We start from the raw sequence: 72,089 nt of genomic DNA on the forward strand, positions 1-72,089 counted from the left end.
TCCCACACAGACCCAGACAGCCACTCACATACCCACTCTCAAACTCACATACCCACACAACCACTCACATACACATACAATCACTCACACACACATTCATAGACCCACAAAAACAACTCACATACCAACACATCCACTCTCACACCTACTCAAACACCCACAGAACCACTTCCGCAGCCATCAACACACCCGTACAGCCCCTTAAGCACCCACACAAAGGCTGTGATACACTTATAGAAATTGCAATAGCATATGTTTGTATTAAATGTGTTGCTGTTTTGGCATTGAATGCGCGCACTATAACCAGCAGATCCATTTTTTCAAGGTTACAAAATGGATCCACGTTTTGTAATGGGTAAATATTAGGATGTCAATAAGTATCATGATATTTGTAGGCACAACAATGACAATAATGATATGTGCAATGCCAACATATGCCATGACCTGTGTCATAATCTATGCAATGTCAATGTATGTTATGATCTATGCCTGCACAATAGCAATGAGATTGGCAGTAACAATGTCAATGTATGCCATAAATTCATGTACAAATGACAATTTTGTTACCAGTAAATAGAGGTCAGTGAATGTCATGATCTAAGAAATCATAACCATGTCAATATTGATTTAAAAAAATGCCAATCTACGTAAAATGACAACTGTACACAAGCTTTTGAGAAAGTAGATAAAATGACACCAGTGACGGCCATAATATTTTTAGGAGTTCTGGTGAACTTTTGCTGTTGGATTTACCCAAGGTGTTCTGTCCATCAAATCCTGAGTCAGAGATACGTGGTCAGACAGGCCCTGTGCCCCACACCCACGCTTATTGAATAACAAGTCACTAGTGGGATACCTCTTAATCCACCGATAAATCCATGTCCATGGAATACCTTCATCAATCCCACAGATAGATAGCTGCACCATAAACAGGTGCACAGCAAGGCAGAAGTTCTAAAAAACATACCACAAAGCTAGATGCCACTTGTAAATAAAAACACCCAACCAATCAGGACAGAACAGGCACACCACATGTAGTGATCACACATTCCTCATGCTGGACATCTGGGCACATGCCCACCTGCCCACACTAGCTCTCCCTGAGGTCGAGAGCCATCTGTGTCCTTATCAAGATGCCTAACCTTGTTAATTTACTACTGTAATGCCCTTTAAGAATGCAGAAATCTGTGTGTTGTACTTCAAGATGTGTATAAAACCAGCCAAAGCTTTGTATACCGGGAGACTTTCCTCAGATGCATTCTGTCAAAACTCTCCAGGCCTCAGTGTTTAATTAAAACCAACTTGTTCCTGTTTTGCCAAAATGCCTTGTGTCTTTTTATTTCTTTAAGGAAAATTCATATTCAAACAACACAGGGATCCATAAAATATATTTTTTTTAAAGAAAGACTTGGTGCTTTGCATTTACAGAAAGACTACATAAGTTACCGTAGCTTAATTTTTACATTTTAGTTTTAAAATATATAATAACAATGAATGTGTTAATAGAATGCATTTATACACTTGTGATAATGTACATTATTAAATTATTGGTCATGTCATAATAAAATTTATATTCAAACAAACTGTGAGATTCACAAAAAAAACAAAGGTTACAAAGATGTCACAGTTAGGAAATAGCATTAAAAGACTGTAGAAATTCTCTGAAAAAACAAAAGATTAAAAGGACATTAATGTTAGGTTTTTATTTTACATACAAAAAACCACAGAAATTCAGCAATTTTTGTTATAGATATCTCGTGCCCTATGGTAACTATAATTCATTCCCTCGCCAGACACTGCAAATTACTCTACATAATACATTACTCATGACATCTTCTATGACATCATTGAAACTGAGCATGGTGACGAGACAAGTTATAGTTACCTTAGGGCACGAGTTATAGTTACTTGAGGTATAACTGGTGAATTTCTATGGTTTTGTGTGCTTAAAATATGAACCTATCTATTAGGTCCTGCCTGCCTGTAGCTAGTGAATTTCTATGGTTTTGTGTGCTTAAAATATGAACCTAACTATTAGGTCCTGCCTGCCTGTAGCTAGTTATTAGACTGATGTCTACGGTTTCCTCACCAAGGAAACTGGCCACTCTCCATCTTGGACCCTGCTGGTGGGAGTCCTGTGATATGTCAAAGATGCCCCCTGATGCCAACGTCTCACATCGATGTTACTGCTACTGGCTAAAAGGCCAGTGGCCCACCAATGGAGAAGGAGGGGGCTCCTAAAGCTGCAGACTGGTTGCAGGGTGATGTGTGCTGCCAGGCATAACTTTCTCACTACTAGGAGATCGTGCCACCGCACTCATGCCCAAAGGATATCTGGGAACCTCTAACATACTATCTAATACAAAGGGAGGAAGACACCACTTCAGATGCAGAGGGGGCACGGCAGGGAGCAGAGACAGACCCCCTGAGATAGTGCACCACATAGCAGAACATTTGATTCCCTTACACCTGCTATTGCTTGCATGAATGAGAGCAGAATTGCTTTTGTGCAGTAGGAGCTGCATGTTTAGCAGCTCCATCTGTCCAAAAGCAGTGCCAGCTCTTCCAGGATGGGGGGAGCTGTCAGGGACCGCAGGCCTTTAGGCTCCACCAGTGGTCCCAAACTTGAGAAACTGGGTGTCCTGGGTGAGACCAGGGCACCCAGTATTTTGGCCCGGCCCCCAAGGATGGAGTCCCCGGTGCCAAAATTGGCCTGGGAGGGGGACATCCTTCCTATGTTTTAAAACAATTAAGGACATGCCCTTGGGGATGGGGTCACAAGGGTCAAAATCAGCCTTTATTTAAAAAAAGTTCCAAAAAAGAAAAAAACTAAACCCTGGGGGATGAGGCCCCCGGGCCGTAATCGGCTAAGGGTGGGGGGCTGTGTGGCCCCCTCCCCATTCTAAAAATACCTGTCCCTGGGAGATGGGGATTTAGGGGCTAAATCGCTCAGAGAAGGGGGGCACACTGCCCTCCTTCCTTTATAATTTTAAAAAAAGAAAAACTAAAAAGCTACTGGTATGACCACAGAGTCCCCACCCCCTTTATGGACCACTCTACAATCGCAACTCTCGGCGTGCTGCTGGTTGGGGTATGAATTCCACGTTACTCCTGAGGGCCTCAGGACCAATGTGGACTTCTTGCCCAAAATAATGGTGCACCAGAAGGTGTGTTAGCAGAGTGGTGGAGAAAGGGGCATGGCCTCTAACAACCTCTTACAAATCCAGCTGTATGGGTACCTGGCCTCCAAGGACCTTCACTAGTAAAGGTAGTCGTCATTCTCCAACCAGTAGTGCACCAGGAGGCACATTTGCAGAGTGGTGGAATAAGTCGGCATGGCCTTCTAAGGCCTCTCAGCATTCATGCAGTGTGGGACATACTGGAGAACAGGAGGAGTTGTTGGCCCCCAAGGACGTGTCATGACTCATGTGAATTTCACCTTCAAATGGATCCCCCTCGAACACAGAAAGACCATCACTCTCGCCCTGGTCACCAGCAAACTCGACGACAGCAACGCACTCTATGCCGGACTAAACATAAACCTCACCTGCAGGCTACAGATCATTCAAAACACCGCCGCAAGACTGGTCCTCAACCTGCCAAGGAACTGCCACATCTCCCAGAACCTGTGCTCACTCCACTGGCTCCCCATCGAAGCTAGAGTCACCTTCAACATGCTCACCCACGCTCACAAGGTCCTCCACAACACCAGACCAGCATACCTGAACAGTCGACTCAAATTCCACACACCCCAAAGGACCCTACAATCATCCCAGCTCTCCTACGCCGCAGTCCCTGGCACTAGAAACACCAGATCAGGAGGCCGATCCTTCTCCTTCCTCGCGGCCAGAGCCTGGAACGACCTTTCGCTCCACCTCAGACAGACAACATTGCTCCCCATCTTTGCAAGAAACCTCAAAACCCGGCTCTTCAACAGACCCCCTCCTTGATGGACTGGAACCTGCAACCCACTACCCTCCAGCACCTTGAGACCCTTACGGGTAGTAGTCACGCTTAACAAACACATTGATTGATTGATTGATAGATTTAATGATTGATTGATTGATTGATTGATTGATTGATTGATTGATATGCATCTTTATGGTAATGTGTTTCAGGCAAGCCTGCTTTAACATATGTATTGTGGTATCAATTGCAGTCACTGAACTTGATAGGTAATTTATAGTGTTCCCTATGACAGCTGTGATGTTGGTGTCATCCTTTGTTATGACTCACTAGACCAGTTACCGCACTCTGGATGTGGGCAACAGTGTCAAAATAGTGATGTGTTTCATCAGGCAAGCCTCATTATAACTGTGGTTATACTGAAGTTGAAACCATTGCTGAGCCTTGACGAGCTGGAAGAGCCCCACAACAGAGGTCCACAACGTAGGGGTTAAAAATGTACCCTAAAGTAATTTATAATTGGACAGTGGGAATTTCCCCTACCAGTCGTTATCCACAACAGATTGTTTGGAATGCTTAAACATTACTGTACCTTCCTGTATTTAAAAGGCCAAGCAGTGCCTGGCCCCTTTCTTGGGCACAGACAAAATGTTCTATACCCAGCATGGAGACAGACCCTGTTTGGATTTTTTCTCAACCTAAAAACAGTTCCAAACAGACGTTGGCACCAGACATTAAGGGCCATATTATCAAGAAAGGACAATATATTATCGCAGTTCTTATTGACAGGAAACTGCTGTTAAAGCGGCGATAATGGGCTTGGTAATATGCACTTATGAATTCCCATAGAATCCCAGGTTAACACCAGAACCTGGGCTTCTATGGAAATTCACAAGGGCATATTATCAAGCCCATTATCGCCGCTTTAGCGGCAGTTTCCTGCCGATAAAAGCGGCGATAATGTATCGTCCTTTCTTGATAATATGGCCCCAAGTTCAGTTGAGTATAAACATACCGCAACCATTTAATCACGGTAAGGGAGATATGGCACCCATATGGGACTTGGGGTGATACCTGAAACCAAAATATATTAACCAAAAACTGGAATTTCACTTCTGATTGCTTCAGAAATTTCAAAATGCACTACACCCAGTTGTTTACCTGTGGGCCCTCTCTGCCTAATGCAAACCCAATCAAAGCTCATACCCCTACACTCAGGTGTTCCCCAAGGATGCAGATTGGGGTCAGGAGATATGTTCTGACATGAAGAAGACCGAAGGGAATTGCAATGTTGAAGGGGAAGATTGATGAAAATCCTCGTTTGCCTGACTCACTCATCAGGGTAGGAAGTATGGCACACAATGATAGAAATCTTTTAATGTGTAGATGTTAAACACGTACGACCATAGTACATTTCTGTACAGCCAAATGGTTATACCTAGAACCAAATGACATACACCAAGATGATTGGTTGTGCAGCCTAGAAGTGTGCGAAATTCATGTATTTTGCTCGTGTGTAATTACGCTCAACTTCAGTAAGATGACCCAAAATAACATGAAATTCAGCACAATTACATGGAATGCAAATCTCCCATTTAGAGCTATATTTTAGCACAAAATGCATCCTTCGAATATTTTTTGATGTAAGGATGCATTTCACTTTAAAGAAAAGTGTAAAATACAAAAGCACTGCAAAGTCAGCCACGTTCTGTTGTTTCCATGCATTCACAGTAATGGGTACATTTGAGAATGGCAGCAAAATAGAAAAAAAATGAAAAACCACCACATTTTTCATTATGTATTTATATTTTAATGTGATATTGATTTAGAGGTTACTTCAAGGTATAGCCGTGAATGCACTGAAAAATCAAATGTGTATGGATGCTCAGAAAGATCAAAGATTCGCATTTGTTTAAACAGCCAAACTCCTACATCTTGAAACCAGCTCTGGCAAAGGCATTCTCAAACACCTTGCCTGTGAAAGGGTTAACCATTGAACAATATCAATAGCCGCCTGTTACTCTGGCTCAAAAGTAGACTGCTGTAGATTTTTTAAAAATCATATTCAGTAAATAATATACTACCTTTCAGAATTTATCAACTTACAAGGGATTTAACAGAATCAAAATACAGTTGGGAATATCATACACTAAAGGCGATGGAGCACAGAACAACATTCCAGAACACGCCAAAGGAAGTTGATGTCTAAGGAGATAAATGATGCCTTACACAGGGCACCATCAACCTAAATTGAATTGCAGCCCACAGTTGCCATTATTCATGGAAGCCTGATACTCTGGTTTGTGGGAAGATGGGTCATCCTTGAGATGGCACATTTATCCAGCCAGAGAAGAGGTGCATTTTCAATGCACAGTGATGTAACCACAAATCAATAAATGGCCCAGGGAATTAGTGCAGGAAGCACACTAAGACGAACAGGTGCTTTATCTAACAAATAAAAAAATAAATAGCTACAGTCCTTTTTCCATACATAAAGAAGAAAAGTGTATTGCAAAGTAGGTTTGTTAATGTCTATTATACACTGTGCAGTTTCACTTTTGAGACTAGGTGGAACTTTCCTACAACAATATACTGTCTATCTATCTATCTATCTATCTATCTATCTATCTATCTATCTATCTATCTATCTATCTATCTATCTATCTATCTATCTATCTATCTATCTATCTATCTATCGTTTATAGAGATAGGAAGACTGGCCTGATGCAAATGACATTTTAACAAACACCTAATATGGCTTTATGAATGGGATCAACTTAAATCTGCTGATGGGGATATGTACTCAAACGAAAGACGGTTCTTTATATCTGTGTTTTATTGATTTAAGTTGTGCATTTGATTTAGTAAATCCTAACAAAATCTGGGACTGAATGCAAAAATTTGGGGCACTTGGGAAATTATCTCGCGCCTCTCATTTTTGTATAGTATCCTAACTGATAAAGTCCGTTTTAGGACCAAGGGAAAATTGACCTTACCTTTAAATACACGGAGATGAGTTAAGAAGGGGTGCATGCTGGTGCCTTTCTTCTTCTCTTTTATTATAATTGGGGTGGAAGAAAAACTTCAGCAGGAAGGCAAGGATACCCCTAGAATTGAAAGGGCGGCTAATACCACGGCTTTTGTTTCCAGACAATGCAGCAATTTTTGCGCTTACACCTAAAAGTCGATTCAAAAAAGGGGGTGGTGATGAACAGAGTGTCTGAATTAAGCAGACCACTCTTACCCAGTCAAGAGATCAGGGCTTGATCCATCACCGTTATTTAGCTCACTGCATCACCCCAGTTCAGAACCTGGCTATATGCAAATTAGTCTGACCCAGTGCCTCATGGGAACAGGGCAGACCAAACTACCAAGCCAATTCTTCACCGGAAAGGAGACAAGCTTCCGGGGACCGGTTTCTGGCATTTCAGCCGTTGTCGGCCCGGCTTGCTTGAATCCTGGTGGTGCAGTGAGCAAGGGACCCATGTCTGAGTATACCCTGCCACACTTGTGGTGGCCAAAAACGATTCAAATAAAAGTCAGCAAGGAGGGCCTTTTAGGTTTGTCTCTAACTTAGGTTCAGAACCTATTAGAGAGCTTCCTGTTTTATATAGCGCCAAGACAATCTCAACTGTACTATATAGAGGAGGAGTTTGGGGGGAGGGGTGGAGGACAATGGAATGATAAAAAAAAAAGGAAAACACGCTTTAAAGAAGACTCCTAGCAGAACCCCAATCGACATCAGAATCTATCCTCCATAATAAATTGGGTGTTGGGTTTGTTTTGGACTTATTAAAAACGAAACCGCCCTTATTATGGCATTATGTTTGGTCTAAATCAGAGACACATTTCCCTAACTCTATCATTAATAAGGCAAGTATATAAAGCGCATCCTGAGAGGACTTGGTAAGACAGTTGGGGACCTTTGGGGACCACCCAGGGGATATTATTGTCCATCCAAATATATGTCTTAAAAAACACATCCTTACAATTTGCCATGAGGACAGGTCTTAATTGAACTATTCGAAGGCCTCTGTGGGAAGATATTTGGTTGTGAATGTTCAGTCAGAGTGTACACAGTATCTTAAGCTAGTCCATAACTATGACCTTAGGTTTCTTTTTACCTGATTTCCATTTCTTATCTTTCACCCAGTGGTCTCTTTTCCAAGGAATAATTGGCAGGGCCCTCTTAGCTAAAAATGCCCCTGAGATAACACATCGAACCAATGGATCCTGCACAGTGCACTTTTTTCGAAATGTAATCACTCACATAGAAAAATATATTTCTTAAGCTGTTTTTTTTTAATGGAAGAATTTTTTATTATCCGGATGCCTTTCAACTTCTATATGAGCTTAAGGACGGTTTAGTCTGCTGTAGGGTAGCCATGTTTCTTTCTAAGGTGCTGTGTAATAGGGACACAATAGAGAATATATAATTCAACATGTCTTAATTTGTTGCCAATGGATGATGTTTTTTGATTGTGCAATATGTTATATGATCCTGTCCTGTATTGTGTTATGTGTTTAGACTTTAGCTGTGTAGTATCATCATCTTGAGTATGATAGGCTCCAATCATACAGGACTGTGGTTCTTTTGTCTTAATATGAATATTCACTGTATATTTTGCAATTCTGTTGAAAGATTATTTTATGGATCTCTTTTATGTATTCATAATATATTATTGGTACAACAGTTATGATGAATATATATATATATATATATATATATATATATATATATATTCACTGAAAAAAACCATAGGTTTCACACCAGTTATAGTTAGGAATTAGCATTTAAAAAACCTATTAAATTCACTGAAAAAAACATAGGTTTCACACCAGTTATAGTTAGCTGGAAATTTTACTGATATAAAACCATTGAAATTCCCACGTTATAGTTAGTCGGACTCACTATAACTTGCGCGTGCAATGCACTGCTGATGACATCACATATTACATCACTCATGACATGGTCAGTGACATCACTCATGACACCATCCTTGTGACATAGTGACAGACCTCCTTTCACTATAATGTAACCCTTGAGACTCATATTCAAAAATAGAAACTGAAATTTTTAAAAAAATAGAGATACCTATATCAGTTACAACAAGCAATTCAGTAATTCCACTATCTATATACACATCCACTCATTCACCAACAGTTCTATATAGTCACTCATACATATACTCACTCATCATATGAAGTGATACACCTATACATCCTGTTACACACCGACATTCATCCAAAAGTTACTCACACACATATTCACACGTGCAAATAAACTATTGGACATCCATTTATTTGAATATAGAGTTATACACACACTTCCACCTTACTTCTATTTAAAATTACACATATTTATTCTCTTAAACAATCACTTATAGAAACACATACTTATTTAAACAGGAACTCTTACAATCTCTTACTCTCACATATACTCACTTATATACATCAATATTCATATATACTAGATTAAAACATATGTAGTTACTTATAAAGACACTAGTGAGACAGTCATTCACTCACTAACAAACACATATAGACACTCATCCACCCATACAGTCCTGTACATATGTTGTCTTCAAAACACATACAAACAAAGAGTCAGTCACTCATGCATCTATGTGCTAAGTAATACCCCCACCAAACCATATAGACACTCATACTGATACTAATAAAAATATCTAATAACCCATATACATACACATGAGTGGATGTGTATTAGATGGTGGTATTACTGAATTGGTTGTTGTAACTGGTATGGGTATATCCACTTTTTTGAAAATATTAGTTTCTATTTTTGAATATGTGTTTCATGGGTTACATTACACTGAAAGGAGGTCTGTCACTGTGTCACAAGGATGGTGTCATCAGTGATGTCATGAGTGATGTCACTGACCATGTCATGAGTGATGTAATATGTGATGTCATCAGCAGTGCATTGCACGCGCAAGTTATAGTGAGTCCGACTAACTATAACGTGGGAATTTCAATGGTTTTATATCAGTAAAATTTCCAGCTAACTATAACTGGTGTGAAACCTATGTTTTTTTCAGTGAATTTAATAGGTTTTTTAAATGCTAATTCCTAACTATAACTGGTGTGAAACCTATGGTTTTTTTCAGTGAATTTCATAGGTTTTTTAAATGCTAATTCCTTACTATAAGTTTCACTTTATAAATAAGACTGTTAGCACTCTAGTTGTTCTTTTTAACACTCTGGTACATTCTGTCATTGGGCTACAGTTGTGCTACATCTAGTTGAATTTTGGGCTACATTTACAATTTTTGATCTCTGGTGGCCATCTTTGGGCTTCATTGGGCTACTTTGGGCTACATTTGGGCTACATTTTGGCTCTAACATATATTAAGCCCAATGTAGCACAATACATATTTTTATAAAGTTAATTTTTTTACAAACCACTTCAGAATAGGGCTACCTGTCTCTACAATTATCCCTTTTTTTTTTTTTTATTTTTGGGGGGAGCGCTCCCAGAGCGCGCCCCGGAGTGCGCCCCGAAAAGCGTATTTCTGAAAAGCGCCCCCGGGCGCGCTCCGGGGAGCGTCTCGTGAGCGCCAATATCGCAAACGAAAACATGATCGTGACGTATCGCGTAGCCGCGACCGCGTGATACGCACGGCGTAAGCGCACCCGGAAGTACTCGAACGAAAACGATCGCAAAACGTAAACTTCCGACGCGCTTACGCTGCGCGCCCCCGTGCGCGTAGCGTAAGCGCGTCGGGTCATGTGAGCAGAAAATAACACTTTTCATTGGTTCATAACAGTTTTAGTTTCATAATGATGAAGCCCCTGGTCTTGTGACCTGAAAATAACACTTCTCATTGGTTCAGGACAGTTTTGTTTTCCAAATGATGAAAGCCCCCACCTTTTTTCCTTATTCTGACTTTGTCCTTTGACTGAGGAAGATCTGTTTGGAACTCTCTGTACCTTTTTGTACTTTAAAATGGCTTCAGTAGCAGCAGCAGCAGGTGCATCTCAGCCACCACCACCACCACCACCACCAAGAGGACCAGCTCCAAATTATATTGGTGGTCAAGAACAGGAGGAGGAGGAAGAGGAAGAGGAGGAGGGGAGAAGAAGATGGCTGCCTGAAGAAAACACACCTTATAAACCCAAACCACACTTCATTTGGCAGTTTTTTTCAATCCCAGAGGGGCAAAAAAAGGTGAATGCGCCCAAAGTCACTTGCCTCATCTGCAATGATGAACTTTCACGGGGCAACCCAAATAAGAAATATTCTTTTGGTAACTATACCATGATTCGGCACATGACAAGAAAGCATCCAAGTGCCCCAAAAAGAAATAATTTTTTGGGTTTTTTGTTTTTTTGCTCCAGTTGAGCCAGTTTCAATTCCCTTTTTTTGTTTCTCCCCCTAAAAAATACAAAAAAAATATAAAACTGTTTTGAAAAGCCAAAAAAAGTTTAAAAAGTTCCAAAAACACAAAAAAAATATAAAACAACAAAAAGAAGAAAAAAAAAAGTTCTTTTAAGAACTACCTCCAATTTCTAAATGAAAACTTCATTTTTTTAAAACTCTGTCATCTTTTTCCCTCATTTTACGCTCCCCGGTGCGCTACCTGGTGCGCGCACCGAGCGCTTCCCCCGCGCAAAACGAAAAAAAAAAAAATATTTTAAATGCCCCGCGGGGCCCTTTTATAGCCCCCACATCAAACCTAGGGGGTCAAAGGGGTCTATCCCTGACGCCTTATGGTCAGTTCCCACTTTGTTTTAGCCACCTCTTATGTCTCGATTTTACCGAGACACAAGATGGCGACCGCTCTGGACTGTTTGGAATGTTTACAGACACCCGAGAGCCAATCAGCTTTCCATGCGCACCTCGCGTGTCGCGCCTGGAGCGCACTCCGGTGCGCGCACCTGTGCGCTGCTATAGATATATATATTTTTTTGGACCTAAATTACTCAAAATCCACTGGAGCACATATCTTGAGACATAGCAAAGGCACATCGGGCTACCAGTCCCTACAATTTTGCCAAGTTTGGTGTAAATCCATTCAGCCGTTCGGGCTAAAAGTGAAATCGACCGCCCTATGGAAATTAACATGGGGAAAACGCGTTTTGGGACCCCCCTTTTATCTCGGCCCCCGCTTATTGTATCCCCGCCAAACTTTCAGGGAAGGACCGGAGCTCGACGAGGCCATTTTCCTGAAATTTTCAGGCAGATTCGTCAACCGGTGCCAAAGTTATTCCAAATAGAATTTTGAGATTTAACATTGAAAAAAATCCTAACTATAACTACCTACTGGCGACCGCCAGTAGGTAATATATATATATATATATATATATATATTCACTGAAAAAAACATAGGTTTCACACCAGTTATAATTAGCTGGGAATTTTATTGACATAAAACCATTGAAATTCCCATGTTATAGTTAGTTTGACTCACTATAACTTGCGCGCCTGAAATGCACTGCTGATGACGTCACATATTACATCACTCATGACATGGTCAGTGACATCACTCATGACATCACTGATGACACCATCCAGTGAATGTGTGTCTTTCTGAAAAATATATATTTTTTTATATGTATTTGTAAAGTACGATGGAAGAATAAATGTTTAAATAAGTGTGTAAATGGGGGATTAGAGGATAATTGATGGTGGAAGAAACAAACATTTCCTGTCAACGCCACTGGAGGCTTTTGATCACGTCTTTCCCATCCCGAACGTGAGCGCTACATTCAAAATACGTGAAGGGCGGGGTAATAGCAGCAGGTTGACAGTGGGCGTTTGTTGGTTAATAACTCCCGTACAACAGAGTAACAAGTGGAATTAGTCACAGGGGTATGTACTGTGAAGATGCGCGGAGAGATGCAGCGAAGGGGATGTTCAAGAAGCAAGATACACTAACTGCTAACACAAATGCACAACCCCCACAACAACATGTAAAAACCAAATTGGATGAACTTCTAATAAAGCTAGAAAGACTATACGAGCGTGAGGTGCGCAAATGGTGGGAAGCAACTAGCCTCCAAAGCTATATTGAAGATAAAAGAGTGCCAAGAGGGTTAAGGGTTTACACTATTCCATCGTATGAAAACCCAGATCCTCAGTTATTAACAGACTGGGTGGAACACACAGCAAACTACTGTGAAGGAACTCTGCGCATTCTAGTCAAATATGCCTGGAGTGATCGAGAAAAGGCATTAGCAGAAATTACAATATTAGAAGAAGAACTTTCCAAGGAAGAAGATGCTGGTAAAATAGCAATATTGAAAGAGCAAATGAAAAGCAGACTGACCAAATACGAAGACAAGATCAAGACCAGAAAACAGGAGATGTACACGAGAGATGAGAATGACTACCTACAAGGCAGAGTGTTAACCTTTGCAAGGAAATACGACGTACCAAGAAAGGAGGTGTCTCGGAAGGAAGCTTTGGGGATAACTTCACCTGAAGTTACATCCGAATCTGACGTAACGGACAGCGAGGCGGCGGAAAACAGACAAAAGAGATCAACAGGGGGAAGAACCAAAGGGGGCCAAACTGCATCCCCTCCCCTTTTTCACCACGAATGTACTGTAATACGCCAGGCCTGGCTCCGCGGGGGCAAGCTGAAGCCACCAGAAAACCAAAACGCAGGACCCGCCGGGCAGGAGGCGGCCGGAAAAGGACTAGGGCAAACATGGAAAAACAAAAAGAAAACCTAGAAGCGCTAAGGTTGGAAGACAACCTAACCGTAGTAAATTTAACACAGAAAAATTTGACTGAAGCTGAGAAAAAACTTTTAAGTCTAGGGCTAAGCTTCTGCCCAAATAATAAAATTGAATACACTCAGACAAGAATCGATTTACATGGCTTTGTGAGGAAGCTTAAACTCCACAAATACCACAAATTGAGATCAGCATCTAAAGGTCCTAAATTAACATTAAAGAGGATGACAGCAACTGATGTACTATCATGCGAAGATCTAAGAAGTGTGGAAAATCTCGAAAATCTTAGACACACAAGGTACCCAAGATGGCAATATGGTCGACAAAGCCAGGATGAACGATATAGCACAAGAAAGGGAAGAAAGCGCATTCAGACCAGCCTCCACCTTCTGCCCGGTAATGCCATGGGAAGCAATTGATGCATTTTCTGAAACAGTTCTGAAAGAACTGATGGATATGAGAGGGTATCAAAGAACGTTGAAATGGGAGGACAATATCTCAGCACAAGAAAGAAAGGCTCTAAAAAGTCTACAGGAAGATGAGGAAACTCTCATCAAACCCTCTGATAAGGGTGGTAATGTGGTGCTTTTAACTAGAGACTATTACCGCAAAGAAGCCCTAAGACAACTATCAGACACCAACTATTATCAAAAAACAGGTACTGAACAGTATAATAAGAGTGTATCACAGTACGATGAACTCGTGAACAAATGGTACAAAAGAGCAATGCTCGGGAGTGAGGAAAACATCTTCTCACGTAGCAATAACCCGACAATACCTACTTTCTACCATCTACCCAAACTGCATAAAAATGCCACTGAACCACCAGGGAGGCCGATTGTTTCTTCAATCAACGGACTCACAGAAAACATGTCCAAATTCATTGACAGTTTTTTATTTCCCCTGGTGATTCAACTGAAATCCCACGTGAAAGACACAAAAGATTTCGTATCAAAATAAGAGGATTTGGTTTGGGACCTGACATACTTAATCATGGTACTGGACATAACCAGTTTATATACCAACATCAAGCATGAACTGGGGATAACAGCTATTGAACATTTTCTCAATAAGAGATCGGCAAGATTTGCTTTACACAACTGTATGCTACTGGAGCTCGTGGAATTCTGTCTGACTAATAACATCTTCCTGTTTGATGACCAACTGTATACACAGGTGTCCGGAACTGCGATGGGCACCTGCTTTGCTCCCAGCTACGCGAATTTATTTGTGGGCTGGTGGGAGGAGCGGGTGCCCATGGCACTTGAGACCAGCGGGCAGGAGGCAGGCAGAGTGGTGAGGTGGTACCGATATATTGATGACCTCTTCATCGTGTGGCAAGGGACGATGGAGATGGCTCATCGGTATATCGAGGTTTTAAATAACAACACCTGCGGCCTGCACTTCACGGGGACAGTTAGTCCGGTGGCCGCGGACTACATGGACCTGAGAGTGTTTGTCGAGCAGGGTAAACTACACACCTCCCTATACCGTAAACCCACGGCAGGGAACTCCATACTAAGGGCAGATAGCAACCATCCCGTCAGACATATACAAAGTATCCCCTATGGGGAATTACTTAGATTGAAGAGAAACAGCAGCAGGGATGAGGACTTTGAAGTGGCAGCAAAACAATGTGTTGAGAGATTCACCGTAAGAGGGTATGACACTCACTCCCTAACCAAAACACTGACAAAAGTAAGGAAGATACCAAGGGCGAGTCTATTACAATCAAAAACGCAAAAGAAAGATTTAGACACAGGGGGCAATTTACGGATGATCACATCTTATTCCACACAAGAATATTTGCCAAGAATTGGCATGTCCTTCTAACTGATCCGGTGATCAAGGATGACATCCCTCCGAAACCCCAAATAACTTTTCGCAAGGCAAGATCACTCAGAGACACCCTGGTAAGAAGTCACTTCGAAAAAAAGAAACCGAAGAAAAACACATTGGCCGAAATGAAGGGCTTCTTCCCCTGCGGCAAGTGTAAGGCCTGCGCAGGGAGCAAAAGAACGTTAACATACTGGGTACCGGGGGCAGAGATGACAAAGCCCATTAAGAAATTCCTCACATGCAGCACACCATTCGCTGTATATTGCCTTGTCTGCCCATGCGGTCTCAGATACGTGGGCAGCACGATTCACCCACTAAAAATCAGAATACTGGAACATCAAAGAGCGATTGACAAAGTAGACCCCTCCTAACCTGTCGCAAGAAACTTTGATGAGATACACAATAGAGACAGGAGCAAATTACGGTACTTTGGGCTCGATTACATTCCGTTAAATGTGAAGGGGGGGCGACAGGTTGAAGCAACTTAGACGCTTGGAGTCCAGATACATTATCGATCTGATGACTAAGTCACCACTAGGGCTTAATAGCGGAGAAGAACTTGCTGTACATTTGGGAAAGTAAACAGTTAAGAACAGTCATTGAATCGATTAGAAAGAGCATGCTCCATGATCATTGATAACTGTTATACTAGTATTTCCTGTCATACAAAGCCATCCCCTAATAGATAATGACATGCAGAGTAACTACTGTCTGACCCCTTTTAAAAATGAAATAGAAAAGGAAGCAAGTATAGTTACATCCTATATCACTTATCTCAACAGGTATGTGCTCTTGTTTATGGTTTATTAGATTTTGTTAAGTAAGGTTTGGTCAGAAAACATATGTGAATAATATGTGATGGTAATGCACCTAACCAAGACAATAAGCATCTTCTGGTTGTTGTTAATGTATAATGATGTTGTATTTGTGACATGGTTAAAATAGAAAAGAGGGACAATAGCGGAAGCACGATTATACTCTGGACACTACATCCTGAATATGTTGGCTGATACATCATATCCAAACCCCTGTGTAGGGTAACCCAGGGGTTATTTGCCGATCCGCGGTGAGACTCTGAGACCCACATATGTGGATAGACTGTGCATCATCAGTATCTCATATTTATGGCAAATAGTTGAGAGCGTTTGATATGATACCAACACTCGGGATGACAAGCCGATACACGGCATTATTCCTAAACAGCAGCGCAAAGCCCAGGTACAATGTAAATGATATATGCATTGTTGGTAAACAAACTGGTTTAATCTGTACATTCCAAAATGGCGCGATCTTTTGCATGTATGCTGTAGTCCCCTTTCTATGCTATGCATTAATCATGTGACATGGATTTAAATACACTGCTGCTCCGCGCACGAGTATCAACACTGACGAAGGCTTGCAGCCGAAACGCGTTTGTTGACTCTTTAATAATTAAAAACGGGAAGATTTAACACCAACTTGCCCACGAGTGCTGTTTTCCTAACGTAACCGGGAGGATTGTGAGCTACATATATATATATATATATATACATATATAGACAGCTTCAAAACACCAACCAGCTGCACACGCGAGTGGGTGCACACAAAAACGGGGGTGTGCCCGAGTCTTTAAATACGCTCCAAATATCCCAGGAAGATCAATCCTTTAGGAAAGTAGCACACACAGGGGAGGTTCCACAAAGATTTAATGAAAGAACCAACAGCAACGACGCGTTTCGCCTTGGGGCTTCGTCAAGTTGTGCAGAGAGCCGAGGCGTACGTCGATTTAAAAAGACAACATGCAACTCAATGAAAGCAAGGTAGGACTGTGCGGTGCTTACATGGCCGCCATTACGGAACGGTGTTCAATACATATCATTTACAGGCAGTTGAATTACATTTCAACATAAATGAGTGCACATGTAAACGGTTATGTGAGATACATAAATCAAGCAATGCCTTTGACAATATCCATTATCCTCCGTGAATCGAGAATGCACAGTCACATACATATTGATACGAAATAAGAATAATAGTGCCCAGGATGGGCGTGCGGTTAGAACTAAATATACCTCATAATGCTGAAAAGCAAATTGCAAAGGAGGGGGCTAACGCGGCAAAATGCCGCCCAAAGTGCATGCCCCACACCAGTCTATAAAGTGCATATAGCCAAAATTACTACACTAGTCGATATAGTTTCACACCACAATGCTATCTCGCCCTGGATGGGCATATGTATAGAGGTTCATTGAGTTGAACATGAGTTACAAAATTCATCCAAATACCGTTAGTATAAAAAGCAATAAAAGAATATGTAAAATACACAATATCATCAGAATTCATACTAACATATCCTGGTAAAACATGGATGAGGAAGAAGGGAAGGTACAGTCAAGGGAAAACGAGGGTAGAATACAATATACAGAATGTACTGAAAGTCAATACCCAACCAGTCAGCCTAAATGAACTGACAATTCCTCATGCATGTTAAGGCCATTAGGGTGCTTGCTCTGAAGATCTATTATATATCTTGATTCCAGTCGTCTGAGTTTGAGCAGACGATCTCCCCCTCTGATACTCAATGGTACGCTATCAATGCATGTATATGCTAACAGGTCCCTGTTACTTTTGTGCATTTTAGCAAAATGCCTAGCCACTGGATAGGCATCATCCTTTTTGGTGATCGCACGCATGTGCTCCAATACCCTAAGTTTCACTGCATTGGTGGTGCTGCCAATATAATTCAGGCCGCACGGGCATGTAAGGCAGTAAATGTCATATGGCGTGGAGCATGTCAAAAATTTACTAATTCTTTTGGGAATAGTGACACCTGGTATCTTGTAAGTAAGCGTCCGCTTACTATATTTACAGGCCTTACAGCGGCCGCAAGGATAAAAACCATTAAGTACAGGCAGATTGGGGGTCTTTTCGGGCGCAGAGTAGTGACTGGAGACTAAGTGATCCCTTAACGATCTAGCCTTTCTAAACGTTATAAGGGGATTCGATGGTAAGTCTGCTTTGATAGTATTATCAGACAATAAGATGTTCCAGTTTTTTCTTTGTATTTGGTTAATTTGGCCTGCATTATGCGAAAAAGTGGTAATGAGACGAAAGCTACCATTTTTAGATTTAACCTTCTTTTTGGACTTGAGTAGCTCTTTACGTCTCGTTTTCTCAACTCTCTCATAGGCCTTGGATAATACATTGTCACTGTAGCCCCTTATTCTGAACCTAAGCATGCTGGCATGGGCTGCTTTCTCAAAATCACCATCATTGGAATTATTTCTGCATATTCTTAATAACTCCCCGTAAGGGATGGTATCAATTAATTGACGGGGGTGACTGCTGGTGGCAAAGAGCGTGGAATTACCCGCCGTCTCTTTCCTAAACAATTTCGTCTGCATAAAACCACAACTATCGATGTAGACAGTAAGGTCAAGATAATTGACAGAAGTTTGGCTGATTTGTCCTGAAAACTTTAGATTGATGTCATTGTCATTTAAGGCATATTCGTCTCTAGCCTGGAGCGAGAAATATCTAGAGTGGGACAGCCGAATAATAAGGTGGTATCGTTATATAGACGATCTTTTCATCATTTTAGAATGTCCTGTGGCCAACAGTTTTGTAGATGCCTTAAATGACAATGACATCAATCTAAAGTTTTCAGGACTCTTTGCTCCAATATATATATATATATATATATATATATATATATATATATATATATATATATATATATATATTGGAGCAAAGAGTCCTGAAAACTTTAGATTGATGTCATTGTCATTTAAGGCATCTACAAAACTGTTGGCCACAGGACATTCTAAAATGATGAAAAGATCGTCTATATAACGATACCACCTTATTATTCGGCTGTCCCACTCTAGATATATATATATATATATATATATATATATATATATATATATACATATATATATATATATATATATATATATATATATATATATATATATACATATATATATATATATATATATATATATATATATATATATATATATATATATATATATATATATATATATATATATATATATATATATATATATATATATATATATATATATATATATATATGTATATATATTCAATGAAAAAACCATTGGTTATAGTCCATATATAGTTAGGAATTAGCATTTACAAAACCTTATTTTACTCGCATAAAACCATTGAAATTCCATATATAGTTAGAAGCGCTAACTATATATCGCGCACCCGCAATCCACTGCTGATGATGTCACATATTACATCATTCATGACATGGTCAGTGACATCACTGATGACATCACTGATGACATCTCAAATGACATCACTGATGACATCACTGATGATAACATCCAGTGACTGTATGTTTCTGTAAAGTTAAAATATGTCTTACATATTGAAGAATGAGTGGATGTGTAAGTGTCTGGATGAAGGATTTAGTAGGTGCATGACTGACTGTATGAGAGAGTGATTAAATGTGTCTCACTGAGTGCATGGGTTAGTGACTAAACTGTCTTAATTTGTGCATCATTATATCTGTTGTTCTACAAACTGCTGCATGTGTTGATCAGTAGCTTTATGAGTAACTGTATGGGTTATTGATTGGTTGTCCAAGTATTTGTATGGGAGAGTGAGTGTGTGTGGGGGGGTGGCTGGGAGGTGTCTGAATCTGTGCATACATGTGTGAACAGTTTATTCACTAGATCTATGGGTTCAAAACTGCATGTGGAAACAGCTGTATGGGTGGTTGACTGTGTACGAGTGTATTGGTGAGTGAATGGATATCTCAGTGCTACATGTCAAAGTAAGTACATATGTAAAACACAGTACATGTGAGAGTTCACATATATAAATTACTGTGCATAAGAGTGAATGTGTGAGTGGCTGTATGGATCATTGTGAACTTGTATCAGGGATTGTATAAAAGAGTAAATATGTGTTAGTATATGTTCGAATAAGTAAGGTGTGTATAACTGTATAGTTGAGGAAATGGAGGTGTGATTGATTCTTTGCATGACTGACTAGGTGTGTGAGTAACTCCATGGATGAGTGACAGTCTGTGAGTGTCTGTTTACATTGAGTGTATCTAAGGTTATATCAGAGTCTGAAGAGGTTCATCGTATAATCACATGAATGATGTCATCAGTGATGTGATCAGTAATGTCAAATGAGATGTCATCAGTGATGTCATCAGTGATGTCATTTGAGATGTCATCAGTGATGTCATCAGTGATGTCACTGACCATGTCATGAATGATGTAATATGTGACATCATCAGCAGTGGATTGCGGGTGCGCGATATATAGTTAGCGCTTCTAACTATATATGGAATTTCAATGGTTTTATGCGAGTAAAATAAGGTTTTGTAAATGCTAATTCCTAACTATATATGGACTATAACCAATGGTTTTTTCATTGAATTTTCAAGGTTTTGTAAATGCAAATTCCTAACTATATATCCACTATAACCTATGGTTTTTTCTGTGAATTTCATTGGTTTTTTAATAGCAAATATGAAAAGCTTTAAAATGTCAAGTACGTGATAGATAAAAACATTTTCGTATTTATGCACGCTGATGTGCTTTGAACGCTGCACCCCCCCCCTCCCCTCTTTTGTCTTAGTGGTACTCTCTCTTTGCAGATACTGAAGGGTAGTTAACGCAGGCCTTTACCCCCGTTGTAATCCGTCGTGCCTCCTTGTCTCTCCATTTGATTGATTGTTGTCCAAGCATTTACTGTTTTAGAATTGGTTCTCTTTGGATCATTCTCTATTTACAAACAAGCACAAAGTCGCAATACTCTGTTTAGTCTTTGCAGATAGTGAAAAATCGTGTAAAAAAATAAAAGTAATCGAGCAAAATCAGTAGGCCACTAATTGGATCTCTTTTTGACCTCGCTAAAATAGAAATATTAGGAACAACCCTTCATGAGAAATACGAAAATAGTGAGATGAACTGAGCTCCACACCATGAGGGCTGCAAGACAGCTCGGCTCCATCACCCATCCCGCACAAAATAACGACAAACCCTATGCAAATATTAAAAATATAGACAACACACCAGCAAAGAAACAGAGTAAAACATTTTATTAAAAAACTATTTACATAACGTTGGTTTATAAGATGATGTCAGTAGTGGACCGATGTGTGAATAGATCGAAAACAGCACAAGGCTCCAAGATCCGGATGGCAAGCTCCTGGATGTTGGGTGCCATAGTTTAGAGTTCTGAATTTCAGCCTTTTTCAATGCCTGTGCTTTGTTGAATCAAAATGGCGGCTTGACACAAAGCTGACTCAAGCGTTGCTACTGATGCTATGCAGACCAAAACTGGTTTTCAGTTTGTACATTTTTCTAGATTTTTCAATCCAAGTTTGGTTGACTTTGTAGAACGATGGCTTCAGATTTTCAACATACGGTGTGGTGGCGCTGACTGGGAGGGGGCGCTTCGCTCCTGCCCCCTCCCCAAGTAAGATTTTCATACGTGAAAGTACGTTAATGGTTTTGGTCCCTGAGATGCTTCGATGTCACTACCATTCTCAAATAGCATAAGTTCTGGATGTTGGGTGCCATAGTTAAGAGTTCTGAGCAGTGCTTGTAACACTGTCTGAAGCTTATTTCCACCTACTGCAGCTTCACTATTCTCAAAGTAAGTGAGTGTCGTTTGTGGACCTGACTGCATTAGAAAACAATGTGATATGTTACCTTCCTAAACAGCTTGACGGAGGCCCCTGAGGGGCGGTGTGATGGCCATGGACTCGGAGAAGACGCTTGGCTCCGACACCCTCCCCAAGTCTTATAGCACTGGTGTAGCCTGAGATCGCCCCCGACATAGGCGGCCGGCTCCCGGGGTCCGGCGGAACTTTTTGCCTTTTGATGACTCTTCAATTCTGGACCTTGTCCCACAATCCGTTTGACCTGAAGACAAGCTGTAGTGGGGCGCCCCTTTATCGTTTTAGTTGCCATTCCGCCCGCTTTTGCTACACTGTGCCTCTTCCGCCATTCAGCTGTTTACCGCCCGCTCTTGCGACTACAGCGTCTCGCTCACCATGTAGTTGAGATGCGCCCGCTCTTGCGGTGCAGTGATAGGCGGCTGCCACAGGACTCTCAAAATGGCGGCCGGCTCTTCGGTTTTGGGCCTGGTCCACTAAAATGGCCCTGGGACACCTTGGAACTCGGACGCTTGTCTGCTAGGGCTTGGGTCCCATTCTCGAAAAGCGTCCCCTCAGCCGTGAAGATTCTACAAAAGTCTTGGGGGCCTCCGACTCCCGCAGGCTTCTGGTGGGGAGCGGCTGCCATGATTGCTCGTGGAATGGCCACGACGGAGCTACGAGATGGTAGTGGTCTCATGCTGACGCCAGCTTTAGTCTGAAACATCCAGAAACACTATAGACTACCAATTCGATCAGTTCCGGTAGCGCCCCAACATGACCCGGAAGAGAAGAACTTGCCCTCCCCTCTTTGACTGATGGTTCTTGTTGCCTGTCCCCTCTGTTGTCATTTAACAGAACTTTTTGGACTGCTGAAAGGGGTTGTGTTCTGAACGCTGGTTGGTGGAGACATTTAGACTATATTCTTGACCTACGTTGTCGCGTAATGCGTTTTATGACACGCCGCGTTAGCGCACCCGGAAGTGATCCGAGGCGCGGCGCGCAGCGCGTAACGTAAGCATAACAGGTCATGTGACTTGTTAATAAAACTTTTCATTGGTTCATTTTACTTTTGTTAATTTAATGATGAAAAGCTTGGTCATATGACCTAAAAATTACGCTTTTTATTATTTTCGAACAATATTTTTTTTTCAAACATATGTTATAATATTCCAGGCTAATGTACTTTCCCGGAAAATTTACAACTGTCTTGCAAGTAAAATATATTCCTTTTTCGAGAAAAAGGGCGTTTCTTCCTTCCATGACGGAGCCGTTGAGTAAAAGAGATTCGGCCTGCTGTCTTAGTCGCCGATACGCCTGATTATCAGATTCTTATCGATCACTTTATGTTGCAGACATGAAAAACACAACTGCCCTTGACCATTTATCTTTACTGCGTTCCTACATATTATACCTTTTATCCGTCATGTAATTGGACTGCTTTATTTCACTTGCCTTTTACTGATTCGAAAACAGTCACTAAAAGTAAAAACTTTACAAATGTAAATACTACTACCGTGTTTTGTTTTAAAAACCTTTATTGTGAAAATGTCAGTATACAAATACGGGCCTATAACCACGTGGGCCGGCCACGGAGCAAACTGAAATCGTATATGATGAGGAGACATTTACACTGTAGAAGAACGTAACGAGCGGGCCATTAGGTGACAAGAACAAAGGTGTCTAACAGTTGCGGAATCGGTGGACGTACATTTTGTAATTAAAATACGACAGGGCCACTTACAATAACATTTTCTAGATATACATTTGCGGGCAAGGAGTTACGAGTCCCATTTATACCGGCGCCATTTTGGGCGAGGCCGGGCAGGTCCAAGATATAGTCAAAATGTCTCCACCAACCATCGGCCAGACCAGAACCCCTTTCGGCCCTTTATGCTACAAGATGGTGTCTTCCATTCAGAAAATATTGGTGGCAGCATTTTGAAAGGAAACAGAAACAGCCGTTCTCCTAGTGAGTTTCACATTGTTACATTTAGGAAGAATGTTGAAGAGTAGTATGTGGAAAATCTGAAGCCATTTTTCTACAAACTCTCAATCAGACTTGGATGGAAAAAAAAAACCTGAAGAATGTACAAACTGAAAACCAATTTTTGTCTGTATAGCACCAACAGTAACGCTTGAGTCAGCTTTGTGTCAAGCAGCCATTTTCATTCAATCAATAGCGTCCCCCTGCACACATTCAGGGACCTGGTCGTGTCTTCAGATGAAACGCATTGTAGGAAAAGAAGCAGAAAGGAAAAGGAAAAAAGTTCCGCCGGACCTAGTGAAGCTGCAGCAGGTGCAAATAAGCTTCAGACAGTCTTACAAGCACTGCTCAGAGCTCTCAACTGAGGCACTCAACATCCAGGACTTGCCATTCGGATCTTGGTGCCTTGTGCTGGTTCCGACCTATTCACACATCGGTCCACTACTGACATCACCTCATAAGCCAACGGGGCACCCCACGCCGACTTTCGGCGCAGCATTGTAGGATGGCCACACCAGTGCGGCAACTTGCTGGACACAACATCGGGGCCATCCAGATCTCGGCGCGTTCGACTCACTGTACCGCAACAGTGACCGCAACTCAGCTGGACACGCCGTCTTTCGGCGCAGCATTGTAGGATGGCCACACCAGTGCGGCAATTTGCTGGACACCACCTCGGTGCCATCCGGATCTCGGCGCGTTCGAGTCACTGTACCGCAACAGTGACCGCAATTCAGCTGGACACGCCGTCTTTCGGCGCAGCATTGTAGGATGGCCACACCAGTGCGGCAATTTGCTGGACACCACCTCGGTGCCATCCGGATCTCGGCGCGTTCGAGTCACTGTACCGCAACAGTGACCGCCATTCAGCTGGACACGCCGTCTTTCGGCGCAGCATTGTAGGATGGCCACACCAGTGCGGCAATTTGCTGGACACCACCTCGGTGCCATCCGGATCTCGGCGCGTTCGAGTCACTGTACCGCAACAGTGACCGCAACTCAGCTGGACACGCCGTCTTTCGGCGCAGCATTGTAGGATGGCCACACCAGTGCGGCAATTTGCTGGACACCACCTCGGTACCATCCGGATCTCGGCCCGTTGTGCTGCCTTCGGCCTATTCGCACATCGGTCTGCTACTGACGCCGCCTCACGTGCCAACGGATTTTCTACGCTTTTTGTAGCCCTATGCCGCATAACAGGTCATGTGACTTGTTTATAAAACTTTTCATTGGTTCATTTTACTTTTGGTTTCCTAAAGATGGAAGGCTTGGTCATATGACCTAAAAATAACACTTTTCATTGGTTTAGAACATTTTTTTTTCCCAAACGATGAAAGCCCCACCTTGTTTCTGGATCATTCAGACTGAAGCTGGCGTCAGCATGAGAGCACCACCATCTCGTGGCTCCGTCGTGGTCATTCCGCGAGCAATCATGGCAGCCGCTCCCCACCGGAAGCCTGCGGGAGTCGGGGGCCCCCAAGACTTTTATACAATCTTCACGGCTGAGGGGACGCTTTTCGAGAATGGAGCCCAAGCCCTAGCAGGCAAGCGTCCGAGTTCCAAAGTGTCCCAGGGCCATTTCAGTGGACCAGGCCTAAAACCGAGGAGCTGTCCGCCATTTTAAGAGCCATGTGGCAGCCGCCTATCGCTGCACTGCAAGAGTGGGAGCAACTCAACAACATGGTGAGCGAGACGCTGTGGCCGCAAGAGCGAGCGCAACTCAGCTAGATGGCCGCCACCTGGGGAGGCCCGTTCACGCCGGCTCCCCCACGCCCCCCCCCGGGCCGCCGCACGCCAATTTTCGGAGCAGCATTGTAGGATACCAAAACCAGTGCGGCAGTTTACTGGACATCACCTGGGTGCCTGTCGTACATGTTGTATCAGCCATGTGACACTGGACACAGACCGCTACTGACGAGGCCTCCCCCCGCACCACCCGGGACGCCCCACGCTGTTTTTCTGTGCTGCATTGTAGGATCCCTAAACCAGTGCGGCACCCAGGCGACATCACCTGGGTGCCGTCCAGAACTCTGCACGTTGTGCTGCCTTGGGACTATTCGCACAACAGACCGCTACTGACGAGGCCTCCCCCCGCCCCACCCGGGACGCCCCACGCCAATTTTCGGAGCAGCATTGTAGGATCCCTAAACCAGTGCGGCACCCAGGCGACATCACCTGGGTGCCGTCCAGAACTCTGCACGTTGTGCTGCCTTGGGACTATTCGCACAAAAGACAGCTTCTAACCATTGTTGCTTTTTGTGTTGAGAAATGTTTAAATGTTTTTAGTTTTTGTTCCGTTCGTTAAAGTTAGTAGTTAATAAAGTTTTATAACCTTACTTTGTTGGAGTGTTATCTATTTTTTTAAAAACGGGTGAATGGGGCCTTGAATCGGGTTATTGTCATGTGTGGGCTTTGGAAGTGTGCTGCTGCAGGATCGGACATTTCAAACTCAAATGCACGTTCTTTTTCTTACCTTTCCGAAGCATGGAGCGCAATAGCAGGCAGAGAAAGGGTGATGCACGTGTTGAACACTACCTGACCTGGCAAGTTGCTGGCAGTGCCCCCCCGCCCGCTCCTGAAAGAGGGCACACACACACCGCCGCCCCGAGTACTTCACAAATCTTTAAAAGACCATGCGCTTGTTCATGAGGCTTAAATGGTTTATCACCTCTTCTAGAACCCCTGCATCGACCCTCTGACGTTTCATGGAAAAATTACCATGTAACACAATACCAAGCCCTGTCAGCTGAAACCCCAAGGAATCGTGGGGCATATTATCAAGGGGGTTTATCTCCGCTTTTTTGGCTTTAAAAGCCATGAAAGCGGAGATAAAATTATTTCCCTATTACCAAGCTGTCGCTAACACCAGTTAGTGACAGCTAAAAGGAGATAGCGACCATCTTGGGCCCCGCTTTGCATGTCAGTGATACTTATCACTAATGACATGCAAAGTGGCGTGCCAAGATGTTAGCGACTGGAAACAGTCCCTAACATCGCTACCTTCTATTACCAACTTTTGGAGATATTCGCGCTAAGCGCGAATATCTCCAAAATCTAACACCTGCCCTGAGCAGTTCTTAGCCATGTTATCCAATGGGAGGTGGATAACATGGCTAAGAGCATTAGGTCGATAATACATGAATATCGCTGACTTTTCTGCGATAAAAGCAAGGTTTATCTGCGATAAAAATCGCCGATGTGTGGCGATAATTTTTGTCTCTAAACAAGTTAGAGACAAAAATTATCGCTAGTTGTTCGTAATATGCCCCCGGGTTTTTGCTTGCAGAAATCGGGAGGCGGGAGACTAGCACTGAAATCAGTAGTCACACGCCTGAATCAGGAGGATTGGCATGTCTGAATTCTCTACAGCTGGGGCCATAAACTACATCCGCAGGGTTAGGTGATAGCCTGGGACCAGCCTGGCATCTAAAATGGCTGCCGTGCACGACAAAATTGTGGCATTCGAAAAAAGGCAAGATGGCGCAGCCGCTGGAAGAGATGTATCAACATATATCAGCCTCCTCAGCCACCCTCAGGAAACATAGGGGATTAGGATACGTCTCCCGCACCCCCTTATACCTAGTACTTTAATTAACGAAGCACAAAATGGCGAATTCCCGTTTCGCTACCAGTTTGCGGCCCAGTTCGCGGCCCGTGAAGCGCTTCTACCGTGAAAAATCATTTTTTTTTTATTTTCCCCACGGGACCCTTTAATAACCCCAACAACATTCCTAGGGGGTCAAGAGGGGGATACCTTGCCCCCTTTCATTAAATTCCCCCTTAGTTTTTCACCTTTTCTTCTCTCTCGATCCTACCGAGAGACAAGATGGCGGCCGCTCCGGACTGTCACGCAGCAAAAAAAAAAAAAAGCTCACGCACAGCCGCTGGAAGAGATGTATCAACATATATCAGCCTCCTCAGCCACCCTCAGGAAACATAGGGGATTAGGATACGTCTCCCGCACCCACTTATAACTAGTAATTTAATTAACGAAGCACAAAATGGCGAATTCCCGTTTCGCTACCAGTTCGCGGCCGCGCTTCTACCGTGAAAAATCATTTTTTTTTTATTTTCCCCACGGGACCCTTTAATAACCCCAACAACATTCCTAGGGGGTCAAGAGGGGGATACCTTGCCCCCTTTCATTAAATTCCCCTTTCGTTTTCCACCTCTTCTTCTCTCTCGATCCTACCGAGAGACAAGATGGCGTCCGCTCCGGACTGTTTAGAATGTTGACAGACACCGGAGAGCCAATCAGCTTTCTGCGCGCAAAGTTCCGATAAGCGAAAAGTAAGCGGACCGGATCGCTGCCCAGAGCGCTGTTACAGATATATATCTTGGTTTGAACGTTAATTTCTCAAAAACTACTGGAGCACATATATTGAGACCTAGCAAAGGCACATCGGGCTAACAGTCCCTACAATTTTGCCAAGTTTCGTGCAAATCCATTCAGCCGTTCGAGCTAAAAGTGAGTCCAACCGCCCTATGGAAAAATGAATGGAAAAAACGCGTTTTGGGACCCCCCTTTTTTCTCAGCCCCCCCTTGACGAAACTCCACCAAATTTTCAGGGGCTGCTCAGAATCAAAATGTGCCATTTTCCTGAAAATTTCAGCCGATTCCGTCCACAAACGCCAAAGTTATTAGACATAGAATTTTCAGAAGTCCCATAGAGAAAAAATTCTAACTATATATACCTACTGGCTATCGCCAGTAGGTAATATATATATATATATATATATATATATATATATATATATATATATATATATATATATATATATATATATATATATATATGTGATGGTTTTAACATATACCATACCATGTTAAACCCATTATATATGTATATATATATATATATATATTGATTGATTGAAAAAGCTTTATTCGAGTATACACTCATAAAAGCACAGACATATAAATTCATACATTTTTTTTAAAACTTCAAACATTCTGTTACAATAAATTTATAATTGAAAATACATAATACATAAGCATTAAAATTGTTACCAATTAGAATAAAATAAGCTTTTTCATAATATGCGAAAACTAGATGCATGTTGAGGTATAGAGACCTCCGCGTTACGGACCATTCCCAAAGTTTATACAATAAAAACTCATACCATACATATTAGCCGCATTTTGTGGTTAAAATTCATATATATCTCCCAGTAGATGTTTGCAAGGATAAGTCAAACAAAGGAAAATGTAAAATTCAAAACACATTGGGGGATAGAGCCCTCCTCCTTATGGACCATGCCCACCCCAAATATTTTGCTGTTCCAACTACGATGGACATTTCAGTGGAGGAACAAATAATTCTCAACCCCTCAACACCGCTTCGGACACCAAGATTCCTACATACTGGAGCCAACCATGATTTTCTTGGATTTACATAGGCCTCGCATAAAAAAAGAAAATGTGCGATGCTTTCATTGGGGGCCCCACATGACGGGCAGCACAAACCACTACTAGTTCTCCAGCTGGACGTCAAACACCTCAGGGGGAGAGAACCAGCCCTTAACTGGAAAAATAATTTCCTGTCTAATGGGACAGTTATACTGTCCCAATACTTTTCTAGGGATGGTCTTTGTTTAATTTCCATAAATCTACCCCCCATGGATTCCGAGGTTACGCTCCTCCAAAGTTTCTGATCAATGTGGTCCCAATATATTTCTTTGATACTGGATTTACTAGGGAATACTTCCCCAAGGGGGTTTTCCCATAGTTTGGAGAGCCCAAGCTCAGCAAGGACGTCCCTTAGCATTTTTAGCCATTTAATTTTACGAAAAACATCTGATTTGGCTAATGCTAGGAACCCCTCAGCGTAGTGTCTTATTTCCATGGTTGTCCATAGCCGTCTCCAATAGAGGATAGGCCTCAGTCGGGCACGGTCACTAAGCGATCTTCTGCCTAGATCAAGGCCAAGCGGTATTAATGGGGTACTTTGGGGAAGACTAGTTATCCCTCTCACAAACCTGTTCTCAGATCTTTGAAGGGTGGTAAGACTCTCAAAGCCCCAGACTTCAGCCCCATAAAGGGTTGCGCCCAAGGCTTTTGCGTCATAAACCATAAGAACAGGTTTTATAGGCCTGGTTTTGGATTTCACTTGCTCGACCCTGAGGGCTCCTGAAATTTGCTGATGTTTCAACACCGCCTTCTCTATGTGTCTTGACCATCCAAGTTTACTTGATATCTCCACCCCGAGGTATGTAAAAACATTTACTAACTCTAATTTGATATTGTTCAAAAATACCTTGGGTTGAGATTGGCGCTTTTGCCCAAAGGCCATCAACTTGGTTTTATTTACATTAACCTCGAGACCCCGTTCTTTGCAAAATGCGTCAAATATGTTCAGGGCTCGCTGTAGACCCGACGGGGTCTTGGACACAATCAAGGTGTCGTCGGCGAACATCAGAATTGGAACTCTGATGCCCGCTAACGAAGGTGCGTCAACCATTGCGTCCAATATCCTATCTACAATGCCATTAATGAACAGGGAGAACAGCAGGGGCGCCATTGCACATCCCTGCCGTACCCTCCGCTCAACTGGAAAGTTAGTAGTGGATTCCCCATTCCTCCCCCACTGAACCTTGGCATAATTGCTTTCGTGAAGACGCATTATTAAAGTGAGCAAATCAAGTGGGACCCCTATTTTGGACAGAACCTCCCACAGCGTGCACCTGGGCACCAGGTCAAAGGCAGCCCTTAGATCTACAAATGCTACATAGAGGCTGCCTTTACCCAGGAGTACAGTCCCCCACCGTAGCATGGTGAAGCGAAAAATTTGATCGACCATACTGGTTGCACGTCTGAATCCTGCCTGAAAGGGGGATAAGGCATTGTTGTCATCTACCCAGACCATAAGTTTGTCGACCAGCATCTTCCCCACTACTTTTTGCATAGTAGCCAGCAAACTTATTGGTCTATAGTTTGCCGGGAGTGACCTGTCGCCTTTCTTAAAAATCGGTATTATTATTGCCCCCTTCCATATATTGGGGATTTTTGCCCCAGGGTCACATATTTTGCCCACTGGACCTTGTCGTGTTTGAAAATGTCTGAAGGGATTCCATCTAGCCCGGGGGCTTTTCCCCCCTGCAGAGTTGAAATTACAAGTTCCGCATCCTTAGTTAGGAATAGATCACCCTTGCAAAAAACCATAGGGATTGATTCTATGGCCACTATATCCCTACACTCAGCATACTGGGGTTTAAAATACTCGACCCACAATGCCTCATCGACATTGTTGTCGGGATTATTGGGGGCACCCCCTCTTCCCCATTTCACAATTTTCCAGAAAATTCTGGAATCCTTTTGCCCTGAAGCCTCAAGTAGCTCCTCCCAGTACTCCTCATCCCACCGCTTCTTAGCCTTTCGCATACTGTCATTATAGTATTTCCTGGTGGCTGTAATCGAGGCCTTGTCCCTGCTTTTGAGTGCTCTGCCCAACTCCAGTCTAGCTACCCTACACTGTTTGTTGAACCAGGTTGCCATTGTGATTGGTACTTTTCTATTAGTCTTCAGTGGCTTAATAAAGTGCGGTTTTATCAAAGAGAAGAATGTGTCATGTATATCAGTTATTTGGACAGAGCCTGGTAATACAGGATCTACTTTTTCCATGGCGGCAATAGCATTGTCTACCTCCAAATTAATAGACTCCAAGGTGGCCAAATTGGCCAGGACATATGGCCATTTCACCCTTCTTGAGTCATTGGCCATAACAGGTACGCTCCCACTACCTGACACTGGGTTGGCTCGTGCGGCCCTCCACCATGAGTGGGAGACACAGAGGGGGTTATGGTCATTTTCTACTCTCCCCACAATTTCCATATCTCCCACGCCACACCATAACTCAAGACTACAGATGACATAGTCGATCCTGCTTTTATTATGTCCATTGTCGAATGTACAATAACCACATTGGTCGCTTTTTGTCCTGCCATTAAGGGCCCTCAGACCATACTCCAAACATAATGCATTCCACGACAAAATATCTTTTGTCCACCGCTTCACAGGTAGGAGGTTTAGGTTTGGGATGCCCCAAAGGGCATCTTCCTCTAGTCCTATTGGGTATGCAGTATTTTCTAGAGGCTCGAATGTCCTATTCAAGTCACCAGCCAAAATTACTCTGTTTCCAAGTGACTGGGATTCCAGGGAGGCGGATAGAACTTCTAAGGTAGCAGAATTTCCCAGACTCTTGCCCCTAGCATATATGTTATAAATGTCTATCATGCCACCCTTGCCTACAGATAATCTCAATAATTGTATATCCTTGCAACCTAGATCAATCATTTTTGCTTTTACATTTGAATTTTGCTTAATCCAGACTGCGAGGCCTCCCATAGGTCTACCCCTGGGGCCTCTCGTTGCTGGTATACAGAAATTTAGGTAACCCGGGAAATGAATTGGGTCACAAGCCCGCGTCTCTTGGAATAGGCACATTTCAAACCCACTTACAAAATCAATCCAATGCTGTGACAACAATCTAGCCCCCAGCCCCGCTATATTCCATGACAGAAGTCTCTCCAGGGTATTTTCTATACAAATCCCCTTTTCATTAGGTGCCGTGGGCGGCAAATCATCCTGCTTCCCGCAGTCACAATCCTCACTTAGAACAATATTTATACAATTTGCATCTGTACCCTCCTTGGTGCAGATGGTAGTTGGGAGGGCCGGTTCACCCACACACCCCTCCGAACATACAATAATGCCCCCATCCCTCACATTCGCCACTTCGGATTTTTGGCTTGTTTCATCGTCATAGGGTATCAATGTTACATCAGGGTTACTTCCCCCAACCATTTCCTCTTCCAAACGTAGTTGTTCAACTGGTCTCTGTCAACATCCCCACCTCGTCTGCCCCTGCCCATTATAGGGGTTAAATGCCTGCATGTAGCAATTATTTGGTCTAGATATGGGAGCAGCAGGGGGGCCAGCCTCTACCCAAGTACAGAGACTGGGTCTCGGTTGCTCCCTGCAGCCCCCTGGGTAGATCACCGGTCTGGGATAAAAGAAGGTGAGGTCCACAACCCCAATCCCACCAATACTAATGTTCCAACCCGGTCCCGTAATCAGCCCCACAACCCTTGGATCCTGAAAGTTGATTATAATACACTCACCCCCCTGTTTTTTTACGGTATTCCCTATCCAATTGACCCTTCTGGCCCCAATTATCAGGCCATCCACTCCCCCTGGCAGTGGTCTATTGACAGAAAGCCAATGCATGGCCTTGTTTTTTAGCATGTCATAAGTTTCTCTTTGGTCCTCCGTTAGGGGTGGGACGTTAGTAAGTATGGCCACATATGGGTAGGAGTCCGGGGTGAGCTGTACTGGCGGGATCCTAGTCGGCAATTTAGTTATTTGGGTCTTTATTTGTGCTTGTTCTAAAGGAACACAGCTCTGTGTAAGGATGTTTTCCACTGTCACACAAGTATTAGTCCCATTCCCGTTACGATGAGCATTGTTCCCGATGCCATTACTAGAGTGAATTTTATCATTTCCTGACCGTTGGACCATAGTTTTTCCCGGTCCGGTCGGCAAAAGTGTGGCATTTTTGCTAATTGTGGTAGGTGGATTTTTTACACTATCCTTACTACCCTTGTTGGTGGTGTTATTGGGCTTAGTTTTCTCGCAATTACTAATGGTTTTGGTGGACATTAGATCAGATACATTCTTACTATTCCCCCCTTTATTATCCTGTGCAGGAATACCACTTACAGGCGGGGATTGTAAATCAACCAACACGGCTCCTTGATTTTTATCGACTGTCTGTTGATGTTTCCCAGTCTCACCCATTTTTTTGCCAGACTTGATTAAAGATTTAATAGAAAAAAAGTTATCTAGGCTAGCTTGTTCTAGATGGTCAAGTTGTTCAGCTAGCTTTTTAAGTCTTAGTTCTACGGGATTTAGAAGGGAACGCATTATTTTTTCCACTTCTAACAGAAGATCGTGATTGGGAGATAGTGACCCCGAGGGTGCTATGATAGTTGGATCTGGGACTGGCACCGCCAACGTTATCGAAGGCACCATGGTTAGAGGGTCCACTTCTACTGGGGCTGCTTCAGCCTCCCCCATTGGCATTAATACGCCATTCTTTGAGGGGACATGGCTTGAAGACGATTTAGTAACCAGCTTCCTGTACTTTCTTGCAGGTTTTTGAGGTTGTGATTTTTTTACAGTAACTCCCCATTTCCTTTTAACACCGGGTTTAGATTTAATCGCTTCCAATTGTACACAGTGTTTTTCTAAAGCTCCTTTCCCTTTTGCTAATTGGCTAGGTACATCAAAGTGCGCAACAGATAGATTAGTTGCTACAATGTCCGATGAAGAATTAACAGCTAACTCAGTATGCAGAGGCAAGTCGAGTAATAGGTCCTGGGTGGCTGGTAAAACAATGGATGACAGAGGTGTAACCAGCGCAGGAAAGTTCAGACCTTGATTTTTCTCGGGCGGGTTTTTCAAGAGCTCTATCGAGAGCCTACGCCCGGCTCGTCTTTCCGCCAGAGCGATCTCTTTATCAATATCCTGTGGCAAACGCTTGAAGTAGGAGTCAAGAGGTCCCATGACAGCAGGCTCTGCTTCACCCATAGGAGGCAACAGGGTAGAGATACTTGTTGAGCAAGCCATAGTGCAAGAAACCCCCCTTCTGCCCACCAAAAAGCTAGCAAATCACGAATCAGTTACAAAATCAGTGGGTTAATCAGTACCTGGACCGTAGATGTTAATGGGGTGGCCCAGCCCGGCCTCCAGTGGCCCCGGACGCCCACAGACGGTCCCGCCCTTGTCCCGGGCTTCTCCCGCGCGCTCTCCCGCGCTGCGGGAGTGTAATCAGTTAATGTAGGACTTGCACACAAGAGGTGGAAGGGGTGGGAGGGGTCGGGGAGAGCGGCCCAGGTGATGCTGCTCCGGGCTGGCGCTCGCTCCTGGGAGATGAAGTCCCTCAGGGAGCAGGCGCGCTCGCTCGCAGCCCCGTTGCGGACTTCCCTCAGCTGTTCCCTTCAAACTCCAGGCGGTAAACACGAACACGAACACTCCAGCGATGCGGGACCCGCGGAGCGGGTTCCGCGAGGGGTAGGCAAAGACCGGAAAGACTGAGAGGCTGGTAGGCTGCAAAGTGCTCAGTCCCAAACAGTAGGCAAAATGCAGATATTTCAAAAAGGCGTCCCGCTCTTGATCACAGCTGATGCAGCTTAAGACTGCTCGGTGGAAGGGTGGGAGGGGTCGGGGAGAGCGGCCCAGGTGATGCTGCTCCGGGCTGGCGCTTGCTCCTGGGAGATGAAGTCCCTCAGGGAGCAGGCGCGCTCGCTCGCAGCCCCGTTGCGGACTTCCCTCAGCTGTTCCCTTCAAACTCCAGGCGGTAAACACGAACACGAACACTCCAGCGATGCGGGACCCGCGGAGCGGGTTCCGCGAGGGGTAGGCAAAGACCGGAAAGACTGAGAGGCTGGTAGGCTGCAAAGTGCTCAGTCCCAAACAGTAGGCAAAATGCAGATATTTCAAAAAGGCGTCCCGCTCTTGATCACAGCTGATGCAGCTTAAGACTGCTCGGTGGAAGGGTGGGAGGGGTCGGGGAGAGCGGCCCAGGTGATGCTGCTCCGGGCTGGCGCTCGCTCCTGGGAGATGAAGTCCCTCAGGGAGCAGGCGCGCTCGCTCGCAGCCCCGTTGCGGACTTCCCTCAGCTGTTCCCTTCAAACTCCAGGCGGTAAACACGAACACGAACACTCCAGCGATGCGGGACCCGCCGAGCGGGTTCCGCGAGGGGTAGGCAAAGACCGGAAAGACTGAGAGGCTGGTAGGCTGCAAAGTGCTCAGTCCCAAACAGTAGGCAAAATGCAGATATTTCAAAAAGGCGTCCCGCTCTTGATCACAGCTGATGCAGCTTAAGACTGCTCGGTGGAAGGGTGGGAGGGGTCGGGGAGAGCGGCCCAGGTGATGCTGCTCCGGGCTGGCGCTCGCTCCTGGGAGATGAAGTCCCTCAGGGAGCAGGCGCGCTCGCTCGCAGCCCCGTTGCGGACTTCCCTCAGCTGTTCCCTTCAAACTCCAGGCGGTAAACACGAACACGAACACTCCAGCGGTGCGGGACCCGCGGAGCGGGTTCCGCGAGGGGTAGGCAAAGACCGGAAAGACTGAGAGGCTGGTAGGCTGCAAAGTGCTCAGTCCCAAACAGTAGGCAAAATGCAGATATTTCAAAAAGGCGTCCTAAACAATTTCGTCTGCATAAAACCACAACTATCGATGTAGACAGTAAGGTCAAGATAATTGACAGAAGTTTGGCTGATTTGTCCTGAAAACTTTAGATTGATGTCATTGTCATTTAAGGCATATTCGTCTCTAGCCTGGAGCGAGAAATATCTAGAGTGGGACAGCCGAATAATAAGGTGGTATCGTTATATAGACGATCTTTTCATCATTTTAGAATGTCCTGTGGCCAACAGTTTTGTAGATGCCTTAAATGACAATGACATCAATCTAAAGTTTTCAGGACTCTTTGCTCCAATATATATATATATATATATATATATATATATATATATATATATATATATATATATATATATATATATATATATATATATATATATATATATATATATATATATATATATATATATATATATATATATATATATATATATATATATATATATATATGTGATGGTTTTAACATATACCATACCATGTTAAACCCATTATATATGTATATATATATATATATATATATATATATATATATATATATATATATATATATATATATATATATATATATATATATATATATATATATATATATATATATATATATATATATATATATATTCACTGACAAAACCATAGGTTTCACACCAGTTATAGTTAGATGGAAATTTTACTGACATAAAACCATTGAAATTCCCACGTTATAGTTAGTTGGACTCACTATAACTTGCGCGCCTGCAATGCACTGCTGATGTGTGTCTTTCTGAAAAATAAATTTGTTTTATATATGTATTTGTAAAGGTCGATGGAAGAATAAATGTTTAAATAAGTGTGTAAATGGATGTTTTTAAAAAAAAAATTGGTTGGTTAACTGGCTTATTAAGTGTATCTTAGTGAATACATATATTAGCGAGTATTGTTTAAATATTTAAATGTTTGTATCAGTGTTTCTCTTTGTGTATAAGTGGCTGCAGGGGTTGGTGACGGACTCACTGTTTGTATGTGTTTTGAAGACAGCATATGTGCAGGACTGTATGGGTGGATGAGTGTGTATATGTGGGTGTTAGTGAGTGAATGACTGTCTCACTAGTGTCTTCATTAGTCACGACATATGTTTTAATCTAGTATATGTGAGTATTGATGTATATAAGTGAGTATATGTGAGAGTGAGAGATTGTAGGAGTTCCTGTTTAAATAAGTATGTGTTTCTATAAGTGATTGTTTAAGAGAGTAAGTATGTGTAAGTTTCCTTAGAAGTAAGGTGGCAGTGTGTGTATAAATGTATATGCAAATAAATGGATGTTCAATAGTTTATTTGCATGTGTGAGTATGTGTGTGAGTAACTTTTGGATGACTGCTGATGTGTAACAGGATGTATAGGTGTATCACTACATATGATGAGTGAGTATATATATGAGTGACTATATAGAACTGTTGGTGAATGAGTGGATGTGTATATAGATGGTGGAATTACTGAATTGGTTGTTGTTACTGGTTTGGGTATCTCCATTTTTTTGAAAATGTTTGTTTCTATTTTTGAATATGTGTTTCAAGCGTTACATTACACTGAAATTAGGTCTGTCACTCTGTCACAAGGATGGTGTCATCAGTGATGTCATGAGTGATGTCACTGACCATGTCATGAGTGATGTAATATGTGACGTCATCAGCAGTGCATTGCAGGCGCGCAAGTTATAGTGAGTCCAACTAACTATAACGTGGGAATTTCAATGGTTTTATGTCAGTAAAATTTCCAGCTAACTATAACTGGTGTGAAACCTATGGTTTTGTCAGTGAATTTAATAGGTTTTTTAAATGCTAATTCCTAACTATAACTGGTGTTAAACCTATGGTTTTTTCAGTGAATTTCAAAGGTTTTTTAAATGCTAATTCCTAACTATAACTGGTGTGAAACCTATGGTTTTTTCAGTGAATTTCAAAGTTTTTTTTAATGCTAATTCCTAACTATATAAGACCTGAAAGCCCACCAGGAATCTCCAGTTTGCGCCAGGGGACTGCATTGCAGAGAGGTGTAATGAAGCCACAACCCTTTTTACACCTCTCTGCAACGCAGCCCCGTGCATGTTTAAAGAGGGGGAACTAATTCCCCTTGCATACTGGGGGCCCCTGGGGGCTAATTAGCCCACCTGGAACCTCCAGTATGCACCAGGGGCTGCATTGCAAAGGTGTAATGAGACTATGCCCCTTGTTACACCTCTCTGCAACGCAGCCCACTGCCGCGTTTGCAGAGGGGGAACTAATTCCCCTTGCATACTGGGGGTCCCTGGGGTCAACTAGTCCACCAGGAGCCTCCAGTATGCGCGAGGGAGCTGCATTGCAGAGAAGTGTAATGAGGCCACACCCTTGTTACACCTCTCTGCAATGCAGGCCACTGGCGCGTTTGCAGAGGGGGGACTAATTCCCCTTGCATACTGGGGGTCCCTGGATCATATCTGCCCAAACACCGATATTCCGAACGATTGTAAATGACTTTTCTTGAGAAACATTTGGATTTGGATTATCATGTCCTATACTTTGGAATTTTTGAAAGACTGACTTTGAGGATGCTATAAATTACTCAAGTCTGCCCGAATTGTGTCGGTAAAATTGAAACCTAGTCACTTTGAATAAGAACATACTTATGTCTCGTCTAACATTTGGAAGAAATATCTAGCTATATGACAACAGGATACCGACATAACTTGAAGGAAATAAGAACGCCCTGAAGAAGTTCCGTTGTACAGAACGAAACGTTTCGGCTGGCTGTGATACATAAACTTAAGGAAAATAAAAGCATTTGAATATACACCAAGATTCAGCGCTTCAATAAGGACTCTAAGTGATATGATTTGATTGGACTCATTGTGAAAGTGGTGCTGTGCCAAACTTTGGAATATTCTCCACTACTCTCTACTACTTACTCTCTCCTTCTCCACTACTCTCAAATACTCACTCTCTACTACTCATTCTCTACTACTCTACTACTCTCTACAACTCTCTCTCTACTACTCACTACTCGCTACTCACTACTCCCTACTACTCACTATCTACTACTCTCTACTACTCACTCTCTACTACTCTCTCTCTACTACTCACTCTTTACTACTACTCACTCTCTACTACTCTCTCTCTACTACTCACTCTCTACTACTCTCTCTCTACTACTCACTCTTTACTACTCACTACTACTCTCTACTACTCACTCTCTACTTCTCACTCTCTACTACTCTCTACTACTCACTCTCTACTACTCTCCCTCTACTACTCACTCTCTACTACACACTCTCTACTACTCACTCTCTACTACTCTCTCTCTACTACTCACTACTATTCTCTCTGCTACTCATTATCTACTACTCTCTACTACTCACTCTCTACTACTCACTCTCTACTACTCTCTACTACTCACTCTTTACTACTCTCTACTACTCACTCTCTACTACTCTCTACTACTCACTCTACTATTCACTCTACTACTCTCTACTACTCACTCTCTGCTACTCTCTCTACTGCTCTCTACTACTCTCTACTACTCACTCTCTACTCTCTATTACTCACTCTCTACTCTCTACCTCTCTACCTCTCTCTTCTTCTCTCTCTACTAATCTCTACCTCTCTACCGCTACCTCTCTACCTCTCTACCTCTACACCTCTACCTCTCTACCTCTCTCTACACGCACACATATACACATATATGCATATATATATGCATATGCATTTATATATATGTATGTGTATGTATAAAAAAAACAACAAAACATCTTTTTTTAAACAGCTACTTTTAAAACTGTCATTCTTTTTTCCCATGGTACGCTCCCCGGTACGCGCACCGGTGCGCGTACCGGGCGCTCACCCCGCGAAAATCAAAAAAATATTTATTTTTTTTTGCCCCGCGGGGCCCTTTTATGGCCCCCACATTAAACCTAGGGGGTCAAGGGGGGGTCTACTCTGCCCCCTTATGGTCATTTCCCCCTTTGTTTTGGCAACCTCTCGTGTCTCGATCCTTCCGAGACACAAGATGGCGGCCGCTCCGGACTGTTTAGAATGTTTACAGACACCCCAGAGCCAATCAGCTTTCTGCGCGCAAGTCGCGTGGCGCGCCCGGTGCGCGTACCGGTGTGCGTACCGGAGCGCGGCTATAGATATATATATTTTTTTTAACCTAAATTACTCAAAATCCACTGGAGCACATATCTTGAGACATAGCAAAGGCACATCGGGCTACCAGTCCCTACAATTTTGCCAAGTTTGGTGGAAATCCATTCAGCCGTTCGGGCTAAAAGTGAAATCGACCGCCCTATGGAAATTAACATGGGGAAAATGCGTTTTGGGACCCCCCTTTTATCTCGGCCCTCGCTTGACGAATCCCCCCTAAACTTTTAGGGAAGGACCGGAACGCCGCGAGGCCATTGTGAGGAAATTTTCAGGCAGATTCGTCAACCGGCGCCAAAGTTATTCAAAATAGAATTTTGAGATTTAACATTGAAAAAAATCCTAACTATAACTACCTACTGGCGACCGCCAGTAGGTAATATATATATATATATATATATTGGCGCTCTCGGGACGCTCCCCGGAGCGCGCCCCCGGGCGCTTTATAGAAGTACGCTTTTTGGGGCGCTCCCTGGGGCGCGCATCGGGAGCGCTCCAAAAAAAAAATGGGAAAATTGTAGGGACAGGTAGCCCTATTCTGAAGTGCTTTTTACGAAAATTAACTTTGGAAAAATATGTATTGTGCTACATTGGGCTTTATATATGTTAGAGCCAAAATGTAGCCCAAATGTAGCCCAATGTAGCCCAATGTAGCCCAAAGATGGCCACCAGAGACAAAAAAAATATAGCTCAAATATAGCCCAACTGTAGCCCAATGACAGAATGTATCAGAGTGTTCTAAACAACTAGAGCGCTAACAGTCTTACTTATAAAGTGAGACTTATAGTTAGGAATTAGCATTAAAAAAACCTATGAAATTCACTGAAAAAACCATAGGTTTCAGACCAGTTATAGTTAGGAATTAGCATTTAAAAAACCAATGAAATTCACTGAAAAAACCATAGGTTTCACACCAGTTATAGTTAGGAATTAGCATTTAAAAAACCTAATAAATTCACTAAAAAAAGCATAGGTTTCACATCAGTTATAGTTAGCTGGAAATTTTACTGACATAAAACCATTGAAATTCCACGTTATAGTTAGTTGGACTCACTATAACTTGCGCGTGTAATGCACTGCTGATGACGTCACATATTACATCACTCATGACATGGTCAGTGACATCACTCATGACATCACTCATGACATCATCCTTGTGACAGAGTGACAGACCTCCTTTCACTGTAATGTAACCCATGAAACACATATTGAAAAATATACATTAAAATTTTTTTAAAAATGGAGATACCCATACCAGTTACAACCAATTCAATAATTCCACCATCTATATACACATTCACTCATTCACCAACAGTTCTATATAGTCACTCATACATATATACGCTCATCATATGTAGTGATACACCTATACATCCTGTTACACACTGACAGTCATCCAAAAGTTACTCACACACATACTCACACATGCAAATAAACTATTGAACATCCATTTATTTGCATATTCAGCTATACACACACTAGCACCTTACTTCTAAGGAAACTTACATATACTTACTCTCTTAAACAATCACTTATAGAAACACATAATTATTTAATAATCATAATTATTTAAACATGAACTCTTTCAATCTCTCACTCTCACATATACTCACTCATATACATCAATACTCAAATACACTAGATTAAAACATATGTAGTTACTGATAAAGACACTAAGAAGACAGTCATTCACTCACTAACACACGCATATACACACTCATCCACCCATACAGTCCTGCACATATGCCGTCTTCAAAAAACATACAAACAGTGAGTCAGTCATTGATGCATCTATGTGCTAAGTAACACTCCCACCAAACCATACAGACACTCATACTGATACTAAAAAAACATCTAATAATCTATATACACACATATGTAGCTACTCACCAACCCATGCAGCCATTATTACACAAAGTGAAACACTGATACATACATTAAAATATTTAAACATTAATCGTTAATATATGTATTCACTAAGATACACTTAATTAGCCAGTTAATCAATCATTTAAAAAAAAAAAAAACATCCATTACACACTTATTTAAACATTTATTGTTCCATCGGCCTTTACATATACATATATAAAATATATTTATTTTTCAGAAAGCCACACATTCACTGGATGGTGTCATCAGAGATGTCATGAGTGATGTCACTGACCATGTCATGAGTGATGTAATATGTGATGTCATCAGCAGTGCATTACACGCGCAAGTTATAGTGAGTCCAACTAACTATAACGTGGAATTTCAATGGTTTTATGTCAGTAAAATTTCCAGCTAACTATAACTGATGTGAAACCTATGGTTTTTTTTGTGAATATATATATATATGTATTACCTACTGGCTATCGCCAGTAGGTATATATAGTTAGGATAAATTCCCTATGGGATTTCTGAAAATTCTATGCCTAATAACTTTGGCGTTTGAGGACGGAATCGGCTGAAATTTTCAGGAAAATGGCACATTTTGTTTCTGAGCAGCCCCTGAAAATTTGGTGGAGTTTCGTCAAGGGGGGGCTGAGAAAAAAGGGGGGTCCCAAAACGCGTTTTTTCCATTCATTTTTCCATAGGGCGGTTGGACTCACTTTTAGCTCGAACGGCTGAATGGATTTGCACGAAACTTGGCAAAATTGTAGGGACTGTTAGCCCGATGTGCCTTTGCTAGGTCTCAATATATGTGCTCCAGTAGTTTTTGAGAAATTAACGTTCAAACCAAGATATATATCTGTAACAGCGCTCCGGGCAGCGATCCGGTCCGCTTACTTTTCGCGAAACGGAACTTTGCGCGCAGAAAGCTGATTGGCTCTCCGGTGTCTGTCAACATTCTAAACAGTCCGGAGCGGCCGCCATCTTATCTCTCGGTAGGATCGAGAGAGAAGAGGTGAAAAACGAAGGGGGAATTTATTGAAAGGGTGCAAGGTATACCCCTCTTGACCCCCTAGGATTGTTGTTGGGGTTATTAAAGGGTCCCGTGGGGAAAATAAAAAAGAATGATTTTTCACGGTAGAAGCGTTTCCCGGGCCGCGAACTGGGCCGCAAACTGGTAGCGAAACGGGAATTCGCCATTTTGTGCTTCGTTTTAATTGTTTAGAGACAAAAATTATCGCCGCACATCGGCCACAATGCATGAATATCGTTGAAAAGTCAGCGATATTCATGCATTATCGAGCAAATGCTCTTAGCCATGTTATCCACCTTCCATTGGATAACAGAAAGCTGATTGGCTCTCCGGTGTCTGTCAACATTCTAAATAGTCCGGAGCGGCCGCCATCTTATCTCTCGGTAGGATCGAGAGAGAAGAAGAGGTGAAAAACGAAGGGGGAATTTATTGAAAGGGGGCAAGGTATACCCCTCTTGACCCCCTAGGAATGTTGTTGAGGTTATTAAAGGGTCCCGTGGGGAAAATAAAAAAAAAATTATTTTTCACGGTAGAAGCGCTTCTCGGGCCGCGAACTGGGCCGCAAACTGGTAGCGAAACGGGAATTTGCCATTTTGTGCTTCGTTTTAATTGTTTAGAGTCAAAAATTATCGCCGCACATCGGCCACAATGCATGAATATCGCTGAAAAGTCAGCGATATTCATGCATTATCCAGCAAATGCTCTTAGCCATGTTATCCACCTTCCATTGGATAACATGGCTAAAAACCGCTCTGTGCGTGGTTTTTTTTTTTTTTTTTTTTTTTGCTGCGTGACGTTTGTTAACGTTCGATTCGATGGAAATCAGGAAGTGTTGAACACCATTTTGTCACTGCGAGTAAATATTTTGTTATAAATGAATCCTTATTGATAAACATTGTCTGCGCCATCTTGCGTTTTTGTCCAATGCCACAATTTTGTCGTGCACGGCAGCTATTTTAGATGCCTTGACCAGACCCACTCTCTGCACGCCGTCGATTCTCAGCATGGCTCCCCACCCTCGCACGCATCTCCCCCACGCAATGGTCACCCCCGCTCTCTCTCTCTCATGCATGGGCCATATACTTCCCCCATCTGCGCTGCTCTTCTCTGAGAATCACACCCTGTGCCCGTTCGACACCTCCCTTTCACCCTATTCACTACCGCACCCTCTGACACTTCTCTTCCTCTGTGTCCGATTGTCCAGGCCGGACCTAGGCTATCACCTAGCCCTGCGGATGTAGTGTATGGCTCCAGCTGTAGAGTATCCAGACATGCCAACCCTCCCGATTCAGGTGTGAGACTACTGATTTCAGTGCTAGTCTTTCGCTTCTCGATTCCTGCAAGGAAAAATGCGGGGGCATATTACCAACAACTAGCGGTAATTTTTGTCTCTAACTTGTTTAGAGAAGAGGCGAATTTTATCGCACATAAACCTTGCTATTAGCAAGGTTTATCGCAAATGCGATAAAAAACGGCCGCAATGCATGAATATCGCTGAGAAGTCAGCGATATTCATGCATTAGACAGCAAATGCTCTTAGCCATGTTATCCACTTCCCATTGAACAAGCGCATGGTCTTTTAAAGATTTGTGAAGTACTCGGGGCGGGGGGGGGCACTGGCACAATTTGCAGGCCAGGCAGTGTTCAACACGTGCATCACCCTTTCTCTGCCTGCTATTGCGCTCCATGTTTCGGAAAGGTAAGAAAATGAACGTGCATTTGAGTTTGAAATGTCCGATCTTGTAGCAGTACACTTGCAAAGCCCACACATGACAATAACCCGATTCAAGGCCCCATTCACCCGATTTTTTAAAAAAATATAGTACTCCAAGACAGTTACATTTTAAAACTTTATTAATATTTAAATATAACGAACGCAACAAAAACTGTAAATATATTTAACCATTTTTTTAAATTAACCAGAACTATAACGATAACAACAACAACAACAATAATATAACTTTTATGTATAAATTACGCAAACATTTAGCTAATCTGCTAAAGGGGGGAGTCGCCATTTCTTTACAATAATCAATAATGAAAAATCCACATCAATAGGGTTGCCCGTTTTGTCGATGCAGCACTATAGTGCAATATACACAGCACCTGGGGTGTCAAGAGTGAACAGGTCTTTCTTTGTTCCTTAAGATGTTATCTCCGAGAATGCTGATGCATTGGTGTCTGTACACTTCTTTGTCAATTCTGTCAAGATGATAACTGCTTTATAAACAGACGATATCTTTGTTTCGTCATTAGTGTTAAGTGTGTCTGAAACTACAGTGCCCTTCTGGTTTTTTTTCTTCAGGCTCTACAGAGTTTTGTGTGTTGTTCTTTTGAGCGACAATTATTCCAGAGGTTTCAGGTTCACTTGATTTGTTCTGCAGTGAGTTAACAGCTTTAGAGAGTTCATGTTTATTTGCTATGTCCTGCTGTTCGTGAACTGCTTCAGAGACGTCAGCCTCATTTTTTATGTTTCAGTAGATCCTGGACCTGCCCGGCCGCGCCCAAAATGGCGCCGGTGTAAATGGGACTCGTAACTGCTTGTTGTGTACTGGTTGCCCAACCTTGATATCACGAGATACATATGCAGTTTTGAAGCACATGGCGGAGGCTTGTCTGCTGTAGTGGGGCGCCCCTTTATCGTTTCAGTCGCCATTCCGCCCGCTTTTGCTACACTGTGCCTCATCCGCCATTCAGCTGTTTACCGCCCGCTCTTACGGCTACAGCGTCTCGCTCACCATGTAGTTGAGTTGCTCCCACTCTTGCGGTGCAGCGGTAGGCGGCTTCCACAGGACTCTTAAAATGGCGGCCGGCTCTTCGGATTTGGGCCTGGTCCAGTAAAATGGCCCTGGGACACCTTGGAACTCGGTCGCTTGTCTGCCAGGGCTTGGGTTCCATTCTCGAAAGCGTCCCCTTAGCCTTGAAGATTGTACAAAAGTCTTGGGGGCCCTCGACTCCCGCAGGCTTCCGGTGGAGAGCGGCTGCCATGATTGCTTGCGGAATGGCCACGACGGAGCTACGAGATGGTGGTGCTCTCATGGTGACGCCAGCTTCAGTCTGAAACATCCAGAAACAAGGTGGGGCTTTTATCGTTTGGGGAAAAAAAATGTTTTAATCCAATGAAAAGTGTTATTTTTAGGTCACATGACCTAGTCTTACATAATTAGGAAAAGAAAAGTAAAATGAACCAATGAAAAGTTTTATTAACAAGTCACATGACCTGTTATGCTTACGTTACGCGCTGCGCGGCGCGCTCTGGATCGTTTCCGGGAAGCTGCGCCTTGCGCACCGGAGCACATCCGGGTGCGCTAACGCGTCGCGTCATATGACGCATTACGCGACAATGCAGGTGCAGAATATAGTCAAAATGTCTCCACCAACCAGCGGTCGGAATTCCACCGCTTTCAGCAGTCCAAAAAGTTCGGTCAAATCTTAAGAGCGGGAGCACCTCAACTACATGGTGAGCGAGACGTTGTAGTCGCAAGAGCGAGCGGTAAAGAGCTGAATGGCGGAAGAGGCACAGAGTACCAAAAGCGGGCGGAATGGCAACTAAAACGGTAAAGGGGCGCCCTGCGACAGCGTGTCTTCAGGTGAAACGGATTGTGGGACAAGGTCCAGAATGAAAGATTCTTCAAAAGGGAAAAAATTCCGCCGGACCCCGGGAGCCGGCCACCTATGCCGGGGGCGATCTCAGGCCTCACCAGGGCAACACGACTTGGGGAGGGGGCAGGAGCCAAGCGCCCCCTCTCAGTCCGCGCCATCTCACCGCCCCTCGGGAGCCTCCGTCAAGCGGTTTAGGGAGGCACCGTATCACATTGTTTTCCAATGCAGTCAGGTCCACAAATGGACCCCACTACTTTGAATAGTGAAGCTGCAGCAGGTGCAAATAAGGTTTAAACAGTGTTACAAGAACTGCTTAGAACTCTGAAGTATGGCACTCAATAACCAGGACTTATGCCATTTATTTAAGGCAGTGACATGGAAGCAACTCTGGGACAAAAAGCATGAACGAACATTCACGTATGAAAATCTTATTTGGAGAAGGGGTAGAATCCAAACGCCCCCTGCCAGTTCGCGCCACTAAACTGTATGTGGAAAATCTGAAGACATCATTCTACAAACTCTCAACGCTTGTTATCAGTGCATGACTTTCATGCTCGATCGATTGAGCTAGCCGGATCGGGCAATAAAAAGTATAAAATAGTTATGTAAATAGTTATTTAATAAAATGTTTTATTCTGTTTCTTTGGTGGTGTGTTGTGTATATTTATAATATTTGCATAGGGTTTGCCGTTATTTTTGGCGGTGTGGGTGGCGGAGTCGAGCTGTTTTGCAGCCCTCATGGTGTGGAGCTCAATTCATTTCACTATTTTCGTATTTCTCATGAAGGGTTATTCCTAATGTTTGTATTTTACCGAGGTTAAAAAGAGATCGAATTAGTGGTCTACTGATTTTGCTCGATTACTTTTATTTTTTTACACGATTTTTCACTATCTGCAAAGACTAAACAGAGTATTGCGACTTTGTGCTTGTTTGTAAATAGAGAATGATCCAAAGAGAACCAATTGTAAAACAGTAAATGCTTGGATAATAATCAATCAAATGGAGAGACAAGCAGGTACGACGGATTACAACAGGGGTAAAGGTCTGCGTTAACTACCGTTCACTATCTGCAAAGAGAGAGTACTACTAAGAGAAAAGAGGGGAGTGGGGGGGGGGCAGCGTTCAAAGCACATCAGCGTGCATAAACACGAAAACGTTTTTACCTATCACGTACTTGACATTTGACAGCTTTTGATGTTTGCTATTAAAAAACCATTGAAATTCACAGAAAAAACCATAGGTTATACTCGATATATAGTTAGGAATTTGCATTTACAAAACCTTGAATATTCAATGAAAAAACCATTGGTTTTAGGCCATATATAGTTAGGGATTTGCATTTAGAAAACCTTATTTTACTCGCATAAAACCATTGAAATTCCATATATAGTTATAAGCGCTAACTATATATCGCGCACCCGCAATCCACTGCTGATGATGTCACATATTACATCATTCATGACATGGTTAGTGACATCACTGATGACATCACTGATGACATCTCAAATGACATCACTGATGACATCACTGATAACATCTCATTTGACATGACTGATCACATCACTGATGATATCATTCATGTGATAATACCATGAACCTCTTCAGACTCTAATATAACCTTAGATACAATCAGTGTAAACAGACAGTCACTCATCCATGGAGTTACTCACACACCTAGTCAGTTATGCCAAAAATCAATCACACCTCCATTTTCTCAACTATACAGTTATACACACCTTACTTATTCAAACATATACTAACACATATTTACTTTACTCTCTTATACAATCTCTGATACATGTTCACAATGATCCATACAGCCACTCACACATTCACTGGCTCTTATGCACAGTTATTTATAGATGTCAACTCTCACATGTACTGTGTTTTACATATGTACTTAATTTGACATGTAGCACTGAGATATCCATTCACTCACTAATACACTCATGCACAGTCAACCGCCCATACAGCTGTTTGCACATGCACTTTTGAATCTATACATATAGTCAATCAACTACTCACACATCTATGTACAGAGTCACACACCTCCCAGCCACCCATACACACACACTCAGTTTCCCATACAAATACTTGGACAACCAATCAATAACCCATACAGTTACTCATATAGCTACTGATCAACATATGCAGCAGTTTGTAGAACAACAGATATAATGATGCACAAATTAAAACAGTTTAGTCATTAACCCATGCACTCAGTGAGACACATTTAATCACTCACTCAATCAGTCAGTCATGCACCTAGTAAATCCTTCATCCAGACACTTATATATCCACTCATTCTTCAATAAGTAAAACATATTTTAACTTTACAGAAACATACAGTCACTGGATGTTGTCATCAGTGATGTCATCAGTGATGTCATTTGAGATGTCATCAGTGATGTCATCAGTGATGTCACTAACCATGTCATGAATGATGTAATATGTGACATCATCAGCAGTGGATTGCGGGTGCGCGATATATAGTTAGCGCTTATAACTATATATGGAATTTCAATGGTTTTATGCGAGTAAAATAAGGTTTTCTAAATGCAAATCCCTAACTATATATGGCCTAAAACCAATGGTTTTTTCATTGAATATATATATATATATATATATATATATATATATATATATATATATATATATATATATATATATATATATATATTACCTACTGGCGGTCGCCAGTAGGTATATATAGTTAGGATTTTTTCTCTATGGGACTTTTGAAAATTCTATGTCTAATAACTTTGGCGTTTGTGGACGGAATTGGCTGAAATTTTCAGGAAAATGGCACATTTTGTTTCTGAGCAGCCCTTGAAAATTTGGGGGGGTTTCATTAAGGGGGGGCCGAGAAAAAAGGGGGGTCCCAAAACGCGTTTTTCCCATGTTAATTTCCATAGGGCGGTTGGACTCACTTTTAGCCCGAACGGCTGAATGGATTTTCACGAAACTTGGCAAAATTGTAGGGACTGTTAGCCCGATGTGCCTTTGCTAGGTCTCAATATATGTGCTTCAATGGATTTTGAGAAATTAACGTTTAAATCAAGATATATATCTGTAACAGCGCTCCGGGCAGCTATCTGGTTAGCGAACCTTTCGCGTAACGGAACTTTGCGATGAGAAGCTGATTGGCCCTCCGGTGTCTGTCAACATTCTAAACAGTCCGGAGCGGCCGCCATCTTGTCTCTCGGTAGGATCGAGAGACAAGAGGAGGCCAAAACAAAGGGGGAAATTACCATAAGGGGGCATAGTAGATCCTCGTTGACCCCCTAGGTTTTATGTGGAGGTTTTAAAAGGGCCTAGAGGGTCCAAAAAAAAAAATTTTTTTTTGCGTGGTAAGCGCCAAGTTCGCGAACCGGATAGCTTTCTGGGCAGCGAACTTTATGGATAAAAGAATGAAAGACTTTTCTAATACTGTATGTTAATTGTTTGTTGTTTTTCTTGTTTTTTTTTGTTTTCTTTGTTTATTTTTTTTTTATTATGATTGTGTTTCATACTTTATTAAATTTTCTAACATTTCATTGTCAGAAATGTCATAATTTATTATAGGGTGTAATTGTTTTTCATTTTGAAGCAAGTTGTCTACTGCTTCAACACATTGTAGAAGTTCGTGGTCTCTACTGTCATCCATAAAGTCATCAAGTTTGTCTTGGCTGTTCTCCTTCAGTTCAATCGAAAATGAAACTTGTTGTTCGCCTTCCATTTTGCCTGAAATTTTGAATAAGAAAATATATATTAGTAGAGATAGGGCACTGTTGGGATTAATTTTAGATAGGCAGTTTTTATCAGTGAATTTATCTTTTGGCAGTGTATAGTATGAGAGTGGAAATAGGACTATAAAAAAGTGTATGTGATTTAACCAAGACAAGCCTTACTCCATTGATAACTATAACAGAGAAGTCTATCTAAATACATTACTACTACAGAGGGATAGTGTATATCTAGCAGAAAAAGTCTACTATATTAAGTCATAGTGCACAATATATTAAATTATAACTTACCTTCACAAAGAAGTTGAAGTTTTTTGAAGCTTTTGAAATAGGAGGTACAACAAGAAGTAGTAGTCAAAATGGCTGTGTTTCCTTCTCTCCCTTTATATATATATACAGGTATATAACCAATCAAATGTCAGGTAATAAAAGTAGAAAATGAAAGTAACATTTTCATTGGTTGTCAATTCCAACAATTCAGATGTGTTTTGTGAAGTAATGTACCTCACGGTACTTGGAGAGGTCTACAGGCTAAATGGCTAAATGGAATTTCAATGAAATTTGTGAGAATGGAAGGGATTGTTATGTAGTATGAGCTAATCTATATTTGGTGAGAGTGTCTCTAGTCGTTTTTCTGTAAATTACTTTCCCGCCTTTTTGTTAGGACCGCTTTCCGGGAAGCTGCCCGGTTAGCGAACCTTAAGCGTCACGGGAGTCCACCATTTTGTGTTTCGTTCGCATTAAGATACAAGATGGAGGGCAAATAATGTTTAGAATGGGTAGAAGGGGTCATGGTAGACTTATCTTGACCCCCTAGGTTTTCTGAGCGTGGCTGAGGAGGCTTATATGTGCGGGAAAAAAAATGTTTTTTAAAAAAATTCCGCGAGGTTAGCTTTCGGTTAGCGAACCGGGTAGCGCTCCGGGGAGCGAATTTTGTGGAAAATTAGTGAAAAAAGTTAGAGAAAAATAATAATTGTGAGTGATCAGATGTAGGGTAGCTCTGAGAAGAGCTTTTGGGTTTATGGTACATTTAGGTACTTATAAGTAGGTACCAATGCACAGTCTTAAATTCAGAATGAAAATTCTGTTGCCCTCATCTGAGAAGTGAACTCCATCTCCTCTGTAGATATCTTGCATGTAGTAACGCAAGTTGTTGTTGTACAGAGAGCCCATTCCATGGTCTCTCATGTAAGCTGAAACAGATTTGTTTACATGCTTCCTCGCTTTCTCAATTTGTGGACAAAATTGGTTGGACCACCTCCATTTCTGTCTTTGGCATATATTGGAATATACCAAGGCAGTTTGAGGAAAAAGTGCCATTAATTGCGCCAAGGTGTCCTTTAAAAGCATTTCCAGACCTACCCCTGTCAAAGTGCCCAAATCATTACCTCCACAGTGCACTATTAACAGGTCAGGTTTTGGCAAATGCATAAAGGTTTTCACCAATGGAATCAATTGGTGACATTTTAATCCTCTTTGGCCCAACCACTTAATTTCCACATCTTGTAAATTGAGGTTGTGTAAATTTCTGCTTTCAGCATACCTTTGAGCCCAGTGGATGTAACTATGTCCAACAATCCAGACGTTAAACATGGTGGAAGAAGGTTGTTCTGCAGTCAGATGAAGTGTGGTAATGAAAGGGCAGTTGAAACAGTAGGAGTTTCTAAAGAAAAAAAACTGTGGTTTTACTATGCTAATGATTCATTAGCAGTGATTGGTGCATTTCCATTTCGGAAAACAGAAAGTTAGGGTGCATGGATGTGTTCTTTGAAAGATGTAATTTGAATGGTCAAGGAAGAAACAATTAATGAAAGATTGCACTGCATACGCAGGTGCACTGAGAGTTCAGAGTTCAATTGAAACATTGTTTTGTGAATTTGCAAACATGAGAGGTCTTCCAGGAGGTGGTTGCTATGGAAACAAGGCAGACAGGGCAGAGGGGGGAAGGGTTTTGATTTGAAAAAAGTGAGGGAAGAGGTATGATTGGCTAATATGAGAGATATGTGAAAAGAATATCTGTATTTCTGTGCTTTCAATAGCTGCAGCCTTTGGAGTGCATCCTTTTTCTTCTGCTGAAGACAATTTGGTGTATTTCTGAGACTGTTTTCAAAACTCAAAAAATATTTGCTAAGGTGAGAAAAGATTTATTTAATTTAGATAGAGAATAGTATGATTTAAGGAGAAAATGATGAAGAAAGCTGTGTTTTTAAAATGTGGTTTTGTCTCTAGTGATATACTAATAGAATAAGTTTCATAGAGAAATTATAATTGCATATTTGGTGTAACATTCTGGCATGCAGTAACACAAGATATTGTAATACATGGAGGCCATTTCATGGTCTGTTATGTAGGCTGAAACAGATATGTTGCTTTTAAAAACGATTTAAGAAATCAATTACATTTCTGGATATGTACTGCTAGAGCTTTATAGGTTGTTTTGGGCCATATTTATAAGGTATTTGAGTGTCTAAGATGTTGTGTTCGCCTTTTAAAATATAAAGTGTTCCTCATGGGGCAAGTGTCTTGTAAATACGCTCCCACTTGCGCTTGGCAAATTTAGATTTTGATTATGGGAGTTACCTAGCCATGTTAATAGTGTCCCAAAAATGGTGCTAGGGCATTCCAGAAAACACTTTCATGTGTCTCAAGGACATTTTTAGTTATTTCTTCATGAATGCAGGTATACAATTGATTTATATGCTGTGTTTAAAAACGAATTTTGAAATGAATTAAATTTCATGATATGTACTGTTAGAGCTTCATAGGTTGTTTGGGGTCATATTTAGAAGGCATTTTAGTGTCTTTGAAGTTATTTTTCCCTTTTTAAATGGAAAGCGTTCCTCATGGGGCCCTGAGCAGTTCTTAGCCATGTTATTTAATAGGAAGTGGATAACATGGCTAATAGCATTTGCTGGAAAATGCATGAATATCGCTGATTTTTCTGCTATATTCTTGCATTGTGGCCGTTTTTTTTCACATTGCTTCATAGGTTGTTTGGGTTCATATTTAGAAGGCATTTTAGTGTCTTTGATGTTATTTTTCCCTTTTTAAATGGAAAGCGTTCCTCATGGGGCCCTGAGCAGTTCTTAGCCATGTTATTTAATAGGAAGTGGATAACATGGCTAAGAGCATTTGCTGGAAAATGCATGAATATCGCTGATTTTTTTGCTATATTCATGCATTGTGGCCGTTTTTTTTCACATTGCTTCATAGGTTGTTTGGGTTCATATTTAGGAGGCATTTTAGTGTCTTTGATGTTATTTTTCCCTTTTTAAATGGAAAGCGTTCCTCATGGTGCCCTGAGCAGTTCTTAGCCATGTTATTTAATAGGAAGTGGATAACATGGCTAAGAGCATTTGCTGGAAAATGCATGAATGTCGCTGATTTTTCTGCTATATTCATGCATTGCGGCAGTTTTTTCCACATTGCTTCATAGGTTGTTTGGGTTCATATTTAGAAGGCATTTTAGTGTCTTTGATGTTATTTTTCCCTTTTTAAATGGAAAGCGTTCCTCATGGTGCCCTGAGCAGTTCTTAGCCATGTTATTTAATAGGAAGTGGATAACATGGCTAAGAGCATTTGCTGGAAAATGCATGAATATCGCTGATTTTTCTGCGATATTCATGCATTGCAGGCCTTTTTTTATCACATTTGCAAGCACTTCTTAGCCATGTTATCCAATGGGAGGTGGATAACATGGCTAAGAGCATTTGCTACAAAGGTTGTTTGGGGTTATATACCATTTTTGGGAAATTATTAACATGCCTATCTAACTCCCATAATCAAAATCTAAATTTGCCAACCGCAGGTGGGAGCGTATTTACAATAAATTTGCACCATGAAGAATGTAAAATAGCATACTAGATACTCAAATAACTTATAAATATGACCCAAAACATCTTATGAAGCACTAGTAGTGCATATTCCCAGAAATGTATTGGTTTTCATTTAATGATTTACTTCATTGGTAGGCCTTCACATGTTTCTTTACCTTGTTTTTTTTTCAGTGAAAATCTTATCTGCAACCATGTGTTGGCCTCACCTCAAATAAACAAAACAGGTGATGGACTGAATGTGGATCAATGACACACATTCACCCCAGTCCAAAGATCTGGGCCTAAACAAACCTTTAGATAGGCTACATCTTATCGTCATCCTGAATTAATGATTTAAAATATTAGGGAGTGATTTATGAGTGTTGTATGCCTGTTTTGTACCATTGAGTGTCATTTTTGTGATGCAGTGCTGGTGGAAAATATTTGCTATGTTAAATAATTAGTACGGCATTAAGTTTTAGATGACTGTTATTTATTTACTGTTTGGTAATAGTGGTTAATAACATTTTATATTATATTTTTTCACAGATTCAACTGCAGATTCTTTCATAGTTTGGAAAATGCCTTCCAGAAGTCGAATACGAAAGGCTAGAAAACGTCAAAGACAGCAGGATGATGTTTTATTGCAGCAGTCCTCTTCCCCAAATACTTGTCAAAACACCAAGAAAGGGCCGGGTAAGAGCACGAAATCATTCTTAAGAAATATTTGTAGTAAAAAAAATTTTGCACAAAAAAATGTGTCTGTTCACAAAAAAAAACGTAATTTAAATGGAAAGGAGAGACACATCACAAATGTTACTGGTAGAGGAAGAGATAACTCTGTGCATGATAGTAGAAGGAAACAACAGTTTAGGGACATTCGACAACGAATGTTCCGTAATAGGATATTAGTTAATTTATTGAAAAATATTAAAAAGAAAGGCCAACAGAAAGCGGCATTTTATAGGAAGAAGAAAAATGTAGAGAAAATTATTGATCATGCTTTTGAAATTAAGCGAAAGTTGTTTATTTTGGTAATCAATAGAATTAGGAAACTAAGCAAGGTAATTTCTGATTTCAAAACTAAAAGTAGATGGAAGAGAGTAGTAAATCGTACTAACTTTTGTGAAGTTTTTTCCGGAGAATGGATGCATAGTTCTAGTTGTGAGGCATTTTTTAATGAGGAGAGTTATTTTCAGGATAATGATTTGGTGTTTGCAGTTGACACCAGTGGTCGAGCTTATGAAGTGAAGGATGGTTGTCCAGTTGAAAAAGAACAACTTGTGACAACAGAGACAGAAGAGGCGCTAAGTGATGAGGTTTTAGGAAGACGTCCTAAGGGTCCTGTGTACATTTGGAAGTGTAGTTCTATTTGCAGTGTGCGACAGGTTTCCATCAATTTCCTTTGTGATTTTATACGGACATTTAATAAGAAAAGTTTGAAGCAGAAAATGAAGTTGTTGCAAAATTTAGATCCTTGCAGAGTGAGACAAATGACAGGTTTGCGTGGTCATTCACTGGCTTGTCTTTCCAGGAGAGTATGCCAGAGTGTTTTTCATCATTTCAGGATGCTAGCAGTGCATCATAATAAAGTGAGAAATTTAGTGAGAATGTTGTATTATGCTAAGAGTCCAGCAATTATGCTTAAACAGTTATGTGCTGCTCTTTTGCATGGTTCTGAAATAGATGTGAAGAATCTTTGTGAAGAAATTGAGTTTTGTTACTTTGGTAGTAAAGATGAGAATGTTCAAATTGACCCTGAAGTAGAGGGTAATGTGGAAGATAATGTACAGGTTTCCAGTACAGATAATTTTCAGAAGGAAATTGCCACGTTTCAGATGAAATCAAGTGAGAGGCCTAATTTCACTTGTGTATGTTGTCGACGCACTTATTATAAGAATCAGACTAAGGTAGTGGATTTATATGCAAAAAGTGAAAGGGAAAATAATAGTGAATGGAAGGATTTAGCCACATACTTGATGGTAGAAAATTATTTTGATTTGGGATCGGATCAACGTGTGTGTACTTATTGTTGTAATAAATTAAACCAAAACCAGATGCCTGCTAGGGCAGTTCATAATAATCTGGAATTGGTTGAGATTCCTTCTGAATTGAAGGATTTAAATACTTATGAATCTATTTTGATTCAAAGTATCCATCCCTTTCAGGCTATTGTAAGAATGGAGCCAAAGACAGGGAAGTTGCCTCCAGCAGATTTACAGAGAGGATTAAAGGGAAGAGTTGTTTATTTGCCTCTAGATTTGAACAAAAACATTAACACAATTGGAATAGAAAAAGTGGAAGAGGAACCTCTGGTTATCTTGGTTAATGGGGTTCCGACAAAGAATAAGAAAATATGGCAAGATTTAGTGGATGTTAGGAAAGTCAAAAAGGCAACAGTGTATTTGAAGAAAAATAATAAGTACTATAAGAATGTATATGTTGCAGAAGAGGAAGTAAGTGATGAAGAGGATAGCGATTTGTGTGCTGGCCAAATTGAGAAACTAGAGGCCTCTAAAAGTGAAGAAATATATGAACATTATAGTGTTCATCCATTGCATTCCAAGGAAGTCATGGGGAATGCTATTGAGTTGTTTCAAATGAAACAAGCCAAAGGGAGTCCCATTAGTGTTTGGGAGGAAAGTTTGGAAGCTCGGTGTTTCCCACAGCTATTTCCCACAGGTCAAGGAGGAAGATATGAGGAGCGACCTCGTGAAATTCCTGCGTCTGAATACCGGACTTTACGATTGTATGCAGAAGATCCTAGGTTTCGGCAATGCATTCCCTATTTGTTTCATCTCCTGTTTGAAAGCGATCTGTCTGGACTTTCATATGCAGTGAACCACATCTTAAAAAGTGGTATACAGATGCGTAACATCTCGGCAAGTGACTTTATGCATAAAGTCAATGTCCAAGACAGTATTTTGGATTCTCACTTAATTAATCTCATGGCGTGTCAGCGTGGTACTAATGAGTACTGGTACCGTCGTCATGGTGATTTAAAATGTATGCTGAGGAACTTAGGAACTCCGACATGGTTCCTCACTCTGAGCTGTGCTGAGTATGGCTGGGATGACTTACTTGAATTTCTACGAGAGGCAAATGGAAATATTGAAAACATTGAATTCAAGACACCTGGAGAACTGTGTTCTTTGGATCCTGTGAATGTATGCAGGTACTTCAATCATAGATTTGAAGCTATGATGTCTTTCATCACAAATAAAAAGAATCCACCTCTTGGAGAGGTGTTGGATTTCTTCTGGAGAAAGGAGTATCAAGCAAGAGGTGCCCCTCATATACATATGTTGCTGTGGATCAAGGATGCACCTAAATTTGGAACAGATCCGGATGACTTGGTGATGAATTTCATCGAACAGTATTCTACATGTGCTGTTCCAAACGCAACGGAGAAGAAAAGTCTAAGAGAACAAGTTCTACGTTTCCAAAGCCATCGTTGTGGGAAGTACTGTCGTCGTAAATTCAGAAACAAGGACAAGTTCTACACCAAATGTCGTTTTAACTTTCCACGACCGGTGATTTCTAAAGGAAGAGTGAACAGTTTGATGTCTTCGCTGCGACATAATGTGACGAGGAAATCACCCAAGAATACATACAATTTGAAAAGGAACGAAGAGTCCAAGTACATCAATGACTACAACCCAGTGATTTTGTCCATGTGGAATGCGAACATGGATATACAGTTTGTGGCTGACAACTGTATGGCAGTGGCTCGGTATGTGACATCTTACATCACCAAAAAAGAAAAGACCGAACTGAAGGATATGTGGGAGGACATTTCCCATGAAAAGAGCCTCAGCAAGAAGTTGTACAGTTTCAGTCTGAAGATGTTGTCGCATCGAGAAATCGGAGCTTACGAATGTTCTGATCGATTGTCTTCAGCAAGTCTCTATTTCAAATCCAGGAGTCTCGTTTGGGCGAGTCTTGGTCTTGCTGCAACGCGAAATCGAGTTCTAAAACCTGTTCGGGAAATTGAGTATTTGGCAGTAAAGGAACCAAACAGTACCGACATTTTGAAGACCAACATGTTGGATACATATTATCCAAATCGAAGCAGTCACCTTGAGAATGTTTGTCTATATGAGGTTCTCCAAAATTATATATTCAAGAGGAACATCAAAGAAGATATTGAGAAAGGAGTGTATGCTGTAATTGGAAGTGAGGGATGCCTGGTCAAGCAAAGAAAATGCCAATTAGTAAACCATCGAAAATTAAGTGGCGAATCTCCAGAAAAAAAGGAGTTTTTCTATTTAGCACTTTTGCAACTTTTCAAGCCTTGGCGTGCAGAAGAGGAACTGCTTGGAGATTTCCTCTGTTACGAAGACTCTTTCAATGCAGCCAAGGAGTCCATAGAATGTCCTGCTTTTTCTAAATATCAAGAAATGCTAACTTTGGAAATTGAGCAGGAAGCAACGATTGCAGCCGAGATTGCCAGAGACAGTTCTCAGGACAGTCAGAGTTCTGTTTCATTGAGTCAAGATCCACTTGGAGGACCTATTATCGAAAATGAAGCTGCCACTGCTATGAATGAAGTAGAAAGAGCCATGGCACATGCTCAGGAGGATTCAGTTAACTTACAAGACTTGGAAAAACAACTCAACGTTGAGCAGAGGAAAATATATGATGAAGTTACCAAGGAAATTGAGCACGGATTAAGTCATGAGAAGAAAGAGTGCTCGTGTACGTCGTTGAAGCCTGTCCGACTGTACGTGAGTGGAGAAGCGGGAACTGGAAAAAGTTTCCTCATTAAAGCAATCTCTTGTTATTTGCAGGAAAGGACTGAGTCATCGCTGTCTTGTGTTGTCACCGCTCCTACTGGACTGGCAGCACATAATATTAAAGGTATTACTTTGCATCGTCTATTGATGCTGCCGGTGGAGCATGACAACAAATTACAATACAACAAGTTATCTGGAGATGCTTGCTGTGAAGTTTCAAGAGTCTTGAGGAAAATGAAACTACTTATCATTGACGAAGTAAGCATGGTTTCCAATGTCATGCTTGCCTTTGTGCATTTGAGAATGCAAGAAGTACTTAAAACTGAATATGATGTCTTATTTGGTGGGAAACACATTATTGTTTTCGGAGATCTTCTACAGCTGACACCAGTAAAAGGTCAACCTGTGTTCAAAATACTCACGCATGAAGATACCAGGAAGTGCCTAGGGAGCATTGGCAACGTCAATATATGGTTAAACTTCAATTATGCAGAACTGCATCAAAATATGCGTCAGGCAAAGGATGAAGATTACAAGAATATTCTACAAGATATTAGAATTGGAAAAGTGACCGAGTATGGGAAAGAAGCTTTAAATGCACGGTTACTGTCAAATTTGTATCCCAAACAAGAGATTGTGCCTGAGAATATTTTTCAGAAAATTACTGAGAAGAAATCCGGGATATGTCTCATGCCAACTCTTGCAGAATGTGCCATCTTCAACAACAAAATGTTGAATTTAGAAAAGCAAGAGATTGTGAAACTTGAAGCTATCGACAAATTAGAGCATATGGGATCAACAATTATTTTGTCAGATAATTTGAAATCAAAATTGGATTCATTAGAGAAGACTATATCTAAGACAGCGGGTTTTGAAAAGACTCTGAATGTGTGTTTAAATTGCCGAATCATTTTGAGACGGAATTTACATGTAGAAAGAGGTCTGGTAAATGGATCAATGGGTAATGTTGTTGATTTTGAGAAATACAGAAATAGAGATGGAATAGAATTTTTACGAATTAAATTTGATGGCATTGAGGAAGTACAGAAAATTGCTCGTTGTTCTGCTAGGTTTTTGCTTGTTAAAGACTTATATGTTCGCCGTAAACAGTTTCCTGTTTGCTTGGCATATGCGGTGACAATCCATAAATCGCAAGGTTTAAGTGTAGACTGTGCATTGGTGAATATTGGCAGTTCAGTGTTCAAGGAGGGTATGGCATATGTGGCATTGTCGCGAGTTAGAACTTTATCGGGATTGTACTTGATTGACTGTGATGTCACAAACATTTGTGCGGATCTAGATTGTGTTAAGGAATACAATAGGTTAAGAAGAGAGTATGCGCCACATTTGCCTCAATATCCTTTGTTTGAGAAACGTGTGGTAGGCCGGAAACGTAGAAATAGTAGTAATAGTAGGGAGGTTGTTGCAAAAAGACTAAAAGTCAATGAACCGAAAGTTGTTAGCAGAAAGAAAGTGGATTCTGTTGAAGATGTTGTCGGTTTTCAATTTGAAAACAGTTCTGGTGTCAACTGCTATGCAAATGTAGTGGTTAATGTTCTCTTTTCACTAGAGAGTTTAAAAGAACAGATTCTGTTGAATTCTGAACATATTTTATGCTGTTTGTTGAATTCTGTTTTCGAGAAATGTAGCACTGATCGAACAAAAGTAGAAAGTGTGTCTGAAGTTCGTTATCTGTTAGATGAATGTTCAGGTCAAACAGACTTCTCTGAAAATAATCAGCAAGATTGTCAGGAGTTTTTAATGTATATGCTTGATATATTACAAGTTGAGGGTGTAGATGTAGATCACCTGTTTGGGCTTTCTTATCAATGGCAGCATGAGTGCGAGAACTGTATGGTATCAAGTACTACTAGTGTAGACTCAGAAAGATTTATATATTTAACTTTGCCAGACAGTAAATCAGTCTCCTTTAATAAGCTAGTAAATGCAGCGGATCACAACATGGAGTGTAGCCAATGTAAATGTGATATGATGTCAACATTATTTATACGTAGATATGGCCAGTATGTCATTTTAATGATGCAACGATGTAGGCCTGATGGAACAAAATTGTCAACTTTAATAAAAAATTTTGTGGCTTCTCAGCTGTCAATATCAGGGAGGACTTTTGTTACTGTAGCAATTATCTATCACGATGGTTCATCAACTACATCAGGACATTATACAGCTTACTTAAAGTCTGGAAACGGCTGGTCATTCTGTAATGATTCTGTTGTAACGTTCAAAAAAAAATTGCCGTTTGACCTTAAAAATTCTTACCTGGTGTTTTTAAAACCAAAATTTTAAGTAGAGGGAATGTAAGTCTGCAATGCTGTCTCGATTAAAAATTCAACTATATAAACCTGATGCAAGTAAGTCTGCTTCATAGTAAGCAGTATCAGTGTCATAGGAAAAGGAGAACATGAGTGACAAAGAAGAGTAAGATATTAGTAGTCCAGGATTGTGAAAATAATCTCAAATATTTTATTTTTGAAAGTTGCGAAAATAGAAAATGTCGGGATTTGATTGGAAGAATTACAAGATTTGCGAATCGCGGCAACATGATTTGGCCTAGTGGAAACATGTGATATAATGAGAGAAGTTTTTTTTCTATGTAACATATTTCACGTATCGATGGAGGTTTTCTTTCAGAAAGTGGCGGGCTGAAAATATTTAAAGCACAACAGAGTGGATGCTGTTTATAGAAGATCCTTCGACGTCATTGAAAGTAAGTTAATTTTAAGAAGTTTTGAAATCAGATTTCTTAGGTTGTATGGGTTTTTTAAACACAGTCATTTTGATTGTGTTTTTTTTTCCCCGCTGTTACATGATGAATACCTTCAAGTCACTGATTTAAGTGAAATTTGATACATTCTGAGAACAGCAAAAATAAACCATTTAACATGTATAATTAATGTTATGCTTTTTGTCCTTATGATATACATTTAGAAATGTGTGGTACATATGGGTAAGCTGAGTTCTGTAAATATCAATTTTAATGCTTAGAGTGCTGTACTTCTGGGTAGTGTTTTTTTTTTATAAAAAAAAGAGGCCTCACCTCAAAGAAAGCTCTTGAAAGCACACATCTTATTTGCATCCTAAAACAATCATTTACAATGTTAGACACAATTTTTTTATGGCTTTACATCTTTTTTGCGCTGCTATTGCATCACTATTGTGAGACATTAGCAGTGCAAGAAAAACATCATGTTCCAAAATAGGCCTCAGTTCAGCAACATCAAGATACAGTTTCTTTCGAATATATATCTTTAGGATTGTGTAGTGAACGTAGAGAAGCAGAGACTTCTGTAAATGTCAAAGTTGTTGAAAAACTGTTTGTTTTTGAACCTTTTCCCTTGTCTTTTCTAATTTTTAAATACATGTTTTAATATTTTTTGAAATGTTTGTTCTTTGTTTTACAGATTGAAAGTATGAAAAAATATTTTAAAAAGGTAACAAGAATTATAAGGTAAATGTTTTCCACTCTTTTTACCCGCAATGCACTGCTGATGATGTCATTGACACTATCTCTCATTTACTCTCTCTAGCTGTCTTTCTTTTTACATTATTCTCTGATTACTTCCCTTATACTAACTCTTCTTTTTTTTAAAAAATATTTTTTTAGTTCGCTTAAAGTTCGCGAACCGGTCAGCGAACTTGAAGCGAACCAAAAGAAATAGAGCTTGCCAGAGTGATAAACATTCTAGCAATTTTGTTTGAAAGGGGAGGTAGTTCTGAAAAGAACTGTTTTTTTTTGTTTTTGGTGTTTTATATTTTTTTTTTTTTTTTTGAACATTTTTTGATTTTTTTGTATTTTTGGAACTGTTTTATGTTTTTTTTGTTTTTTTTATGGAGGGGAGACAACAAAAAACAGGCTTTCAAAACGGCTCAACTGGAGCAAAAAAAAGAAAATTACTTTTTGGGTGCATTAGGGCATTTATGATTTTCATATGCAATGTTCATGAGGTTGACACTCATGTTGCCATATGACAGCATTTGACCACAGTAAACACAAGATAACTTTATGTGCTGGAAGTTAGGTTGGATGTTTGGCACAGTCTCTTGTGCCTCTCTTCCCGTCAAAGACAATGTGGATGTAGATCTTGCCACAGGAGTTGCCGTCGGATTGTCTACAAGATCCCTTAACTCAGCCCGGCTGTAGTTCAAGGGATGCCACCTGCTCATGTGACGATGCATTGTATAGTTCCCCATACTGTACTTCTTTTCTGTGCCTCTCGACAATCTGTGATCACAGATGAGGCAGGTGGCATATTTTGCATTCACTTTCTGTGTTCCAGGAGGGATGGTGAAAAACTGCCATATGAAACTGGATTTTCGTTTGGAAACCCGGGGCAACTCATCAACAAATTGTTGTTCCTCTGTCTCCTCTTCTTCTTCTTCCTCATCTTCCTCCTCTCTGTTAGTCATAATTTGTGTAGGTGGTCCTCTCTTCTTATGAGGAGGTGGAGGTGGTGGTGGGGGTGCACCAGCTGCAGCAAGAATGGAAGCCATTGTGGATCTTCAGATAAATGGTCTTTCTCTCACCAAGATGAAAGTCAGAGTGAGGAAATAAGGAGGGGTTTACATGATTTGGGGAAAACAAAAGTTCTGAGCCAATGAAAAGTGTTATTTTTAGGTCACATGACCTAGTCATACATCATTTGGAAACCAAAAGTGAAATGAACCAATGAGAAGTTTGATAAACAAGTCACATGACCTGTTCCGCTTACGTTACGCGGCGCGCGCCGCGTCCCAGATCGCTTCTGGACCGCGGTCCGGAGCACTTCCGGGAGCGCTAACGCGACGCGTCATTAGACGCATTACGCGATAACGTGATATGTCGCGCTTCCGCGACGCGTCACTGTTCCGCTAACGTAACGTTGACCGGTTCGCGGACTAGATCGCGGCATCAAGATGAGCTAACGGAAAGCTTTCCGGTTCGCGAACTAGAAGCGAAGAAAAAAATATTTTAAAAAAATTATCAATAAATATCTATATATATTTTGGGATTTAAAGAATAATACATTTTACAGCTACAGATGTTAGCTTTTAAAAAACCAATGAAATTCACTGAAAAAACCATAGGTTATAGACCATATATAGTTAGAAATTTACATTTAAAAAACCATTGAAATTCAATGAAAAAACCATAGGTTATAGACCATATATAGTTAGGAATTCGCATTTACAAAACCTTATTTTACTCGCACAAAACCATTGAAATTCCATATATAGTTAGTTGCACTAACTATATATCGCGCACCCGCAATCCACTGCTGATGATGTCACATATTACATCATTCATGACATGGTCAGTGACATCACTGATGACATCACTGATGACATCTCAAATGACATGACTGATGACAACATCCAGTGACTGTATGTTTCTGTAAAGTTAAAATATCTCTTACATATTGAAGAATGAGTGGATGTATAAGTGTCTGGATGAAGGATTTAGTAGGTGCATGACTGACTGTATGAGTGAGCTATTAAATGTGTCTCACTGAGTGCATGGGTTAGTGACTAAACTGTCTTAATTTGTGCATCATTATGTCTGTTGTTCTGTAAACTGTTGCATGTGTTGATAAGTAGCTATATGAGTAACTATATGGGTTATTGATTGGTTGCCCAAGTATTTGTATGGGAGACTGTGTGTGTTTGTGGGTGGCTGGGAGGTGTATGACTCTGTGCATAGATGTGTGAGCAGTTGATTCACTAGATGTATGGTTTCAAAAGTGCATGTGTAAACAACTGTATGGGCGGTTGACTGTGTGCATGAGTGTATTGGTGAGTGAATGGATATCTCAGTGCTACATGTCAAAGTAAGTAGATATGTAAAGCACAGTACATGTGAGAGTTGACATATATAAATAACTGTGCATAAGAGCCAGTGAATGTGTGAGTGGCTGTATGGATCATTGTGAACTTGTATCAGGGATTGTATAAGAGAGTAAATATGTGTTAGTATATGTTTGAATAAGTAAAGTTTGTCTAACTGTATAGTTGAGGAAATGGAGGTGTGATTGATTCTTTGCATGACTGACTAGGTGTGTGAGTAACTCCATGGATGAGTGACAGTCTGTGAGTGTCTGTTTACACTGATTGTATCTAAGGTTATATTAGAGTCTGAAGAGGTTCATCGTATTATCACATGAATGATATCATCAGTGATATGATCAGTAATGTCAAATGAGATGTCATCAGTGATGTCATCAGTGATGTCACTGACCATGTCATGAATGATGTAATATGTGACATCATCAGCAGTGGATTGCGGGTGCGCGATATATAGTTAGTGCAACTAACTATATATGGAATTTCAATGGTTTTGTGCGAGTAAAATAAGGTTTTGTAAATGCGAATTCCTAACTATATATGGTCTATAACCTATGGTTTTTTCATTGAATATATATATATATATATATATATATATATATATATATATATATATATATATATATATATATATATATATATATATATATCCAACAAAGAACGCCCAGATTTGAGGCCGCACTCCGCATTCAGGTAGGTAGCAACGCTTTTTATTGATAAACATACAGCTTTCCATCTCGTTCGGTAACATCCCCTTGGCCTGACGCGTTTCAAATCATTCTCGATTCTCTTCAGAGGCCGACATCAGAAAACAGTTCTTCGCTGCCACACTCCCTTTATGCACTTACTAATTAATTACTTGGCCTCCGGTGTGCCTTCACAATCAAGTTCATGTTCATCGTGCATTGTGGGGAGTGTAGTAAATTTATGCTTTTTTTAACACTCCAGTGCGTGCGGATATTACCGAACGAGATGGAAAGCTGTATGTTTATCAATAAAAATGGTTGCTACCTACCTGAATGCGGAGTGCGGCCTCAAATCTGGGCGTTCTTTGTTGGGGATATATATATATATATATATATATATATATATATATTACCTACTGGCTATCGCCAGTAGGTATATATAGTAGGCATGGGCGGAAAATCCGTTCCGCTCGCGGATTTTGCGGATTTTCGGGAAATCCGCAATCCGCGAGATTTGCGAATCTCCCGCAAAATCCGCAAATCCACGAGCAGCGGATTTTGCTCGCACTGCTCGCACTGTTCGCGTGAGTTCGCGTGAGTTTGCGCCCCGCGAATAAGTGCAAAATTGCAGAAATACGATTTTAGCAAAACTGAAAGGACCTACTTACCAGGTTCAAAAGTTCAGGCTCATCATTAGTAGCCATTTCCTGTAGTGCTTCCTGAGGGGCCCCTCCAGAGTTCAGTTGCCAGTTGAAACTATTATGTGACCCTGCTCTGAACCTCAGAATAGTTACACATATGCCACAAAGGTCCTGAATTACAGCTAAGGGAGACAAGCAGGAGCCAGGCTGGAAGTTAAAATCCATTAATCAGCCCCTAATTCATTATTGTCAGTTGGGGCAGGGCAGGTGTTGTAACTAATTTTGCAACAATGAAAGCACTTAGCAAGTGCAAAAGATCACTAATCAGGGCGCACTAAGGAAGCAGGTGCCAGCTAAAAAAATATTCTGTGACACATTAATCAGCCCCAAATTAATTCAGGTCACTTGAGGCAGGGAAGGTGTGCTTTGCTTTGCCGAAAATAATGTACACTGGACAACCAGAGGGTGTGGTGATGAAACAGAGGGTGGCATGGGTGGGCCAGAGGGTGGCATGAGTAGTCAGAGAGTGGCAGTGGTGACAGAGAGTGGCAGTGATGAAGAAGAGTGTCCCAAACAGGCTGGACACGTAGAAACAACAAGTTCGCGAAACTTGCGACCCGACAGGTAAGTTCGCAATTTGCGAAAGTGTACAAAACCCTCGCGAACTGGCAGAAACACGGGCGAACACAAAAAAAAAAAAAAATCCGCAAATTCGCGGGAATTCGCGGATTTTGCGGATTGCGAATCCGCAAATCCGCAAAATTCGCGAACGCGAGATCCGCAAAATTCGCTCATGCTTAATATATAGTTAGGATTAATTCCCTATGGGATTTCTGAAAATTCTATGTCTAATAACTTTGGCGTTTGTGGACGGAATCGGCTGAAATTTTCAGGAAAATGGCACATTTTGTTTCTGAGCAGCCCCTGAAAATTTTGTGGGGTTTCGTCAAGGCGGGGCCGAGAAAAAAGGGGGGTCCCAAAACGCGTTTTTTCCATGTTAATTTCCATAGGGCGGTTGGCCTCACTTTTAGCTCGAACGGCTGAATGGATTTGCACGAAACTTGGCAAAATTGTAGGGACTGGTAGCCCGATGTGCCTTTGCTAGGTCTCAATATATGTGCTTCAGTGGATTTTGAGAAATTAACGTTTAAATCAAGATATATATCTGTAACAGCGCTCCGGGCAGCGATCCGGTCCGCTTACTTTTCGCGTTTCGGAACTTTGCGCGCAGAAAGCTGATTGGCTCTCCGGTGTCTGTCAACATTCTAAACAGTCCGGAGCGGCCGCCATCTTGTCTCTCGGTAGGATCGAGAGAGAAGAAGAGGTGAAAAACGAAAGGGGAATTTAATGAAAGGGGGCAAGGTATCCCCCTCTTGACCCCCTAGGAATGTTGTTGGGGTTATTAAAGGGTCCCGTGGGGAAAAGGAAAAAAAAATGATTTTTCACGGTAGAAGTGCTTCACGGGCCGCGAACTGGGCAACAAACTGGTAGCGAAACGGGAATTCGCCATTTTGTGCTTCGTTAATTAAATTACTAGGTATAAGGGGGTGCGGGAGACGTATCCTAATCCCCTATGTTTCCTGAGGGTGGCTGAGGAGGCTGATATATGTTGATACATCTCTTCCAGCGGCTGTGCGTGAGCTTTTTTTTATTTTGCTGCGTGACAGTCCGGAGCGGCCGCCATCTTGTCTCTCGGTAGGATCGAGAGAGAAGAAGAGGTGAAAAACTAAGGGGGAATTTAATGAAAGGGGGCAAGGTATCCCCCTCTTGACCCCCTAGGAATGTTGTTGGGGTTATTAAAGGGTCCCGTGGGGAAAAGAAAAAAAAAATGATTTTTCACGGTAGAAGCGCTTCACGGGCCGCGAACTGGGCCGCAAACTGGTAGCGAAACGGGAATTCGCCATTTTGTGCTTCGTTAATTAAATTACTAGGTATAAGGGGGTGCGGGAGACGTATCCTAATCCCCTATGTTTCCTGAGGGTGGCTGAGGAGGCTCATATATGTTGATACATCTCTTCCAGCGGCTGCGCCATCTTGCCTTTTTTCCAATGCCACAATTTTGTCGTGCACGGCAGCCATTTTAGATGCCAGGCTGGTCCCAGGCTATCACCTACCCCTGCGGATGTAGTTTATGGCCCCAGCTGTAGAGAATTCAGACATGCCAACCCTCCTGATTCAGGCGTGTGACTACTGATTTCAGTGCTAGTCTCCCGCCTCCCGATTTCTGGAAAGCAAAAACCCGGGGGCATATTACGAACTAGCGATAATTTTTGTCTCTAACTTGTTTAGAGACAAAAATTATCGCCGCACATCGGCGATTTTTATCGCAGATAAACCTTGCTATTATCGCAGAAAAGTCAGCGATATTAATGTATTATCGAGCAAATGCTCTTAGCCATGTTATCCACCTCCCATTGGATAACATGGCTAAGAACTGCTCAGGGCAGGTGTTAGATTTTGGAGATATTCGCGCTTAGCGCGAATATCTCCAAAAGTTGGTAATAGAAGATAGCGATGTTAGGGACTGTTTCCAGTCGCTAACATCTTGTTACGCCACTTTGCATGTCATTAGTGATAAGTATCACTGACATGCAAAGCGGGGCCCAAGATGGTCGCTTTCTCCTTTTAGCTGTCACTAACTGGTGTTAGCGACAGCTTGGTAATAGGGAGATAATTTTATCTCCGCTTTCATGGCTTTTAAAGCCAAAAAAGCGGAGATAAACCCCCTTGATAATATGCCCCACGATTCCTTGGGGGTTTCAGCTGACAGGGCTTGGTATTGTGTTACATGGTAATTTTTCCAGGAAACGTCAGAGGGTCGATGCAGGGGTTCTAGAAGAGGTGATAAACCATTTAAGCCTCATGAACAAGCGCATGGTCTTTTAAAGATTTGTGAAGTACTCGGGGCGGCGGTGTGTGTGTGCCCTCTTTTAGGAGCGGGCGGGGGGGCACTGCCAGCAACTTGCCAGGTCAGGTAGTGTTCAACACGTGCATCACCCTTTCTCTGCCTGCTATTGCGCTCCATGCTTCGGAAAGGTAAGAAAAAGAACGTGCATTTGAGTTTGAAATGTCCGATCCTGCAGCAGCACACTTCCAAAGCCCACACATGACAATAACCCGATTCAAGGCCCCATTCACCCGTTTTTAAAAAAATAGATAACACTCCAACAAAGTAAGATTATAAAACTTTATTAACTATTAACTATAACGAACGGAACAAAAACTAAAAACATTTAAACATTTTTCAACACAAAAAGCAACAATGGTTAGAAGCTGTCTTTTGTGCGAATAGTCCCAAGGCAGCACAACGTGCAGAGTTCTGGACGGCACCCAGGTGATGTCGCCTGGGTGCCGCACTGGTTTTGGGATCCTACAATGCAGCACAGAAAAACAGCGTGGGGCGTCCCGGGTGGTGCGGGGGGAGGCCTCATCAGTAGCGGTCTGTTGTGTGAATAGTCCCAAGGCAGCAGAACGCGTTGAGATGTTGATGGGACTGTGTCCAGTGTCACATGGCTGACACAACATGTACGACAGGCACCCAGGTGATGTCCAGTAAACTGCCGCACTGGTTTTGGTATCCTACAATGCTGCTCCGAAAATTGGCGTGCGGCGGCCCGGGGGTGGGGGAGGCGGCGTGAACGGGCCTCCCCAGGTGGCGGCCATCTAGCTGAGTTGCGCCCGCTCTTGCGGCTACAGCGTCTCGCTCACCATGTTGTTGAGTTGCTCCCACTCTTGCAGTGCAGCGATAGGCGGCTGCCACATGGCTCTTAAAATGGCGGACGGCTCCTCGGTTTTGGGCCTGGTCCACTGAAATGGCCCTGGGACACCTCGGAACTCGGACGCTTGCCTGCTAGGGCTTGGGCTCCATTCTCGAAAAGCGTCCCCTCAGCCGTGAAGATTCTACAAAAGTCTTGGGGGCCCCCGACTCCCGCAGGCTTCCGGTTGGGAGCGGCTGCCATGATTGCTCGCGGAATGACCACGACGGAGCCACGAGATGGTGGTGCTCTCATGCTGACGCCAGCTTCAGTCTGAATGATCCAGAAACAAGGTGGGGCTTTCATCGTTTGGGAAAAAAAAATGTTCTGAACCAATGAAAAGTGTTATTTTTAGGTCATATGACCAAGCCTTCCATCTTTAGGAAACCAAAAGTAAAATGAACCAATGAAAAGTTTTATAAACAAGTCACATGACCTGTTATGCGGCATAGGGCTACAAAAAGCGTAGAAAATCCGTTGGCACGTGAGGCGGCGTCAGTAGCGGACCGATGTGCGAATAGGCCGAAGGCAGCACAACGCGCCGAGATTCGGATGGCACCGAGGTGGTGTCCAGCAAATTGCCGCACTGGTGTGGCCATCCTACAATGCTGTGCCGAAAGACGGCGTGTCCAGCTGAGTTGCGGTCACTGTTGCGGTACAGTGACTCGAACGCGCCGAGATTCGGATGGCACCGAGGTGGTGTCCAGCAAATTGCCGCACTGGTGTGGCCATCCTACAATGCTGCGCCAAAAGATGGCGTGTCCAGCTGAGTTGCGGTCACTCTTGCGGTACAGTGAGTCGAACGCGCCGAGATCTGTATGGCCCCGATGTTGTGTCCAGCAAGTTGCCGCACTGGTGTGGCCATCCTACAATGCTGCGCCGAAAGTCGGCGTGGGGTGCCCCGTTGGCTTATGAGGTGATGTCAGTAGTGGACTGATGTGTGAATAGGTCGGAACCAGCACAAGGCGCCAAGATCCGAATGGCAAGTCCTGGATGTTGAGTGCCTCAGTTGAGAGTTCTGAGCAGTGCTTGTAAGACTGTCAGAAGCTTATTTGCACCTGCTGCAGCTTCACTTTTGCCCTGGTGTGGCCAAAGGTGGCACATGACATAGGCGGCCGGCTCCCGAGGTCCGGCGGAACTTTTTTCCTTTTCCTTTCTGCTTCTTTTCCTACAATCCGTTTCATCTGAAGACACGACCAGGTCCCTGAATGTGTGCAGCGGGACGCTATTGATTGAATGAAAATGGCGGCTTGACACAAAGCTGACTCAAGCGTTACTGTTGATGCTATACAGACAAAAATTGGTTTTCAGTTTGTACATTCTTCAGGTTTTTTTTTGCCATCCAAGTCTGATTGAGAGTTTGTAGAAAAATGGCTTTAGATTTTCCACATACTACTCTTCAACATTCTTCCTAAATGTAACAATGTGAAACTCACTAGGAGAATGGCTGTTTCTGTTTCCTTTCAAAATGCTGCCAACAATATTTTCTGAATGGAAGACACCATCTTGTAGCATAAAGGGACGAAAGGGGTTCTGGTCTGGCCGATGGTTGGTGGAGACATTTTGACTATATCTTGGACCTGCCCGGCCTCGTTCAAAATGGCGCCGGTATAAATGGGACTCGTAACTCCTTGCCCGCAAATGTATATCTAGAAAATGTTATTGTAAGTGGCCGTGTCGTATTTTAATTACAAAATGTACGTCCACCGATTCCGCAACTGTTAGACACCTTTGTTCTTGCAACCTAATGGCCCGCTCGTTACGTTCTTCTACAGTGTAAATGTCTCCTCATCATATACGATTTCAGTTTGCTCCGTGGCCGGCCCACGTGGTTATAGGCCCGTATTTGTATACTGACATTTTCACAATAAAGGTTTTTAAAACAAAACACGGTAGTAGTATTTACATTGGTAAAGTTTTTACTTTTAGTCACTGTTTTCGAATCAGTAAAGGCAAGTGAAATAAA

This window comes from Lissotriton vulgaris, chromosome 3_2 (assembly GCF_964263255.1).
Source record: "Lissotriton vulgaris chromosome 3_2, aLisVul1.2, whole genome shotgun sequence".
Lineage (NCBI taxonomy): Eukaryota > Metazoa > Chordata > Amphibia > Caudata > Salamandridae > Lissotriton > Lissotriton vulgaris.